At 39.2% G+C, this 72,089-nt stretch overlaps 2 protein-coding genes, 2 long non-coding RNA genes and 1 other non-coding gene across 6 annotated transcripts; 3 read left to right on the forward strand and 2 right to left on the reverse strand.

Moving 5' to 3' along the window:
- Nucleotides 1-12,078: 12,078 nt before the first annotated feature.
- LOC131219676 (small nucleolar RNA R71) lies at nt 12,079-12,185 on the forward strand. The gene has a single exon (XR_009158322.1). It is a non-coding gene; the product is annotated as a small nucleolar RNA R71 (small nucleolar RNA).
- A 10,230-nt stretch (nt 12,186-22,415) lies between these two features.
- Nucleotides 22,416-23,095, forward strand: LOC131219307 (uncharacterized). The gene is made up of 4 exons (XR_009158102.1): nt 22,416-22,508; nt 22,597-22,800; nt 22,901-22,993; nt 23,068-23,095. It is a non-coding gene; the product is annotated as an uncharacterized LOC131219307 (long non-coding RNA).
- A 3,026-nt stretch (nt 23,096-26,121) lies between these two features.
- LOC131219306 (uncharacterized) lies at nt 26,122-26,952 on the forward strand. Of its 2 annotated transcripts, none has more exons than XR_009158101.1 (3): nt 26,122-26,323; nt 26,431-26,558; nt 26,814-26,952. It is a non-coding gene; the product is annotated as an uncharacterized LOC131219306 (long non-coding RNA). The 2 variants fall into 2 exon arrangements; XR_009158099.1 differs by having other exon boundaries at nt 26,707-26,933.
- A 2,295-nt stretch (nt 26,953-29,247) lies between these two features.
- On the reverse strand, nt 29,248-47,152 carry LOC131218151 (UDP-glycosyltransferase 83A1-like). Its single transcript, XM_058212831.1, has 2 exons — nt 46,732-47,152; nt 29,248-30,262 (listed from the first exon to the last, which is right to left on the reverse strand). The coding sequence occupies exons 1-2, from the start codon at nt 47,150-47,152 to the stop codon at nt 29,448-29,450; spliced, it is 1,236 nt and encodes a 411-aa protein (XP_058068814.1). The 3' UTR covers nt 29,248-29,447.
- A 14,243-nt stretch (nt 47,153-61,395) lies between these two features.
- On the reverse strand, nt 61,396-61,893 carry LOC131218152 (UDP-glycosyltransferase 83A1-like). Its single transcript, XM_058212832.1, has 2 exons — nt 61,473-61,893; nt 61,396-61,409 (listed from the first exon to the last, which is right to left on the reverse strand). The coding sequence occupies exons 1-2, from the start codon at nt 61,891-61,893 to the stop codon at nt 61,396-61,398; spliced, it is 435 nt and encodes a 144-aa protein (XP_058068815.1).
- Between the last annotated feature and the right edge of the window lie 10,196 nt (nt 61,894-72,089).

The following is a 72,089-nucleotide window of genomic DNA, read 5'->3' on the forward strand; positions in this document are numbered from 1 at the left end:
CAGAACTAGTGGCCTACTAATGAGCTATCTAGTGCTTGTTCAAATAATCAGGGCATTTTTTGAATGAATTGGGTAGGGAGATTTCTTGGGCGTAATTATTAGGGTCTGTATTAACTAAGTTCATAGTGTAGCTTATTCAAAATTAGAAAAAATAGTGATTCAATCATGATCACTCTAGATCATTGGTTCTTAGGCTAAATGAGTGGTTGATTTGGTTTATTAATCAAGATCCGACCCATAGTTGTCTCGGTTTTAAGTATGTTTTTATTTGGTTATGGTTATCTCGATTGGTCAGTGATAAGTTGGCTAGATTTTTGGGCCCTATGTGAACAAATCATGGGACTAAACTCGATGTTCAAGTGATCGGTCAGATTCGTTGGCTATGGTTGATTAATCTTATTTGTGCGGTCCTTTATCAGTACCACTCACGTATAGGCTCACTTCGAGCATCATAGGTCAGTGAGTGATGATGTTGGCTTGTTATATATATATATATATATAGATATATATAAATTAAGTATTTTTGGTAACCCAAAATGGCAAAAATTCAGGATGGTAGTCTTGAGTTTCAATCTCAGCCACGACGAGTTCCCCTTCCGCACTTGTCAAGTTAAGAAAAATATTTCCTACAGTCTCTTTGTTCTAGATCCTTAGGACCTGTTTGAGATTTTTTACTTTGCTTTGGAGGACCATCAACAACTTACATAGAATGTTTGAAGTCCAAGCCCTTCTAACCAGGTCCTAAAACGAGTCTTAGAGTAGCCACATGCATTGGAATCTGAAAGGCTTTGGGAAAGTCCATGGCTGTGTTGGGAAAGAGACGAGAAGAGTAGCGTGGTCCGAGTTCAGTCTAAGCAAGTGGGCCACCTGGAATGAGGGAAAAGCGTCCATCCATAGGTTGTTGCAGCATGCTCTATCAAGTCTGGCACAGATCCTACCTTGGCCACTACGACTGTTACACCAAGTGAATTTACTACCTGAGAAGCCAACATTGATAAGTCCAACTCTGTTCAACCCATCTAAGAATTCAACAGAGTTACAAGAATCAAGAGGTGTGGTTCCTCTCCTCTCAGAGGAGCTGAGCACTTCATTGAAGTCTCCTGCCACCAACTAAGAGACTGAGTAGCCCGTCGCCAAGAGAGCGAGTTGGTCCCATAATGGCTTATAAAGGGTGTTGGAGCATTTGACATACACGAAAGAAGCAAAAGCTACTAACGGTCTGCCCTAAATCCGCATAGCTACTATTAGCATTTGGTTAAATGCAGCAACCAAGTCAATGGATAAGGAAGAGGTGTGGAAGATCCACACTTTCCCTCCTTGGTCAGTATTGGTAGAGGAATGGTAGCCAAGTTTGAGCCCAATACGTACCCTCTTATTGTCCTTAAGCATCAGTTCCAGAATAGATAACATGGCCAGCCTGAACTGTTTGGATTGACGTTTCAGAGTTCTAATGGTGGAAGCGTTCCCAATGCCATGAGCATTTCAGATGAGAATGTTATCCATTAAACGATTTCTCAATTACTGTACCCCTGCGTTTCAATTTTTTGAGCCTCCCATTCCAACCTGTATGGGATCTATCGTCACCTGAAAATATGAGATGGCTGTCTAAGACCTGATCGGGCAACATCTTACTATTCTTAATTCTTATGCGGTACTTGTGATGTTTGGGGCTTTGCACTATCACTCCAGCCCCACCTTCTCGGGAGAAAACTTCATGGAAAGGCACTTCAACCTGTTCCTACAAGGGGATACGGGGAATGATGAATTCCTTAGATAGTCCAGTAGAAGGGATTGAACTATCTGCATGGAGAGCGATAGGAGGACACTACAAGAAATCTACGCATCAGCGGCGCATGACCACAGGTGGCCACAACGAATCGCTAGTGTAAATATAAAATGAGCGGCGTTTTTACGTGGCCGCCACTGTACGGATAAGCCATCGCCACTGGAAAAAGAAAAGATGGCTTTTCACCTCCCACGCGCACGAGTAACATCCCCAAATCGAGCGCCAAATTTCTCTCCCAAACCCTTCTTCCCTCTTCTCTCCTCAAATCGCTCACACCCCAATATTTCTCTCCCAAAACCCTTCTTCCCTCTTCTCTCCTCAAATCGCTCACACCCCAATATTTCTCTCCTAAAACCCTTCTTCCCTCTTCTCTCCCAAATCACCCCATCCCCAAATCGTGCGTCCCATCCCCAAATCCCGAAAGTCTCTCTCTCTCCAACGTCCCTCCACTCCGGTCTCTCTTGATATGGCTTCCATTTCCATTGCTTGTTGAAGACACTGATCTCTCGGCCGTTGTCCTCCTTGCTGGAACATGCCAAAGTCTGAGAAGGCCCACAAGAGGAAGAAGCACCAGCAACAGTCGCAGCAGTAGATCCTCTTCTCCAACAGGCGCAGCAATATGCTACTCTCTCTCTCTCTCTCTCTGGGTTTCATCATGTTTGAAATATCTTACAGAGTGGGATGGATGATACGCAGGCACTTAGAAATTGTGTACATGTCATACATGGTGGAAAAATCTAATCTGCATCTTGCGGGTGGTGTGGTTTTTGGTTATGTTGTGTTTTTTTTCAATTTTATTTATTTATTTATTTTGCTATTTATTGTTGCTTAAAATGATAATAATGCCTCATTTACTTTGCATTATTGTTGTAATTAGAAAACCAAACATGCCTTTAATAAAAATGCATTTAGAGACTTTTAGGATTGGTGATTTACTCCAATGTGTTCGTCTGTTTGGTAAATTATAACCTCTCAAATATAAGTATTTTCCCAAAAAAAGAAAATGATTGTTAATGTTTTACTTACTAAATTTATAAAAAGAAATGTATTCATGGTCCAAGTCATATACAGGTGCATGTGGGGCTCACAAAAGTCTGGACTCTTACATGCTTTTCTGTTGTGAATCTTCATCTCTGGACATTACAATCTTTCTTTGTGGTTGTATTTCTTTTGTTGCTTGTTTGACTACTGATGTTTTAAAAGGATGAAGCTTTCTAGCCTTGTAGAGGACTATTGGAGTGAGCGTCTGCACTGTCTTGCAGAATTTCAATGCCCTCGAAATGTAGCTTTTAAGAACTGAAAATCAGCTCCATGGAATGATCCATTTCTGCACAAATATTTCAAAATGTTTCACATTAAATATATAAGTGATCTGTGATCCGTGATCCTGTGGCCGTCCTACACATCACACAATCTGAATATATAACCTATATTTACATTGGTGAGAAACCATTTGTGGACCTGCAGATCTTGGACATGTCGACTGTTTATTGATTACAATATTTAACAGTTTGAATGGGAAATGCCAAAAGGAACTCGAGACAATTGGGAGGCAATATCCGTTTAAACCTTTGAAGCTCAATTTTCTTTGCCATTATGAGTTTCGAAATGTTGAATTTGGTCTATATGTTTATTGTCTCCATTGATCATTTTCTATTTGCCTTTGTTATAACTTGTATATGTCTATTAATTGAATCATATTGGCATCTGATTTTTACACACCTTACTCTTGAATCTGAACCTTTAGACATCTTTTATTTTCCCCATATGCATGGATGGCGTGGATAAAACACATGCATCAATGTGGGCCCATAGATGTGGGATCTTCACTCTGACAAAATGTCCTTTGGTTTCTTCAGTCTCGCTTTCCAATGCTTGTGTAATTTCAGATTGGATGTCTTTACTCCTACCTTTAGCTGTGGAAAGAGGAGTTTGTGTAATTACCAATACGAGTGCAAGTAAGAATTTCTTATCATCCTCATTAGAACTTTTGGTAGTAGTCGTGACCAACAACCATTAGCAGTCGGCTCGTTGGTAAGACAAGAGCTTCAAGCCCGATTTCTGGTGGCACACCCCCCACATAAGCACCACCCAATGAAGGGGGGAATGGGGAAAGCTACAGGCCGAAAACTTGTTCACTCCCCAAGTATAGGGTTGTGATGTAGTAATAAACTCGGTAAGACCGAGGTCGAATCCACAGGGACTGATACCTGTACGTTATCTGAAACCAAGTAGAACTAGAACTAGACTAAGATGTGATCTAAACCAAATAGAATTTAGGAAATAATTGTGGAATAATTATCTAAAACTTTAAGGAATTCAGAGGAAGGAAACTAGGGATTCAGAGGATCCACTTGTAGAGATCAGGGAGATCTTATGCCTGCGGCAAGGATTATGGAATTCAAACTGGACTTACTTGATCTGATTTTTAAGAGATGAAAAGTATATGAATTAGAATGGATTCCATCATCTAACCATGCCCAGGAGACAAAGCAAACAACAGGATTAAACTAATTACCAACTAATCAACAATGTATGAAGATCAGGAAGGGTACCGTCATCCTACCATGCCCATGGAACAATGATGAACAACAGGGCTTCCTGGCTTCATAAACATAAAAAGGGGAAGAAAAAGGGATATTCAAAGCCGTTGCAGACCCATTGTAATTTCAGTCACAACAGACCATTAAAGACTAAAAAAAATTCCATTAATACAAATCAACTTCAGTTCATGAATTTAAATGAAAAGCAGAAATATAGTATCTCTCATCTCGCCACAAGCTTCGCCTCTTAGCCCTAGCTAAGAGGACTAGCCACACACAGGCATGATGCGGCTAGAAAACAAAGTAAAATAAAACAAAAAGAAAAAGAAATAAACAGAAAAAGAATGCCAAACTCCACTCCTCGTCCAAGCTCCTGTTGCTCACGTCCAGCCTTTCAAATTGAATCCCCATCTCTCTCCCGCACCTTCCTTTTTAAAGATGGAAAGCTCTCTCCAGAGCTGCTGCGGAGTCCTGAAAGGATTAGGCTGCGGAAACAGTCCTTCCGCAGCCAAAAAATGCCCTGCCCTCTGCTGCGAGGAACCTCACGCAATCCGGAATACCACGTCTCCGCGCTTCTTCTTCTTTGTTTTTTTTCAAAAGGACAACGTCCTCTGGAAGTTTTCGTGCAGTCCTACATGATGAACGGTTCAGATCAGCTGTCCGACCGCGCCCAAGGGCGTACAATCCGCCGCAAAAACCGGACGGCTTCCGATTGCGAAAATAGGGTAGCGTCATTGACGCTGTGAGGATGGTGGGCCCCACTTCACAGTCTTTTTGGAAAATCCGAGCCGTCCACTGCGTTCTACTCGAAAAATCAGGTGGGAAGCACTACTTTTGGACCAAATTCCATGTGGCCCACAATACCTTCTACTCCGCCGTTCATCATGTCTTTAACGGTTAGGATTCTGTAACATTTTACATGGTCTCAAAAGGCCGCCTTGGTGAGGTAAATACCCCACCTACGCACACAATGGACGGTCCCGATTGATGTTATACATGATGTGTGGGGCCCACAAGCAGAACCGACGGTCGGCAGCGTTACGCTGTTGCGTAATTAAAAAAATTTGAGTTTGAGTCGGTCAGCGCCTGCTGACCGACTTCCTTATTTTTTATGTTCGTCCGGTGCACTTGTGCACCTTACACGTGCACTGCATGTGTGGGTCCCATGGTGATGTTTGTAAGAAATCTGCTCCATCCATCTGTTTTGACACGTAGTTTAAGGCGTTGAGACCAAAATTGGAGTATATCCAGATATCAGGCGGGGCCCACATAATGATTAAAGGGGCTGATCTGTCCGTTGGGCCACTTCCACAATGATCCAGGAGCTAAAATTTTATGTGTACGGTTTATTTATGGTCCTCAGGCCACGTATGAAGTTTCGAACTGATCAGATGGTGGGAACCCTATGATCTTGCATTCTGGACACTTTTCAGGCCACTTGAGCTTCAATTCCTTGATTTTCTTGAGTCCCTGATGTGTAATTCTGTTGATCTTGGGTCTCTGGAGTCCGTCCCACGCTTTGGTGTCATTAGAGCGTTAAGTCCATGCTTTAAGCACCCATTTTGGTCCAGGCTCGTACATACACTCTACATTATAAACACGATTAATCAGGCCATTAAGCAGTATCATGCGTGTAAATCCATGCAATAAATGGGTCTGATATGCAATATTTGACCCTCAACACAACCCCCAACCAGCATTTTGCTAGTCCCGAGCAAAGTATGCGAAAAATAAGTTGAGAATTACAGAACAATTTATAAACTCGAGTGATTTTTGCAGAGTAATCCAGATATGAGAACTTTTAGATTCATGACTGTTGGATATTACTTTCTCCTAGACTCCAGTACATGGTAAACTTCATAATCAAGTTCAAAGTATTATTCCATTAATTAGAAAAATTCTAACCATTGAGATCTATGAATGTATAATCTAATCTCGACTTGTCAACATTAAGATTCACCTTGATATTTAAGGATATCATTGGTAACAACTGAGAGAATTCACGATAACTCTTCTTGGCTTACACATTATCTTTTTATTCTTTTAATTTTTTTTTTTATTTTTTTATTAGAAGTAACGTCAAGAAGAGGGATCAGATCCTCACCTATAGGGAGCAAACCTAAGGTAAAGACTGTACACCCAACTTTTTCACATATCATTCATGGGGAATTAAATCTACACCTATAGGGAGCAAACCTAAGGTAAAGACCATTTGCCCAATCCTTTCAATTTTCCAAGTTGGTTCCTTTCATGTTTAGTGATTACCAAGTTAATCCTTTAATATCGAACTGAAACCTTAATATGCAAGCGAGATGTGTCCTGCGAATTCATGACTCAACCAATGTTTACAAATTCTAATAATGGATTAATAATTCAAACTTAGCTGTGAAATTTAATAGATAACTGAATCCAAGAGTCATAAAGTACCAACATCACGCATCTTGAAATTCTAAGTGCCCTAGATGGCCGTCAAAATCACTTCGACTTCAACAAAATGTCAGAAAATTTTTAAAATTTTCACAACTTTTGTTCAAGACCAAGAAAATGCTGCTTAGGTGACATAATCTCCCACCCCCAACTTAAAACCTACATTGTCCTCAATGTAAAAGAAATAAGCATGCGATGCACATGAGACAAAAAGTAAATGAGAAGTGATGGAAAGATAATACCTGGATGAAAGAATCAAGAGGCTTTCCAAAGATTTCTACGTAGGAGCGGTCAGCACAAGAGAGAAACCAACAAAAGTAAAATAAAATAACAAAAATACAATCCTACCGATACCACTTTCGTAGGTGCTCTGGATTGCATTTAGCGTATGCATAAGCCTTTAAACCCCTAGGTTGCCCCTAGTGGACGAGTTGTAGTCTCGTGAGGGTTTGCAATAATGTTACCCACAAACATTGAACTAACTAATGAAATGAAGAGCTGGGTTGCCTCCCAGGAGTGCTAAGTTTACCGTTTTTAGCCAGACAAATAAAGCAACTACTCCAGTCCTAAGAAAACAGGAAACCTACCTCTACCTCCATCAGACTAGGAGATCAATCCTGGTAAACAGGATCAGTCAAAGGCATGGACATGTCCTCTGAATCAAATTTCTCGACAAATGGTTTCAATCGATGTCCATTGACTTTAAACTCCTTGCCATTGTCAGGATCTCTTATCTCAACGGCCCCATGCGGAAAAACAGTGACAACAATATAAGGACCGGTCCAATGAGATCGAAGCTTACCCGGAAAGAGATGTAATCGAGAATTGTACAAAAGGACCTTCTGATCAGGCATGAATGATTTTCGCGAAATGTGTTGGTCATGAAATGCTTTCATCTTGTCTTTGTAAATTCTCGAATTATCATATGCATCATTCCGGATTTCTTCAAGTTCATTCAATTGAAGTTTGCGTAGCGAGCCAGCGTTGTCCAGATTGAAATTAAGATTTTTGATCACCCAGTACGCTTTATGTTCCAGCTCCACAGGCAAGTGACAAGCCTTCCCATAGACAAGTCTAAAGGGAGACATTCCAATAGGGGTTTTAAATGCAGTACGGTATGCCCATAAGGCATCGGTCAATCGAATTGACCAATCCTTACGATCAGGGTTGACCGTCTTCTCCAAGATTGTTTAATTTCCCTATTAGAAATCTTGGCTTGCCCACTTGTCTGTGGATGGTATGGGGTGCTCACCTTATGAGAGATACCGTATTTCTTCATTAAGCTCTCAAATGGTTTATTACAAAAGTGTGAGCCCCCATCACTAATGATGGCTCGAGGCGTTCCGAATCGAGAAAGGATGTTCTCTTTTAGGAATTTAATGACCGTGCGATGGTCATTCTTTCGACACGGAATCGCTTCGACCCATTTAGTGACATAATCCACGGCGAGCAAAATATACAGATTCCCAAACGATTGGGGGAATGGTCCCATGAAATCGATACCCCAGCAATCAAATGCTTCAATGATAAGGATGGGATTCAAAGGCATCATATTTCGACGGGACAATGCTCCCAATTTCTGACAACGCTCACAAGCATTGCAAAACTCATGAGTGTCCCTAAACATAGTGGGCCAGTAAAAGCCACACTGCAAAATCTTGGCCGTGGTCTTTTTAGCAGAAAAGTGACCACCATAGGCCTCTGAGTGACAGAAGGAAATGACGCTCTGATGCTCATCGTCTGGTACACATTTCCTTAGAATTTGGTCTGGGCAATATTTAAATAAATAAGGATCATCCCAGAAAAAGTTGCGCACCTCGGTGAAAAATTTCTTCTTATCTTGCGCAGTCCACTGTGTCGGTATAGAACCTGTGGCAAGATAATTAGCAATATCAGCGAACCAAGGAGAATGGGAGACTCTAAACAGTTGTTCATCAGGGAACATATCATTGATATGGGTCGCCTCAAGGGAATCAGAGGTATTAAAGCGAGAGAGGTGATCGGCCACTACGTTCTCTACTCCCTTTTTATCTTTAATTACCAAATCAAATTCTTGAAGTAGAAGGATCCATCGTATCAAATGGGGCTTAGAATCATTCTTCGAAAGAAGATACTTAAGTGCCGCATGATCTGTGTAGATAATGATCTTGGATCCGATCAAGTAGGACCTAAATTTGTCCAAGGCGAACACTACAGCTAAGAGTTCCTTTTCTGTAATCGAGTAGTTCACTTGAGTAGGATTTAGAGTCCTACTCACATAATGAATTACTTAAGGCCTCTTATCTTTTCTCTGACCTAGAATCGCTCCAAGAGCATAATCAGAAGCATCGCACATAAGCTCAAAAGGAAGGCTCCAGTCAGGTGGCTGCATGATAGGTGCAGTGGTTAACGTGCCCTTAAGCTTGGTGAAAGCTTCCTGGCACTGCTCAGTCCACTCATACGGAGCATCCTTTTGAAGAAGATTACATAAAGGACGAGAGAGAAGACTAAAGTCCTTTATGAATCGCCTGTAAAATCCTGCGTGTCCTAAGAAGGATCGCACGTCTCTGATGTTCTTGGGTGGAGGTAGGTTAGAGATAAGATCGATTTTTGCCTTATCTACCTCGATTCCTTTGGACGAGATGATATGCCTAAGGACAATTCCCTTCTGAACCATGAAATGACACTTCTCCCAATTAAGTACCAAGTTCTTTTCTTCACATCTTTTCAGCACACATTTAAGACTTTCCAAGCACTTGCTGAAAGATGGACCATAAACAGAGAAATCATCCATGAAGACCTCTAGATATTGCCCCACCATGTCAGAAAAAATACTAAGCATACATCGCTGAAAAGTGGCAGGGGCATTACATAGTCCGAATGGCATCCTTCGATAGGCAAAGGTGCCGTAGGGACATGTAAATGTGGTCTTTTCCTGGTCTTCAGGGGCTATCTCTATCTGGTTGTAGCCCGAATACCCGTCAAGGAAACTATAATAGGAATGACCAGCTAACCTTTCCAGGATCTGATCAATGAATGGTAAGGGAAAGTGGTCTTTCCTCGTGACGGTATTCAACTTCCTGTAGTCAATGCACATTCTCCAACCAGTAGTGACTCTAGTTGGCACGAGTTCATTATTAGCATTGGCTACGATGGTGATTCCGGACTTCTTAGGGACCACTTGAGTTGGACTCACCCATTGACTATCAGATATAGGGTATATAATACCCACATCCAATAGTTTAAGAACCTCGGCCTTAACCACTTCCTTCATATTTGGATTTAGTCTACGTTGTGATTGCCGAGCAGTTTTTGCATTATCCTCAAGATATATGCGGTGAGTACAAATCGAGGGATCGATTCCCTTGAGGTCCGCTATCGTCCATCCCAGGGCTCCTTTATGCTCAATGAGAGTAGATATAAGCATACTCTCCTGTTCTTTCTCCAGGTGGGCAGAGATCACCACCGGGTATGTCTCATCTTGACCTAAATAGGCATATTTCAAATCAGAGGGCAAAGGTTTTAGGTCAAGCTTCGGCGGCTTGAGGTTAGACGGTAGAGGCATTACATCGGTTTGTGGTAATTCTTCAAATTGTGGCCTCCACCGGTTAACTTCAAGTACCGGTGCAGTATCAAGCAAGGCACACGTCTCCCTAATCATGTCATCATCAAAATCATGGGAGTGGGCCAGGCACGTCTCCAGATGGTCGGAGGATAAGGTCAGCGGTGTCGTATCTTCCACGAAAGAGTCAATCATATTAATGTCGTGGAAATCATCATCATCCTCTGAGTTGCTGCCGTTATTGAAAAAAATGTTTGACTTCAATGTCAAATTTCCAAAAGACATAGTCATGACACCATTCCTGTAATTGATAATTGCATTTGACGTGGGGAGGAATGGGCGACCAAGAATGACGGGAATCTGAGTGCTCATATTATTGATGGGTTCGGTGTCCAGGATGATAAAGTCTACAGGGTAGTAAAATCTATCGACCTGGACTAACACATCCTCAATTATCCCTCTTGGTACACGAACAGAGCGATCAGCAAGTTGTAGTGTGGTTAGGGTGGGTTTTAATTCACCCAAGCCTAACTGTTTGTATACCAAGTAGGGAATCAAATTGATGCTCGCTCCTAAGTCAAGAAGTGCGTGATCAATTCGATGGTTCCCGATTACACATGATATAGTTGGGCTACCGGGATCCTTGAATTTCTGCGGCACGTCTTGCTTCAGGATGGCACTCACTTTCTCAGTCAAGAAGATTTTCTTTTGAATAATTTTCCGTCTTTTGGTCGTGCACAAGTCTTTCAGGAATTTGGCATATGAAGGTATCTGTTTAACGACATCAAGTAGAGGAATGTTGACTTTCACTTGTTTCAACACCTCTAGGATATCCTGAGAGTTAGAGAGAGGTTTTGGTGAAACCAACCGCTGGGGGAATGGAGCAACTGACTTCTCTAGAAGTTCCGGTTCTACTTTTTGTGGGGCATCACTGGATCCATCATTGTTGTCCTCTTCTGGTTCTTGAGGCTTTTCGGGCCTAACCGGAAGAGTTTTATCAATGATCTTCCCACTCCTAAGAGTGGTGATGGATTTAGCATGCGCCATCTGATTTGAAGAGCTGGGATCATTATTCTCGTACTGCGGTTTAAGATTGGGGAGAGGTTGTGCAGGAAGCATCCCCTTTTCTATAACCGTCATACGAGAATCTATCTTTTGCATAAAATTTGTAATTCCCCACATTGCCTGAGCCAGCTCTTGTATAGGATTTTGAACCGGTTCCTCTTGAGGTTTCACTTGATTTGGATTTTGATTGAAGAAACCTGGAGGGGTAGCCATTTGTCCATTCCTCCAACTAAAGTTTGGATGATTTTTCCAGCCAGGATTGTATGTATTGGAGTTAGGTCCAGTAAAAGGTCTTTGATAATTATTTACGGCATTGGCTTGTTCATTCAACACTCCTCGAAAAGCGGGTATTGTAGGACAGTTTTCAGTTGTGTGAATGTTGCAATCACAGATGCCGCAAACAATTTCATTGACCTTATCCTTCTTTCCTTCCATGGCCTCAACTTTCCTTATGAGCGTAATCACTTTACATTGAGATCATCCTCTTCTTTCAAGAGATATAATCCACCTTCTCCTTTAATTGAGTCGGCCTAGACGTGGTGTTCGCCATTGGGTAATAGTCCCATGATTGTGTTTTTTCAGCGAGACTATCGAGGTAATCCCATACCTCGTCAACATCTTTGTTGATGAACTCTCCATTACACATTGTCTCGACCATTTGGCGCATGGAAGATGTCAATCCATCATAGAAAAAATTTGTAATGCGCCACGTTTCAAATCCATGTTGTGGGCATGAACTGACCAAATCTTTGAACCTTTCCCAACATTGGAAGAATGTTTCATCTTCCTTTTGGGTAAAGTTCATGATCGCTTTTCTGAGGGTAGTCGTTTTATGATGTGGGAAGAATTTTTTTATGAATTCCCTCTGCATATTGTTCCATGTACCAATGGATCTAGGACGCAGTGAATGTAACCACGTCTTAGCTTTCTCTTTTAAGGAAAAAGGAAAGAGTTTCAGCCTAATTGTATCCTCAGATACATTAAGAAAACATAATGTAGCTATAATCTCATCGAACTCTTTCAAATGTAAATATGGACTTTCTGATTCAAGTCCATGGAATTTGGGAAGGAGTTGGATAACTCCTGGCTTGATGTCCATTTGTCCCGTGTTTTCAGGAAAAATCATGCATGAGGGCATACTCACTCCCGCCGATTGTAGAAAATCTCGTAAAGTATGAGGCAGGGGTGCCTGTTGCACCTCATTTTCATCTTGGGTATCTTCCACCCTGGGTGGAAGTAGAGGAGGTTGGTCTTCAGCCATAACTTCACTTAACTCAGGGGATTTCGAGCGGTGTCTAGTCCTGCAATGGATAGTCAACCCCTCAACCAATCCTCCTTCAGTCAAGAGACGTCGAGTGTCGTCACGGGCCCACTTGGGCATGAAAACACTCGCAGCCCTCAATTAAAAACCTAATCCTAAGAAAGGGAAAGAAAATCTAGAAAGAAGGAGAGAGTTGAAAAGAAATTACCAAATTGGAGTCCTAAGTTAAAAACCTGCAAAATAAAACAAAAATAAGTTAGATTCTAAAAAGAGAAGAATGATCCTTTAAAAGAAAAATAACAGTAAATTAATTTCTAAAAGAAGGTATTCTTAAAAGAAAGTGGAAATTTCTAAAGTAAATTACGGAAGATCTAAACTAGAAAGTAAATTATTAAAAGAGAACTGAAAAATAGAAAGTAGGGAAGGAGCTTACCGAGTTAGAAATTTCTATCTTAAAGGCCTACAAAATAGGAAGGTTAGTTTCTAAAAAAAAATTCTAAAAATAAATTAAGAAACAAATTAGATTCTAAGAGAGTTAAAATTACTAAAAATAAAAGTAGAAAGTTAATTAAGAAATAACCTAGTTTCTATTTCCTACAGATGAGAGGATACTAGAATTAGAAAATTTCTAAGATTTAAACCTTAATTCTAAAAACAGAAAAAGTAGAGAATTTTAGGAAAGAATTACCAATTTAGAAATTTATGTCAGGATCCTACAAAACAGGAAATAAGTTAGTTTTAAAAATCAAATAGAAATAAAAATCTAAACTAAAGTTAATAAAATCCTAATCTCAAACTAATTCTAAAACTAATTAATTTCAAAGAATCGTAACCGTTAGTCCCCGGCAACGGCTCTAAAAACTTGTTCACTCCCCAAGTATAGGGTTGTGATGTAGTAATAAACTCGGTAAGACCGAGGTCGAATCCACAGGGACTGATACCTGTGCGTTATCTAAAACCAAGTAGAACTAGAACTAGACTAAGATGTGATCTAAACCAAATAGAATTTAGGAAATAATTGTGGAATAATTATCTAAAACTTTAAGGAATTCAGAGGAAGGAAACTAGGGATTCAGAGGATCCACTTGTAGAGATCAGGGAGATCTTATGCCTACGGCAAGGATTATGGAATTCAAACTGAACTTACTTGATCTGATTTTTAAGAGATGAAAAGTATATGAATTAGAATGGATTCCATCATCTAACCATGCCCAGGAGACAAAGCAAACAACAGGATTAAACTAATTACCAACTAATCAACAATGTATGAAGATCAGGAAGGGTACCGTCATCCTACCATGCCCATGGAACAATGATGAACAACAGGGCTTCCTGGCTTCATAAACATAAAAAGGGGAAGAAAAAGGGATATTCAAAGCCGTTGCAGACCCATTGTAATTTCAGTCACAACAGACCGTTAAAGACTATAAAAAAAATTCCATTAATACAAATCAACTTCAGTTCATGAATTTAAATGAAAAACAGAAATATAGTATCTCCCATCTCGCCACAAGCTTCGCCTCTTAGCCCTAGCTAAGAGGACTAGCCACACACAGGCATGATGCGGCTAGAAAACAAAGTAAAATAAAACAAAAAGAAAAAGAAATAAACAGAAAAAGAATGCCAAACTCCACTCCTCGTCCAAGCTCCTGTTGCTCACGTCCAGCCTTTCAAATTGAATCCCCATCTCTCTCCCGCACCTTCCTTTTTAAAGATGGAAAGCTCTCTCCAGAGCTGCTGCGGAGTCCTGAAAGGATTAGGCTGCGGAAACAGTCCTTCCGCAGCCAAAAAATGCCCTGCCCTCTGCTGCGAGGAACCTCACGCAATCCGGAATACCACGTCTCCGCGCTTCTTCTTCTTTGTTTTTTTTCAAAAGGACAACGTCCTCTGGAAGTTTTCGTGCAGTCCTACATGATGAACGGTTCAGATCAGCTGTCCGACCGCGCCCAAGGGCGTACAATCCGCCGCAAAAACCGGACGGCTTCCGATTGCGAAAATAGGGTAGCGTCATTGACGCTGTGAGGATGGTGGGCCCCACTTCACAGTCTTTTTGGAAAATCCGAGCCGTCCACTGCGTTCTACTCGAAAAATCAGGTGGGAAGCACTACTTTTGGACCAAATTCCATGTGGCCCACAATACCTTCTACTCCGCCGTTCATCATGTCTTTAACGGTTAGGATTCTGTAACATTTTACATGGTCTCAAAAGGCCGCCTTGGTGAGGTAAATACCCCACCTACGCACACAATGGACGGTCCCGATTGATGTTATACATGATGTGTGGGGCCCACAAGCAGAACCGACGGTCGGCAGCGTTACGCTGTTGCGTAATTAAAAAAATTTGAGTTTGAGTCGGTCAGCGCCTGCTGACCGTCTTCCTTATTTTTTATGTTCGTCCGGTGCACTTGTGCACCTTGCACATACACTGCATGTGTGGGTCCCATGGTGATGTTTGTAAGAAATCTGCTCCATCCATCTGTTTTGACACGTAGTTTAAGGCGTTGAGACCAAAATTGGAGTATATCCAGATATCAGGCGGGGCCCACATAATGATTAAAGGGGCTGATCTGTCCGTTGGGCCACTTCCACAGTGATCCAGGAGCTGAAATTTTACGTGTATGGTTTATTTATGGTCCTCAGGCCACGTATGAAGTTTCGAACTGATCAGATGGTGGGAACCCTATGATCTTGCATTCTGGACACTTTTCAGGCCACTTGAGCTTCAATTCCTTGATTTTCTTGGGTCCCTGATGTGTAATTCTGTTGATCTTGGGTCTCTGGAGTCCGTCCCACGCTTTGGTGTCATTAGAGCGTTAAGTCCATGCTTTAAGCACCCATTTTGGTCCAGGCTCGTACATACACTCTGCATTATAAACACGATTAATCAGGCCATTAAGCAGTATCATGCGTGTAAATCTATGCAATAAATGGGTCTGATATGCAATATTTGACCCTCAACAAAAACCTTTGACCCTTCTTTCTATAAAATGGGGGTGCCCGGGGCACCTCATCTTGTCATTGAGTCCTTGCTCATTCCCGTTAGGCCGAAATGTTTGGCGTTTCCTTATTACTTGCAACAATCCAGACATGTTTGTTACTAACATGTCTGGATCTTTTTCTTGGAAGTGGTTCTCCATGTTGCATAGGTAGCAGTCCTAAATATTTTTTGTTTAGTATGAATTTGGTTTTTTGTCTAATTAGCTAGCAATCAAAGGCCTCAAATGTGTTATATGTATATATTTAAAATAACTTGTTAGTAAAGAAGCAATTTGATTTGGATTTTTGCTTCTTCTTCTTCTTCTTTTTGGTTTTTGGATTGTTGCAAAAGAAGGCTGCAAAGTAGAGGTTTATTTTATTTTTTAATTTTTATTTTCAAGTAGTTTGATTTGGGTTTTCTCTAAAACAAAGGCCCTTTGTCTATTTTATCAGTTAAATGATTGTTAGGCCATGCTATATCCATGATAGGTCTGCAATTTAACCGCTATGCATAAGACTATGCAATTCATGATTCTCCACCATAGAAACAGTCATGTTTTCCATGCTAACCTGGAATTTGTAAAACGGACCTGCTATCTGGTGGAACACATGTATACATCAAATGTGCTATGAATCAAGTTTTCTTAACTATCTATTCTTGTCTACATGTGAGGAGCACATGATTAGGCCATAGACCTGAGTTTTGGGCCAACACATCTAAGTTGTCGCTCCACCCAATGAACAGTCAGGATCTCAATCATGTGTGGATTAAGAGTCCCATTGGAAAATTCTGAAACAGATTGGTTATTAGTCCATGAATACCTTTCTTTTTCTTCACTATTTGGAGTGCTTCATGTAGTTTTTCCTTGTTTGACTGCAGGTTTGTATTCTTGAGTTAGGAGCTTTGTGTATCATGTCTTGACATCTTCACAAGTTCACATTTTCTTTTTCCTTTTTGTTCTGTTTTCCTTGTGCGGATTCATATTTTTATAGATGAATGTAAAGTTTCCTATTAATTGTTGTGGATGTTTTTGGTGTATGGGTTGTTGTCCATCACAAAGCATACTGAAGCATGGATATTTTTCACATGTAGTATTGAGTGTAGGAAAATTCTATATCATGCTCAAGACAAAAAAAAAAAAAAAAAAAAAAAAAACTATGAATCTAGCTTGTATAATAGGAAGTAGCTTGATTTTTCTATAAAATATTGATGTCATGTTTGGATGAACCCGTTTGAAACTAATTAAACCATTGGGAGTGAAGGGCATATTATCCCTTGATCCCATCATCTAGATGTTAACATCTAGTCCCCACATAAAAATTGGAAAGACCAGTTTTTTTTTTTTCCAACTAGCTATGGAAATGGGTATTCCTTGTTGTGTTAGAAATTGCTACTTACATCCACATAATGATGAATGTACTGCTTGTTGATTTATTTTTATTTATTTATTTTTTAAGTCGTCATCATCATATAAGCCTAAGCCTTTATCATAGCTGGTTGTGTTAGGCTGTCACAAGCTGTAATATGTTAGACTAATGCTCATCATGAGCTAAAAATGTAAAGCATGTAGCAATTTTTCTATACAACATTGATTTCTTTGTGACATTCATGAGGAAGTAGGACTTATTTCATTTGAAAAAAAAAAATCTTCTTGAAAAAAAGTATACTACTAGTCATTTGCTATGGATCTCATTTCTTCCATTTGTAGATCAGGGACGGGTGTGGTTCTCTACATAGAGAAGGCATCTTCTCAATCTGGTGTAGTTGTTGTGGAAGTCATTATGATCATACAAGTAATTAAAAAAACCCCTAATTTACATATTTATTGACTGAGTTTTGATTTGCCTGATTTTTGGACTCTTGTCCTAATGTGCGGATGAGAAACAAATGGATAGAGTGGTTTGAACATGATATGAAAAGAAGGAAAGAGATAAGTGTCTCTAATTACAGTTTATAATTGTATCTAAGTTCATCAGAGATGCATTTACATGAATAGATCAACTGAGTTGTTGAACATCTAATTACAGTTTATAGTTGTTAATTGATCTTGCTTAATAATATTTTTAGTGTTTATTTATAGTTGGTTGGATGATGAATATACTTGTGAATGAGAATAGAAATAAACAACTTACAATATATATATACCCTAGAGGATTTATTTTTTAGGGGGACATGTTGTTATTGTAGCCTATGGTATGGTGCTCTAATATTGCTTGTATGTTAATAATATATAGTAGATAGTACTAGGTTAATTGTTTCAATTCTACTTGTGCAAATTTTGAAATTTATTTCTTCAGTTTAAACGCATTATGTTATTAGTTAGGTAAATGATGAATATTTGTTATGATTGATTATGGAATTGGAATTGTTTAAGAATAGGATAATCAGGTGTCCATTTGAGAGTTTCTATGTGGCCAAGTATAGATATAGTATGCTTTTGGATGCATAGAAATTCTCAAATTATCCCACGTATGGACAATTCAAGGTTGGATAGATTAAAATGCTTTGGTTTCATTATTTAAATGCACATAGTTGTTCTGGGTTGTATCTGTCCATTTCTCTCTGGTTATGTTTCTTACATTTATTTCTAATATCAAATATCCTCACAATATGTGGATAATTGGCGTGAGAATCAAATGTAAGATCAACATATCTGAAGAGACATGGGGAGATGTTGCTGGAATTTCGGCGTGCACATTTAAATGGGAACTTAAAAGCATTAAAATCTATTCGGTCTCGGATGGGTGACTAATTTAGTCAGTTAGTTAGATATACCATTAGTGATTCTTTAAGATGCCTAAATCATTATCATTTGGGGGTAGGTTGTCGTTGATTAGTATGTAGGTAGGTATCTCATTTGAAAAAAATAAAATTTGTTATGTAACTTGGCTTCCTTTGCTAAATGAAAGGATGATAATGGGGCTTGTTTAAATTATATTAGGAAGCTTTGTTAGGCCCAGAGTGTATTTTCACTACCCCGTCTGAGTGGCTAAGGAAGATACTTATGGATAAGAGTTGGATTCATCTGTCAAGGTACCCATTTAGAAACTTCTCATTTTAGTTGTTGTGGCTTAGTGGTCAAGATGCATTCTTTTGACATATCCTCCAATTTCATTTGATGATTTAGGGTGAGCCACGCATACTTAAATGGAGTTGCGAAATTTATAGATTTTTCATTTGCAAATGCAAGTAATAGAGGGAGGATCCGATGTCCATGTAAGAACTGTAACAATAACTTTTGGATGTCTCGAGAAGTAGCATATAATCATATCGTGTGTGACGGATTTAATACAAGTTACACCTACTGGCGTTTCTATGGGAAAGTTACGTCTTCTTCCATGCATGTTACCACAAATGTCATAGGTGATAATCTAGATCCACACGATGATATTCACGGATTGTTACATGATGTGTTCGGTATTTCAAATCTAAATGATGAAGAGAGTGATGCGGGCCACACGCCATACGGACCTACATAGGGGCAGAATATTGAAGCATAACAATTTTTCAAATTGGTAAAAGATGCTGATCAGGAATTGTACCCAGGTTGCAAGAAATTCACTAAGCTTTCTTTTATTGTGAAACTATATAACATAAAGTGCCTTGGTGAATGGAGTGATAAATCATTCACCATGTTACTTGAATTGTTGAAGGAGGCTCTTCCCAAGGGTGAAATGTTGCCAAATTCTTTCTATGAAACCAAAAAGATTATTGGGGAGTTAGGCCTTAAATATAACAAAATTGATGCATGTCCCAATGATCGTATGTTGTACTAGAAGGAGGCCATCAATGAGCAATCATGTGCTATATGTGGTACTTCCAGATGGAAAATGTTTGAACATCAGTAAGATGATGAGGGATTTCTTCATCTCCAAAAGATAAAAAAAATTTAACTAAGATATTGCGTCATTTTCCCTTGAAACCAAGGCTTCAAAGGTTGTTTACATCATCAAAAGCAGCTTCCTCTATGAAATAGCATGAAGTAGGACGCACCGACGATGGAATATTAAGGCATCCTACTGATTCCCCAGCATGGAAAAATTTTGACTACAACCACCCAAGCTTTTCTTCAGACGGTCGTAATGTTAGACTTGGGTTAACAGTTGACAGTTTCAATCCATTAAGGACAATGAGCATTGCTCACAGCACATGGCCTGTTATTTTGATACCATATAACTTGCCACCATGGATGTGTATGAAGCAACCTAATCTCATGTTGTCCTTACTTATTCATAGCCCTTATGGACCCGGTAATGACATTGATGTATATATGCAACCTTTGATAGATGAGTTGAAAGAATTGTAAGAGGTTGGCGCAGACACTTATGATGCCTCAAGTAATGAGATGTTTCGATTGCATGTGGCATTGTTGTGGACTATCAATGACTTCCCTACATATGCAAACTTGTCTAGATGGAGCACTAAAGGACGTCTCGCTTGCCCTTGTTGTAATAAGGACACTTCGTCTAAATGGTTAAAACATGGTCGAAAGTTTTGTTATATGGGCCATCGTCGATTTTTAGAACATGATCATAGGTTTAGAACTGATACTAGATCCTTTGATGGCACGGAAGAATTCGGTGAGGCGCTAACTCCACTATTTGGTTCTTATGTGTTAGCTCAGTTCCAGGGAATTAATGTCACCTTTAGGAAGAAGACTGTAGGCAGTCATGGGCATAAGAGAAGACAAGAAGACAATGAGGAAGAAAGATATAACTGGAAAAAGAAGAGCATTTTCTTTGATTTGCCGTATTGGGAGTATAATCTATTGCGTCATAATCTAGACGTGATGCATATTGAAAAGAATGTATGTGACAATGTACTTGTGACGTTGTTGATTATTGCGGGAAAAATAAAGGATAGTGTAAAGGCACGTCTTGACCTACAAGATATGGGTATAAGACAAACATTACACCTAAAAAAACTTTTATCTAACAAGACATATTTGCCACCCTCATGCTTTACTATGTCACCAAGTGAGAATGATATTTTTTGCAAAATCTTAAAGCGGGTGAAAGTTCCAGATGGTTATGCAGCCAATATTTCACGTTGTGTGCATCTCAAAGAGCGTAAAATTTGAGGACTCAAGAGCCATGATTGTCATATTATGATTCAGCAACTACTTCCAATTGCGATATGAACAACATTACCTAAGAACATAACCTCAGTCTTACTTGAATTGAGCTGTTTCTTTAGAGAATTATGTTCCAAAGTTGGTCGAGTAAGAGACATTGACCGATTGGAATCTTAAATTGTGCTAACACTTTACCATTTAGAAAAGATCTTTCCACTAGCTTTTTTGATATTATGGTGCATTTGACCATTCATTTAGCGGGCGAGGCAAAAATAGCTAGACCGGTACAATATCGATGGATGTACCCCATTGAGAGGTGCGTGTTAATGTTTAGAAATTAAAATTATCTTCCATACCATGCTAGTCATACTAATCGACCATATATTTTTAAACTTTTTAATATTGGTGATCACAGATATTTGCTCACATTAAAGTCGTATGTGTGTAATAGAAGTTGGCCCGAGGGATCATTTGCGGAAGGGTACTTGGCGGAAGAATGTTTAACATTCTGCTCGAGGTACTTGCATGGTACAGAGACAAGGTTCAATCAACCAATACGGAATGATGACTATGGTAACACTGTTATAGAAGAATAATCCTCTATTTTCCCATGAGTAGGTCGTGCATTAGGGAAGTTTGAGGATTGTGTACTGGATAAAGTTATAATTGCACAGGCACATTGATATGTCTTGTTTAATTGCCATGAACACAGGCCCATTTCTTGAGTAAGCCAACTATAGGACTTAATTTATACATAGATAAATTTACTTTTTTTTTTGCTAAAACTAATGACTTTTACAGAGAACATATGAAGTTGTTAAGCTGATGAATCATCACATATGACCAAGGGACAGAAAACGCATTCACAATGATACATTTTATAAATGGTTTAGTGATCGTGTAAGTAGTTGATTTGATAAGTTTAAGGGCATGTTCATGTTTTTTTATTTTTTATTATTCAAACATGAGCTTTTGAATGAATATTTTCAGTATCTGAATAGGTTGAACAGTTGCGCTATAAAAGAAATGAGCAGGTTTCAGAAGACCTTAGATGGCTAGCTTGGGGTCCTATTATGGTAAGAAGATATAAGGGTTTTATTGTAAACGGCTTTAGATTTCACACCAAAGATCGTAAGGAAAAAAAGAAAAACTTAATATAGTGGAGTTGTTGTGACTACAAAGACATCAAGCTTCGCAAGTGCCAATGACAGAAATCCTATTGCAGGAGATGTAACATACTATCGTGTATTGACGGACATCATAGAACTGGAATATTGTGGTACTCGGAAGGTTGTATTATTTAGGTGTGATTAGGTTGATGTTCTATATCAAGGCAGGGGTGTTAACAAGGATGGGTTGGGGTTCACGCTTGTGAATTTGAAACGATTATGCCATATAGGTCAACAATTGTCTGATGAACCGTTTGTGTTCGCCTCTTAAGCTGAGAAGGTGTTTTACGTACAAGACCTCATCGATAAGGATTGACATGTTGTAGTGAGGACGAAACCTAGAGACTTATTTGAGATGGATGGGCAAGAGTTTGCAGATGATAGTGATACATTCTTAGGCATGTCGCCCTGCGATGATCAATGATTAGAGGACCCAAGTGATGAAACTGTTAGCTGGGAAAGGACAGATGTTGATGGGAAATGCATGAAGGGCAATGCATTTTTATTACCACCAACAATCTAGGGCAGCCCGTTAATGAAAATGGTAACAAGCTGACAAGCTTTTTGGGGACAATAGCACGTAATGGGGATTACGCACCCCTTACATATTCTAATTGGAAGGTAGTGCCAAACAAGAAGAAGGATGATATGTACGAACTTGTCATGGTAATGGTGATTTGTTTTATATATTTTATTATTTTATTATTTATTTTTTGTTCATTATGTGATTGTCTACTTTGTTCATGTGACGCAGTCCAAGTTTTAGTTTGACAAAGAGATTAAATCTTGGGTGTTGATGTCGATTGGTAAAAAATGGAGGGACTGGAAGTGTGAACTAAAGAAATTCCACTACTCGCCTCATGAAAATGATGATGCGCGGCTAGAAGACCTCAATAAGCATGTCCATATGGATTAGTGGAAGGCCTTCATTGAGTTTTGGAACTCTGAAGAGGGAAATGTATGTGATGAGTAACTACTGAAACCTTCACGTTATGAAATTACACAACTGTCTTTTACTAAAATTTCATAAATTACTCTGTTGATGTGTCACATTTTAGGCCTGTAATAAGATAAATACGAAAAATCGAAGAAAACAACACATCGACCACACTGCAGGCACGAATAGCTTTATGCGAATACGTGATGAAGAGGTAATTTTTTATTAATCACCTGATAATTTGATGTCAATCTATTTCTGATATATAACTTATTTAAATAATGAAAGAGAAAGAAGAGGGCCAATGGGGAGGATTTGACCCGAGTAGATTTGTTCTTGTTGACATATATACACAAGAATGAGATGATTGTGGATGAGGCCTCAGCAAGAGCAATGGTATGTATATGTATCTTCTTATTTTGTTTAATATTTCAGCAATATAGAATCTAAATTGGTGATTTTTAATTGTAGGAATAATTAAATGAACGAACTTCGCAGCAGCCAGAGGCTTCACAGAACACCACTGAAAGATATATTATCGGAAGTCATGGGTGACGAACGACATGACCGTGTCCGCACTAATGGGTTAGGTCCCTCTCCTTCTGATATATGGGGCACAACATCCCACATTGTCCAGTCCTAAGGGATGGCCTCCAATACTGAGAAGAGAGATGAACAATATGAGGGATTACATGCTGAAATATCTTCCCTAAGAGAAACTATGACTGATAGAGATGCTCAAATATCTTCACTAAGAGAAACTATGATAACATTTATGGCTATCATAATGAATCTAAGCATTAATGTAGCTACATTATTAGGTGTTTCAGCTAATCCCAACTTGAACCAGCTCTCCTCATCATCAAGCCACTTGGTTCCAACCACTCAGGTAATTATAATATATACATGTATATTTTTATGTGTAATATGTTTTTAATTATACATAGTTCAAATTGTATATGATGATTGACATTGATTTATCATTTGTAGAGAGACTTGGTGAATAAAGGGAATTCTATGAGTTGCACTAATGTGACTCAAGTTTTTCTTAAGAGTATTGTAAGGCCTGGGGATACTGTAGCTAAAGGAACTGTTTTGAGGATGAATACATTGACAAAAGTAGGGGGGCAAAAACTTGGAGTTGGTTTCTGGGAAGTATCTGTTCAAGTGGCAATGGTACGTGATGAGGATTTGATAAGGACCCACAGACGATATAAAACAATTAGGGATGCAATTGGAATGAGTATTGCTTGGCCCACTACTTTATGTATGGTAAGTTTTTTTTTTTTTTTTAATTATTTTAAGCAATAGAACTTATTGTATGAGATTGTGAATGGTAAATGATTTATTTTTGTTATTTTTTATGTGTTGTAGACAGAAATGGATGATGACTACATGGGAGAAGTTTTTATTAAGTATTTGGAACTATACACATCTTTTGTAAGTGGGGGTAGTAGGGATCCGTGGTTTCAGACTTTTTGGATTGAGTTAGACACATCTAAATAGTTTATTTTTATCTTAGTTTAATTATAGAGGGCACATCTAAACTCATCTAATCTCTTTAATTTAATCTTAGTTTTATAAGATTATGATTTGTGATTTGAATTGTGCATTTGGATGTCTTTAATTTAATCTCTTTTGTTTCTTTTCTTTTTACACGTGGTCACTTGGTCATCATATTTGTGGTGTAAGAGTTCCTATCATATACCTTTTAGTAAATTTGCATATAAGTCTTAGGGTCCATTTGGTCATCACATCAATCTTTATGAATATAATTTTTTTCTCAAACCAAATGGAGCTTAAACCCTTTTTTAACTCTGCCAATGCAACTTCTTGCATTGCCGGTCCCAAGCCCGGGTAAAGGAGGAGGGAAAAGGGCGTCAAGGTGAGTTGTGTCATTTTTATTTCTATTTTATTTTACATACAATGTTAATCTTCAGGTCACTCGACTAATTTTCAAGTCACTTGACTAATTTTCAGGTCACTTGACATAGTCGGCATGGCCCACCCTCTGTTTGGTTGTAAGTGAAGTTGATCTATGTACTTTCATATGACATGATATTTTAGAGGTCAGGCCAATTATCTGTCCTCTCCCATTAACTTTTTTTTCTCTTTGATTTGTCTGGATGTTGTTTCTGCACGTATCATCTTCCAGGCCGATTTAGTAGTGAAAAATCTTTATCTTATTCTATTGATAGAAATAATGAGGCAGAGGCAGGTAAGTGTTGTGAAGAAGGTAATTGCTACAATGACTGATGGGAAGGATGTTTTGTCATTGTTTACAAATGTTGTGAACTGCATGCAAACAGATAATCTGGAGCTGAAGAAGCTTGTATATTTATACCTTATAAACTATGCTAAAAGCCAACCTGATCTAGCTATAATTGTTGTGAATACGTTTGTAAAGGTAAGTGCTTTCATGTAGCAGCCGTTTCTTGGAATTTGGTCTGCATCACCTTATAGATTGGCATGTTGTAAAATCCATTTCCATTAATCAATGCACTTCCTGGCAATTACTCTTAGTATATGGTCCGGATGGTATTTGTTCATGAGTTTGAATTGCTTGTCCTAACAAGTGCACAAGTTGGGATGGATTGGACTTCTATCTTGAGAAAACACCATGATTTCAGGTAGTTATTATTGTGTCTGATTTTGAGGCATACATGTCCTAGTCTAGTTTATTAAAGCTTATATCTGTAGAGCATAGCAATGATACTTAAATACCATCTTCTATGCATTCATGGTAATGAGTGGGTCTTCTTTACTGGAAAAGATAGCCCATATCACATGCATTGACTACAACATATACCATCAGATGGCTATTAGCCGTTTAACCCATGCAAGCAAGCCTGCATGTTGAATTGGATGGTAAGCCTCATGGCATGGGTTGGCTTCTATAATGTGTTTTCATCTGCTAGATGGTGTATCATGATATACAAACAACACTTGCTTCTATATGGTAGTCAGTGCACAATGTATATTGTTTTCATGGTAGCATGACACCTTTCTCAAATTTTGATATGCTGTGCACATTCAAGCACCTTCATCTTTAATTTTTTTCAATAGACTAGCATGGTTTATTGTAACTTTAGGGCAAGTTGTGTATTGATGTATAGTTTTTGTGTTCTTTAATAATATTTAGAGGCAGTTTTCCTGCTCTTCCAAGAAAAAGGGAGCTGCCTCAAGCCCAGATGCATCTGTGAAAATCTCTGCTTTCCCAAACAAATTGCAAACAAATTGCAATTGTATTTGCAGGTGGTCCATGTGTGAAAATCTCTGATTTTGTGGGGCCCATTACAGATGACCCATGTACAAAAATCTTCTATATTGAAATACTATATTTGAGCATTTAAACAATTTGAACTTGGATGTCGATGGATCTATGTCAACCTCTATAGGTAGAAACTTTATTTTTGAAAATGCATATGAAGATGTCATTAGTCAGATGAAGGATTTATCTGTTGAAGCTGGTGGGAAGGGCACTTCCAAGAAAAAACTCATTAGTCAACGCAACCTTTTCTATGATATCATGGAATGCATTGAGGTTAGTACTCTTGTGAAGTGATTTTGAATGTTTGACAGATATATTGTAAGTGTATTTTTTATTTCTTTCGCATTGATAAATGCTAACTGATGCTCTCTTCATGAAAGTGGATGATACTGTTGGTCTTGAAGGTACTAAAAAGGTAGCTGTTCTTGTTGAATATGTCTCACCTTCTTCCAATGCTCAGCCTGCAACTACATAAGATAGTGCCTTTGTTCCTACTTCACTTCACATGGTAAGTGTAGCACTTCACTTTTTCCTTACCACATGGTTCTGCTGATCCGGTTCATGCAAATTACTACATGGTTCTCTTTTCTATACCATTCTCTTGCTCATGGTCTCTAATAACCTATAGTTGTTCCTGACTCTTTCAAGTTTTGTAGTATTCTACAAGAAAAGAGATTCATACTTCTATACCGCATGGGCATTTTTACTCCATTTGTACTCATAATTGTTCTAAGAGCACTCCACAAGAACATTTTTTGTGCAGGTGACTGCAACATACCCATTAATGCAACTCTCGTCTACGACAATCTTTTCATTGGAATTTACAAGTGAAGATCCAAAAAGATGGAGAGATTTTATGGCATTGGGGAAGATGAGAAGGCCACTTAGGTGTGATGGTAAGCTTCTTTTATAGTTCTTTTATCTTGAAATTAAACTTTACCCACTATTTCGTTAACGGTGTAGGGTACTAAAAAGGTAGAAATGTACTTAATTTCTTTTTTTTTTAATCTTGTCTTTCAGGTTGCAGGTAGAGACAAATGATGCCTAGATGGAGGAATTTTATATATATATATATATATATATATATATATATATATATATATATATATATATATATATATATATATATATATATATTCAGGACATTTTTCAATTTATTAATGTAAATATTATACATTTTTCATTGTAAAGTAATACAATTTTATTTAATATTCATTTATAATTGTGTTGTACAACATTTTTTATATTCTAAATATTTAAAAAGAATATAGGTTCCAATTAAATATAAAAATGAATGGATTAAGGAAAAAAGCTAGAGATGTTTTTTGAGGATCATTACCAGCGTTTCGGAACCTTTTTACGATGCTTACGTAGACTTTTACTAGCGCTTTTCTATTTTTAGCGAGTCTTTCCCAGCAGTCAGTAAAAGCGCTGGTAAAGGACAATAATCGGCGGTTAAAGTTTCTTTCTAGCGGCGGCCATACAAAACGCCGGTAAAAGTGTCCAACCGCTGGTAACTCTACCGACACGTATCTGAACGCCGGTAAAACATTTAGCTGTGGTTTTACATATTTATTGGCAGTTTTGGCCGCCGGTAAAGACCACTTTTCTTGTAGTGGTAGAACCTTGCCCATGGGCTGTCTCACGGGCTGTAGAGGAATTGGGAAAAGAAGGAATGTTCTTTGGGTTTTGGGAGAGCAGAGGAAGAGCATCTCAGCTTAAAGAGGTTAGAGCGAGGGTCGGTCTGCTCGGGGGATGGGGATGACTGGGTGCAGGAGTCAGGTTATGGAAGAAAGGGGAAGAATCTACTAGAATTTGAGCATCTTCAAAAGCCACTTTCCTTCTAGGAGATGCAATGGGGTAGGAATTCTTTGCCACAGTATCATCGTCTTCCGAAGATTCTTCAAAGGATTTCCTAATTTTTTTAGGGTTGTGGCCCTCCGAGAGAGAGCTCTACACACTTCTACAATGGTTCAGCAACTTGGAGGTCGGAAAGGGAATGTGTTTTGTGTATTGTGTTTCAGGGATACCAGATTCCGAAGTGAGATCCTTTGAATTATCTGGCTTGGATGCATACGATTGAGTTGCCGAAGGGGCATTTTCCCTAGCACCTTGGATGGAGGATCCCTTAGGAGAGTGTTGGGCATTTCCATAACCGCCTAGGATAGGGGGACTATTGATGGGGTATGGGATGTAATCCGGAGTGCCATGGGGGCAGGGAACGATGGGGGATTCTTTGGCATTTTCGCAAACAGTTGGAAGGTTCATATTCCTAGTAGTGACTGGGGTATTTTCACAAACATCTAGCATGGTTGAATTCCGGGTTGGAGCTGCAACAAGACTCATTGGAGTATGCTGGAAAGCAGATGGAGGTAGTGCTACAATGGGGGCCTGCAGGGTGGCGGGCAACTTCCAGGGGCGGTGGAGCTGGGTGGTGAAAAACCCTCTCAACCCACTATCTAGTGGAGACGTCTGGAGCTCTGGTAAGGTCTTGGTGATCACCAATTGGAGGCGAATGAGGTGGATTCAACATGCCCCAAATCCAATATTCTCTATTGGCCACAACCAATTTCCAAACCTTTTGGGTATCTACGCCCAACTGAAGGATAACCTTGATTCTAGCTCCAATTTGAACGAGGCCAAGGGCAGAGCATCTCTCGATTTCCATGACTTTACCAAAAGTTTTCCTCAAACTAATGAAGACTGATTCAAGCCATGCATGAGCGGGGATCCCGAACAGTGAGATCCGGACACCTTCCTCAGCGAGGTCCCTTGGTGGGCTCCGTTTTGAAGAAGATGAGGAAACTGTCTGGAGCTATTCGGGTGATATCGATTGCAGATGCAGCATACCTGGAATCAGTCAATGCCTGAAAGAGACGAATGAGAGAGATGCTTCCTTTCTCAGCTTGGGCCACCAGCGCCAGCTTAAATTTCTGCAGATTTCTCTCTGCCTCTCTACGATCAGCTAGGAAAGAGAGACTTCCGGATGGTATCACCACCCGGGCTGGGGTAAATGCTGTCTTTGGGGTAAAATTACCATGGTCCATTTATTAGGTGGCCCACGTGCGCATCAGGAAGATGGATGGTTCAGGCAATATTACAAACGGTACAACAGATGGAAAGTCTTTAAATATGCCATGGATAGAGGAAAAAAAAAGGCTCTCAGACATCAGGTGGGCCACATTGAATATGGACCGTTTCTCATCTTTTTTTCAGTCTTCCCATACTTGTGTAGCCCCAGTGACGAGTTAACCAGCTTGATTTTATAACCATAGCCTGTTCACAGCGGCGCCCACCTAATGAATGGCTCATCTCTTTCACCCTAACACTTCAGCTTGACTGCTTCAATGAAATCGTTGAAATTCTTAAACGAAGATCCTCCTTCGGCAACATTCTTTCAGGCAGTCTGCATGAGCTCTAAAGATCTCACTCTTATACCCTCATCACCAAGTAATTCATCCAGCTTTCCCTTAATCTCTTCTTTGGGTATGATCCCACTGGAATCGTGTTTCAGCTGCAACCCAACCTTCCAAATATCAGAAATAAATATTTGATTTTGTAACTGGTCAGCAAAGTAAGGCCAGCACAAGAAAGGAACTCCATTGCTCATCCCTTCCATGGTCGAGTTCCACCCGCAATGGGTCAAGAAGCACGAAATCGAAGGGTGGGCCAGCACCGTTTGTTGAGGTGACCATCCAACAATCCGCCCACGACCCGCCACTCTGGCTTCAAAGCCATCTGGATAAGCGTCCGATGATGCACCAGTGAGGTCTGGTCGAACGACCCATAGGAACGAACGGTTGGAAAGTTCGAGCCCAAGTGCCAGTTCGTGGAATTGACGTCGGTCGAAGATAGTAAAGCTACCAAAAGCAATGTAAACTACTGAGCAGGCAGGCTGTTCATCGAGCCAGCTTAGGCAAGTGGAATCTTCAGGCCAGAAGTTCCCTTCGAGTCGCCCAAGTCGTCTTCCTGCGAGAAGAGGGCCGATTGGTAGGATGTTTGGGTACAAGTCAAAGGCGGATTGTTCAATCTCGTAGAATGAGTTGCAAAGAAACCAGTCGGCGAATTTAACAGCTCGGCTGCATTCGAATAAGTATCGGAAGATGGACTTTTGTGTGTCACGGTCACCGACGCAGATCCACACTAGGTGATTGGTGCTGAATTCTGGCATGGTCGGGGAGAGCTTGATCATTTGATGTTTCGTTGGAAATCCTGCAAAAATATTGAATCACTGTCAGGATCAATTACATAGCGTATGTATCTTCCAAGGTATCGGTGCAAATGGGGCCCTCCATCATGGCTACCATGTCAGGCATAGTTCCCATAGTTGGATGGCAAGCATGTAAAGAATCTGCATTCATCACGTCATATATTCTTTAAGCGTGACATGTACGAGAAATCGGGGTAGTAAACTCGTGAAAGTGTGCCACAGGTGCACACGTAGATTTAATCGAGCAACGTATATAAGCTGAATTTGGATAATTGGACTTTTAGATAGCCACAGGTATCCAATAAACCTTGGGTGATTTTATTTTATCTTATTCTAATTTCTCAGCCAAATTGAGTTTGGTTCAGGTCTCCTATTTTGTACCCAGTGATAGAACTAACTGGTTTGGAGTTTCTTTATTTCATATGCATGTAAATGCATTTGAGATAGCTTATTTACAACACGAATGTGTCAAGTGGCATGTGGATGTGTAAACCCAACAATGCAAATGTTGTTGTTTGATGTGGACCTAACCTGAACCTGATTTGAGGCCTAGGTTCAAAGATCTGATGGGTACCCGACTTTTGATGTGGATGTCCATCATGTGGCGCCCACCTTCAATATCCACTGCCCATCTTTTGGAGCCTACCTTTGATGTGAACCATGCATCATGTGGGCCCTACCTTCAATGTGGGTTTCCATCATGCGGGGTTCGCCTTCCATGTGGGCCATTCATCATTAAGGGCTGAACTTTGATGTGGACCACCTATTCTTTGGGACCCTTTGGTGTGGGTAATCTATAATGTGGGCCCACCATCAATGTTCATCATGTGGAGCCCACTAATGTGGATCGTACATCAAGTGGGCCCTACCTTTGGTGTGGTCCATCCATCATGCAGGGCACTTTTTATATGGACAGGCTATCATGTGGAGAAGGGAGAGAGAGAGAGAGAGAGAGGGAAAGTAAAACTTCAAAAAGTTAGAAATATATTTATTTTATTATTATTATTATTATTTTTTTATTTTTTTTTACATCCCCATGAATAACTTTAAGGTATTAAGTTACTTTTGAAGATTGTTTACCCGACTTAGACAAGTAACTTCTTTGCTGTTAAGAAAAAATAAAAATAAACAGTTACTAAACCGAAGTCACTTCCTAAGCTAACGTTAAGTTATTCTAATAATTAATAAAATGTAAATGTGGATAGAGTCGATGCAACTTAACATGCTCGTTGATTGAATAGAACCACAACCTCACCAAAATAAAGATATAGGCTTTGCCAACACAACTTGATGTTTCATGAAAATCTATCTATTTAGTCACATGTGATACGTGTGCGTTGGATGTATCGAGTGTGCCAGAGCCAACAATGGCTCAACAATTGCATAGAATAAAGTGATTTGTGAAGGAGAGGGCTTGTCTTTTTAATGTGTTCATTTTCCCTTTGGAGAAAAGGACATTCAACAAAGCGTGTGATAGCTTATGCCATTCAATAATAAAAATAGTTAAAAAGAATAAAACTAGGTCAAAGCCGCTCAATTTAATAGATAACTTTTAATTATACTCGATTGGAAAAGTAAATAATAAAAAACCAAAAGGATTACTAATGATAATCTATTCATAGCAAGATAGTCATTGGGAACGACTATTTGTTTGTGGCAAAAAGAATATTGGGCACGAAAATTAGATCGCCATCTAAATTATCTTTTGTGGCTAAACGGTCATCAGGAACAGCTAACCATTTGCTAGGGGCTGAGCTTCATTATGTGAGACAATCGTGGTTTGCAGGAAAAGGGTAGAGGTTTGTTCATAATGTGGCTTACTTCATGGCCGGACAATTATTGTGACAACTATCTGTTCATTTAACATGACCAAGTTCTATGATTAGATGACTAACAATGGAGGGATATATGATGGTTCGTTCATCGCATGGCTTGGTTCATAGCGAGATGATCAATGGAAAATGATAATCCATTCATTACTCCACGTGATTGAGCTTCATGGCAAGAGGGCCATTTGGAAAACAATTGACTATTCATCACTCAGCCACACATTTCTTGACGAGAAGGCCGGTGAATTGAAATCTTGTTCGTCACTTCGGGTCGTCACGTTTTGGTGAGATTGTCGTTGTAATGAGTAATCGTTTATTGCTTAGATCCTAACTCTATAGGTAATGTTGTCATGGAACGGCCACCTATTCGTTGCTTGAGTGGGCTCCATGGCAAGGCAACTATATTTAAACGCCAACTTGTTTATAACTTAATCAAACTTCATAGTGAGATGCTTGAGCATATTCCCTAGGCACATGGCAAGATGGCCACATTGACAATTCGTTTGAGACCTAGAGATCTACATAAGTCCGGCGACATGATTGTAAAAACATGGTAAATGACTATCATATCCTAATCTTCTTAATTCAATTAATTGATTTTGCAGCATTGCGCTAGCTTTACAAGGAATGAGTTAGATTGAAGAAAAAAATAATATTGGTAAGTGTTCACGGAGGATGGAGTATGGGTAGTGTTGCACTTGGAAATGTAGTGTTGTATTGTATTGGAGTAGAGTGGACACCAAGCTCTTCATTCTCTATTGCATTTATAGATATGTAAGACAGTTTGTCAGAGACACGTATTGAAATAGTTGCCTAGATCTTCTTTTGATTGATTGGCCAATTTGCAAATGTAGCCTATTATACTTTTTAACTCAAGATAAGTTTGCGGAATTTTCATTCAATTTGTCAATAAACTTGCTTTTGGATGTGCGTAGCCAATCATATTGGCACCATGTATCTCTATTGATCACTACCATATTTAATCATGCGAATTAGAGATTTCTACTTATGGCTTCATGTATATGTAGCCACTCGACTTGTATCATGCGTCATGAGAAGCATCACCGCTAGCTAAAACAACGGTCGTAACTTTGTTTCTAGGCTGTTACGGAGCATATGACCTCTCTCGTATTGCTCATATCATGGACTAACTTTTACTCATGCATGATGACACGTGTCTTATGGTAGCAACATTTCTTATACTTCATGATTTCCTCCTACCGATCACATTGGTTATGAGGATTTCATCTTGATCTTCCTTAAAGTAGTGCCACCACATCTCAGCTTACTATCCGTCCGATCTGGCACAATCAAAGGGAGCGTGTATAGAAGGAACCCTTCCTTTCATCATCAAATGGATGCATTTTGGCATTGACAGTTGGTTGCCTACAAACGGCTCTAACTTCCTCATTAATAGGTGGTCGGATCCCCTCTAGATGGTTTGTAAAATAAGAATATTTTAAGGCCTATTATGATGAAAGTCCCACCTTCAACAGTCTATAAAATGCACTCGTTAAAGTTCACCCTCTAATTCCGAAATTAGACAAATCCAATCCATGTTGGGATGGGCACGGCAAACATCAAAACCTTCTAGACTGTTTTTGGAGCCCAACATGTTGTTCATATGCTATCCAATTCATCTAGAAGATGAGAACTACCATGATGAATGGAAAACCCAAAAATCAGTTAATCTCAAAACTCAAGTGGTCCATGTCACATGAATTTAAAAGTTTTAGGCATGATTTTACATGTTGAAAAAGTCTTAAATCTGATTTTGGGTGTTGCTCGACCAGTCGTGGGAGCCGCTCGACTCAAAGTCCAGCAACTTGAGATTTTTAGTATCCGGGCTGCTCGACTGGTCGTGGGGATGTCTCGACCGGTTGTAGGGGTCCTACGACCAGTAGTATCCTCGGCTCAACTAGTCGTAATTACGCAGATTCATTTCCGAATCTGATGCGGACTGCGAAAATTTGAGTCAGTCTTTCGCAAGGTGCGAAATGAAATTTCCTAAACTATAAATAGGGGTCCCTAGGGCTTTTCTAGATATAATGAGAAATAATTCTAAAGCTTTCTAAAGGGGTTTTAGGGAAATCAAATGGTGTAGCAAGGGTGAGATTCGAGGTTGTTCGAATCGGGTAAGTCCTCTCTCTTGTAAGTTTTTTTCATAGTGGATTTCTGTCACTTTGTGCCGTGGTTTTTTCCAGCAAGGGTTTTCCACATTAAAACTTTGTATTCTTCTATGATTGCTTGTTACTATTGAATTGTTATCCTAGATCTAGATCTGTGTGGATACAAATCCCCAACAAGTGGTATCAGAGCAATCGTTGGGGCGCAGATTTGAACCTGCAAGATTAGTAATAATGGGAAACGGCAAGTTTAATATTGAGAAGTACTCAGGAAAAAATAATTTTAAGTTATGGAAGGTTAAGATGATTAGCCTGTTAACCAAGCAAGGCGAGATTAAGGCTCTTGAGGAGTGAAAATCTACCATGAAAGATGATGAATGGAAAAACCTTGATAGTAATGCTTTAGCTTCTATCCATTTATGTCTCACGGATGAGGTTCTTTATAATGTTTTGAGGGAGAAAACTACGGCTGGTTTGTGGGCAAAGTTAGAGAACATCTATGCAAAGAAGTCCTCTAAAAATCACCTGCACTTAAAGCTAAAATGTTATACCTTCAAGATGGCAGAGGGTGGAGATCTAAAAGCCCATATCAGCAACTTTAATAAATTGATGTGCGAATTGCTGGATATGGAGGAAGTGGTCAAAGATAAGGAACATGCATGTATATTGTTGAATTCTCTTTCTGCATCATATGAGTCTTTCAGGGACACGATGTGCACTGCAAATAAAACCCTAAGTGTTGACACCATTATCTCAACCCTTCAAGGAAAGGCTATGAGAAAGTTAAACGGTGACATGGGTGCATCTTCCGATACACTGATTACGAGGGACAGAGATTCTGAGAGAGGTACATGATCCTCAAGACCTAGATCCAAATCCAAGGGCAAGGGCAAAGGAAAATTATAGTGTTAGAATTGTGGGTTATCTGGACACATGGAGAAGGATTATAGAAATCCTAAAACAAAGAAAGAAAATTCAGTGGCTTCTTCCAAGGAAGCCAATGTGGTCACATCTGATGAAGAATCAAGTGGTGGTGATGTTCTGTCCGTTTTCATGATTGGTCACTTACATGACAATTATAAAGACGAGTTGATACTTGACACAGGAGCATCTTATCATATGACTCCTCATCGGAATTGGTTCGCCAGTTACAAGGAATGCGATGGTGGACAGGTTTTTATGGGCAATGAAAATGCCTGTAATGTTGTGGTTATTGGCACGGTGAGTATCAAGATGTTTGATGGGATGGAGTATACCTTGACTGACGTCAAGCATGTTCCTGATATGAAGAAAAGTCTGATTTCTCTCGGTGCACTCGAGGCTATAGGGTGCAAGTTCACTGGTATTGATGGTGTCCTTAAAGTTTTAAAAGAAGCACTCATGGTTATGAGAGCTCAGAGGCATGGAAACCTTTACAGGTTATTGGGAGCACTTCGGCAGGTAGAGCGGCAACAGCTATTGCAGACTTCACGTCTCTACGTATGTAGCATGCTCGTCTGGGCCACGTGAGCGAGCGGGGCATGAAGGTACTTTCTGATCGGTGTTTGATTTCAGTTTTTAAAAATTCTGATTTAGATATATGCAAGCATTGTATATATGGTAAACAATCTAGACTATCTTTTAAATCTCGAAAACATGTTTGTAAGGGAGTGCTTGATTATGTGCACTCTGATGTATGGGGGTCATTGCCAGAAGTTTCTATTGGGGGGTCGTCATGGTTTATTTCATTCATTGATGACTACTCCAGGAAAGTTTGGGTTTACTTCATGAAACGTAAATCTGAAGTTTTCACCATATTCAAGTAATGGAAGGCAATGGTGGAAAAATAGTCAAGGCAAAAAATAAAGGTTTTAAAGACTGACAATGATGGAGAATTTATTTCCACTAAATTTAATGATTATTGTAAGGATAAAGGGATCATCAGACACAACATAGTGCGCCACACGCCTGAGCAAAATAGTGTAGCTGAGCGAATGAATCAAACTCTCTTAAAGAGGGCCAGATGCATGTTAAGTAATGCTGCGTTGGGCAAGGACCTATGGACTGAGGCTGTTAACACGGCTTGTTATTTGGTGAACCGTTCTCCTTCAACGGCAATTGAATGTAAAATTCCAGAGGAAGTACAGAGTGGTTAGAAACTCGACTACTCAGATTTATGCATATTTGGTTGTGAGGCTTACTCTCATGTATCGTCAGTTGAGAGAGATAAGCTAGACCATAGGGCCAAAAAGTATATCTTTGTTGGCTATGACATTGGTGTGAAAGGTTACAGGTTATTCGACAAGGTCACACGCAAGGTCATCACTAGCCGTGACGTCAGATTCGATGAAAGCTCAGCAAGAGGAACTGAAAAAGGTGATCGTAGACGTCCAGATTGATACAAATGATACACAGGCAGAGACATATGTGAAGACAAAGGTACAGTATCAGGTGGAGCAGCCACCTATGAGAAGGAACCCATCGCGTGATCGCAGGTTACCAGTAAGATAAAGGGACTACTCTAATATTGTATATGCCCCCATTACAGATGAGGGGGACCTGTTTACTATTTAGGAGGCTCTTGATGAGCCTGATGCAGAAAAGTGGAAGGCGACGGTGGATAATGAGATGGACTCGTTGCATAAAAATCACACATGGGAGCTGATGGAGCTTCTTGTGAGCCAAAAAGTGATAGGATGCAAGTGGTTATTCAATAAGAAACAGGATAGATACAAAGCAAGGTTGGTAGTGAAGGGTTATGCTCAGAGAGAAGGAATCGACTTCATAGAGATATTTGCGCCGGTGATTAAGCAAGTATCTATCAGATTCGTGTTGGTGCTAGTTGCCCAATACGATCTAGAGCTAGAATAGATGGATGTGAAGACTGCATTTCTACATGGGGAATTGAAAGAGCAGATCTACATGAAGCAACCAAAGGGCTACGAAGTTAAAGGGGCAGAGAAAAAGGTTTACAGGTTAATGAGGTCGTTGTACGGCCTGAAACAGTCGCCTAGGCAGTGGTATAAAAAATTTGATTCTTTCATGGTGAGTCAGAAATTTACTCGGAGTGAATACGATCATTTTGTCTATTACAAGACACTCAATGATGGAAAATTCATCATCCTAGTACTGTATGTTGATGATATGTTGATCGTTTGTCATGATATGTCTGAAATCAATGTACTGAAGACTCAGTTATCAGGGAGATTCGAGATGAAAGATCTGGGGGCTTCAAAGAGGGTTCTCGGCATAGATATTCATAGAGATAGGAAGAGGAGCAGGCTTTGGTTATCACAGGAAGAATACCTTGAAAAGGTATTGATCAAGTATGGGATGGATCAGGCAAAACCGATGAGCGTTCCCCACGCGGCTCACTTTAAGCTTTCCTCAGAACAATGTCCTAAATCAATTGAGAAAAAACAAGTTATGTCTCATGTGCCCTATTCGAATACGGTTGGCAGTTTAATGTATGTCATGGTCTGTACGAGACCGGATATTTCACAGGTAGTCGGTGTTATGAGCAGATACATGTCAAACCCCTGCAAGCAACATTGGGAGGCAGTGAAATGGCTACTTCAATATATTCGAGGTACGAAAGACTACGTCTTAACTTTTGAGAAAACAGGGACAAAGTTGGTTAGGTATGTGGATTTCGACTACGCAGGCAGTATAGATTCTAGGAAGTCTACTTCAGGATACCCGTTTGTACTAGCGGGTGGAGCAATCAGTTAGATGTCGAAGCTTCAGTCCGTAGTAGCTCTTTCCACGACCGAAACAGAATATATGGCAGTGACGGAAGCGTTTAAAGAAGGTGTTTGTCTCAGAGGCATGATAAATCAGTTGGGACTTCAGCAGGAGGCCGTGCCGGTTAACTGTGATAGCGAGAGCGCTATAAATTTGGCTAAAAATTTTGTTTATCACTCACATACTAAACACATTGATGTTCGTCACCACTTTATCCGACAGGTGCTTGAGGAAGGAGGCGTTACACTAGAAAAGATTCACACCAGCATGAATCCAGCAGACATACTCACCTAGGTCGTTTCTACAAAGAAGTTCAAGTTCTGTGCAACTTCTCTGGGCTTGGCGATGGCGTAAAAGAAGGACGGAGTATGCACAAGAAGCGTTGATTGAAGCTATGATGCGATGAAGAGATAAGAGAAGAGGTCAAGGAGCTATACAGTTAAAGATTGAAGACTTGGTGGAGATTGTTGAAAAAGTCTTAAATCTGATTTTAGGTGTTGTTCGATCGGTCATGGGTCAGCCACGACCGGTCATGGGAGCCGCTCGACTAGTCGAGTACCACTCAACTCAAAGTCCAATGACTTGGGGATTTTTAGTATCCGGGCTGCTCAACCGGTCGTGGGGATGTCTCAACCGGTCGTAAGGGTCCTATAACCAGTCGTAGCCTCGGCTCGACTAGTCATAATTACGCAGATTCGTTTCCGAATCTGATGCGGACTACGGAAATTTGAGTCAGTCTTTTACATGGTGTGAAAGGAAGTTGCCTAAACTATAAATAAGGGTCCCTAGGGCTTTTCTAGATATAATGGGAAATAATTCTAAAGCTTTCTAAAGGGGTTCTAGGGAAATCAAAGGGTGTAGTAAGGGTAAGATTCGAGGTTGATCGAATTGGGTAAGTCCTCTATCTTGTAAGTTTCTTTTCATAGTGGATTCTGTTGCTTTGTGCCGTGGTTTTTTCCCGCAAGGGTTTTCCACGTTAAAACTCTGTGTTCTTTTGTGATTGCTTATTACTATTGAATTGCTATCCTAGATCTAGATCTGTGTGGTTTTGCAGGGCACAAATCCCCAACATTAGATAGTGTGGCTCACCTAACTGTTGGATCAACCAAATTTTAGTCTTTAAGGACCTGTTTGGATACCAACAAATAAGTTACTTCTTAACTTAAGCCACTAAGTTACTTTTATCATTTGAGTTAATTTGGTAAACATGAATGTAAAAGTAATTCCCTTGCTTAAAGTTACTTATCCATGTTAGTTTTTTTAAAACTTTTTAACTCTTTACTTTTCTACTTCTCTCTCACTTACTCTGACGCAGGAATGGACATGATGAGGTCGATCACCATCTTCCTCAGGGATAACTACTCCGAATCCATAGGGTTTCTCTGGACTCCTCACAGAGATTCCTCGAATCCACGAGGGAAAATAGGAAAATAGAAATAATTCTAATAAATTCGAAAATAGATTGATTGATGATAAAAATGAAATTTTAACCCTTTAAATCGTAATCTCAAACCTAGGAAGAAGTTTCATGGTTTTCGCCCTAAAAAAAAAATTAATTAAGTCTACTATTTAGGCTAACCACGTTATTCTCCTTAATTTTCCATGCCATTTTCATGTTGGGCACAACTCCTAAAGCTCAAAGGATCAAGAGTAATGATCGAATTAAAACTTACTATAAATAGTAAAAAGAAATTCAAAAGGATTTTTGACATTTGACAAATCCGGCATGGTCAACCTAGCATAGTAAGGTTGGTCTTATAAAGTAGCTTCTCGTACCCCAAAATCATATATGGTATGTCGAATAACTCATTCTGGTTTGCGAGATATGCCTATTTTAGGGTTTTGATGGTCCCGATCACTTCTGCCTGCGATCAGGCCTCCTCAAGTCCATCTTGGACATGAAAGTGTCCATGACCCACTCTATATTAGCCCCCTCCACTTCAGAAAAAACTCATCATCGAGTTCTCATCCCGTTTCGGTTCATGATACTCTGTTAGGTCTGCGGTGTAGAAAGTACGTGAGATCTCCATGTCATCTTGAAAATCAACAACGTAAGCATTGACATTAATCTTTCAGAGGATCAGTAACAGTCCAACCTTCTTATTCTTCAACATATTGTAGATCCTTATCGGAAATCTCTCATTGTGTAGATGAACCATAACATAGTCGCCCACCTCGAACAACTTTTGTCACCGATGCTTGTCAGCTTGCTCATTATACTTGTTGTTCTGCTACAATACTCATGCCTAGGAGCTTAGGCAAAAGGACTAAGTCAAGTGTGTGGTGGGGCACTCGACCATAAACAATTTGGAATTGAGACTTCCTTATCGAGTAGTTCACCATGTTATTGAATATAAATTTTGCTTGAGATAAGAGAAAATCCCATTGATTCAGTTTTTCACCCGAAATACATCGAAGGAGGGGTCCCAACGTGTGATTCACAACTTCCCCATGTAGCTGCATGACCTCTCTGAAGAATAGATTTGCTATGTGTGTTGCATCAAGGGTCTTCTTACATGGGATAAAGTACGTCTTTTTTGAGAAACGATCTACCACTACGAACACTAAATCCATGTCACGCTGTGTTTGTGAGAGACCAATCACAAAGTCCATAGATAAGTCCTCCCAAGGACTGTCGGGCACATGTAATTTGTTATAAAGACCCATATTCTGAGACTGCCCCTTAGAAGTCTGATAAACATGATAACGCTTTACTGTTTTACCCATGCCATGTATCAATTACAACCAGCAATACCGCTCCTTCACAAGAGCTCGAGTCTTATCTCACCCAAGGTGTCCACCAAGGCCACCTTCATGTAGCTCTTAAATAATCCGCTCACTCGGAGAACTTTAGGGGGATGAAAAGTCGATTCCCTTTGAAGAGAAAATCATCTTGCATATGTAGGTCACTGGGATGACCATCTTAGTACCTCATCCATGTATTTTTTAAGTCTTCATCCCCAGCATACAGGTTTTTGAGATAATCGAAGCCGACTATCTCATTGCTCATTGTAACAAGTAGTGAAGCATGACGGCTAAGTGCATCAGCTACCTTAGTTTGTTGCCCTAACTTGTGCTCCAAAAGGAATGCTAATTACTGTAAAAATACAACCCATCTAGCATGCACACGATTCACGTTAGCCTGATATTAATGAATTTGAGAGCTTGATGGTCTGTGTAAAGAATGAACTTCGTCTGAATTAAGTAATGTCGCTAAAGTCACAGTGCCTGGACTACTGCGTGTGATTCGAGTTCGTAGGTTGACTAGTTTTTGCTTGTATCACTAAAATTTTCACTATAAAAGGATACCGGCCTACTTTCTTGAGATAAAACTCCCCCAATTTAGACATATGAAGCATCACATTCAACCTTAAAAAGTTTGTCAAAGCTGCGAAGTACAAGAACCTAGGTTATAGACAATCTGTGCTTAATTTCAGCAAAGTTCCTGTTAGCTTAGCCGATCCACTGAAATGACCCCTTCTTCATGCAATCTGTAATTGGTGACACAATGGTACTAAAATTCTTCACAAACCGATGATGAATGTTGCCAATCTATGAAAACTCCATACTTCGTGGATGTTTGTTGGAACCGTCCATTCCCTAATAACTTTTACCTTTTTATCGTCACTTGGATGCCCATGGATGTAATAACAAAGCCCAAAAACAACAATTTATTGGTCAAATAGCTACATTTTTTTAGATTGAGATACAACATATTTTCAATGATCATATAAAGGGCCTGTTTGAGGTGTAAAATAAGGTCATTAGGCCAAATTTCTTTGAATTCATTTAGTAACGGCCTTAAACTTGGAGGAATATTTAGGGGATTTGATTCCTTGCCTTTACCACTACGACGTACACATCGTCAGTTTCCTTGGATTCCTCCATAAAATCTCGAATAGTTATGTGAGAACTCCTCTCCACTTTAGATGCTTTACAATGGTAGTTATGTGAGAACTCCTCTCCACTTTAGATGCTTTACGATGGTTTTCTAATGCCATAGGGGCAAGGACTATTTTTCTATCATACTTGACGAAGACATAAACATTGTCTCATCCTTAATGGATCGCATCATGGTCCGATTGCCATGGTCGATCGAGTAACATATTGCATACTTTCATGTATACTATGTTACAAAGTATTTGATCCTTATAATTTTTACCAATTGAAAACTAGACAATACATTATTTGGTTACCATGGTCTTGTTTACCTTTTTTATCCAGCTAATCGAGTAAGGGGAATGATGCTTTGTCGTAGGTAGCCACAACTTGTCCACCATCACCTTCGAGACGATATTCACACTACTACCGCTGTCTATTATTACTGCACAAACCTTGTCATTGATACATCTCGTGCAGAATATATTGTACCACTATGGATACAACTCCTTCCTGGGGGTGTCAATAATTGCCTAATGGCCAACAATTCACCATGATCCTCAACCAACCATTCTTCATCACCAGCTCCTTCCTCAACGGTTTGTTCATCTTCATCAATTTCAGGGTCTTCTTCCACTTCATCACCTTTAGTGCCTTGTTCATTAATGGACAAGTGGGTTGCTGGGCATTGAGGGCAGGTGTTTGATAAGTTACCTAATTAGCCAAAGCGATAACAAGTATTTCACCTTGGCCGACCTAAGGATTTGGAATCTTACTTAAACCCATTATTGTAAGTGCTACACATAGAGGCCTAGATGAGCCACTCCTTGTGTCACAGTTTACGGTTACAGGAGGTTGAGAACATCCTCCTACTGGTTATTTTCCTTGTACAATAATTGAATCCTGTGTGGGACCCATTTGTGGCAGCTTGAGTTAATGGATAAGGCCGAGTAAAGACTCTTACAAGTTGTGTTTTTGCCCTACCTGCCAACTGAACCACTTCATCCACGGTCTCGACCAAGTATATCCGAACTCGGTCCTTAATCGTCGATCGTCACCCACATATAAATCATGCTACCTTCTGTGATTCGGTTTCTTACAGGTCATTCCGCGTTGCCAATCGTTGGAATTCTCCAGTGTAATTTGTGAAGACTCAATTCCCCTGTCGAGAAATTTGGTATTGTTGGAAAAATACATGCTCGTAATCGCTAGGGAGGAATCATGATCAACGTAGGTGTCTCATGGAGCTAGGGAGGAATCGTGATCAAAGTAGGTGGCTCATTCGTAGCCATGATCTGACGAGCGCCTTGTTCTGTTGGGCATATGAGACTTGTAATATCTCCCACCATGCAGAAGCATCAAATTTAAATTTTGAATGCTACTAATTTCACCTTTTTATCTTCCAACATGTCCATGTAATCAAAATATCATTATACATAGGTTAACCAGTTGAGGAAATCTTCTATATATAATAAGCTATTAAAACTAAGAAGTTCGACCTTATCGCGATAGTCTCTTTCAACACAATCCAATCGATCACCTCAATGAACTAGTTGTCGATCAAAGCCACCATTGATGTCTTCATCGCTGGAGCTTGACTCACCATCGGCATTGCCCTATGAAAATTTGGATTATGCCTCACAACAACCGCAAGTGGCTGAGCATCACCTTGAGCCTGGGGTGGAATTAGTGTATCTACAAGACGGTTAAGGGTTGCCTGCTCCCCTTACATGGTCAACAAACTTTCTTGGTGGAAAGCTTCATTCTTTCCAAAAGATAACGAATCTCTGGATCATCATCCATGGGTTTTTGGTCCATTCCTTTGTTATTTTTCATCGGTTCGAAGGAAGTCCTCTCTTTGATACAAATTGATGCAAGGATGGATGTGATGAGGTCGATCACCGCCTTCCTTAAGGATAACTATGAATCCACGGAGCTAATCTGGACTCCTCACATAGATTCCTCGAATCCACGAGGGAAAATAGGTAAATAGAAATAATTCTTAATAAAATAAAATATAGCTCGATTGCTAATAAAAGCAAAATTACAACCCTTTAAATAGTAATCTCAAACCTAGGAAGAAGTTTTAGAATCAAACTCCAACTTAAACTCCCTTAAAACGTGACTTACTATAAATAGTAAACTTACTATTTATAGATGGTCGTGATTCCTACTAGACTTCATGGTTTTTGGCCAAAAATAGTAAGTGTCCTATTTGGCCTAACCATGTTATTCTCCTAAATTTTCTAAGCCCTTTTTTCATGTTGGGCACAACTCTTAAAGCTCAAAGGATCAAGAGTAATGATTGAATTAAAACTTACTATAAATAGTAAAATCGAAATTGAAAAGGATTTTTGACCATCGATCTGATGGAATCTCACATATCCGGCATGAGTAACCTAGCAAAGTGGGGTTGGTTAGCTAAAGTAGCTTCTCCTACCCCAAAATCATATATGGTATGTCCAATAACTCATTCCGGTTTGCAAGATATGCATGTTTTAGGGTTCTGACGGTCCTAATCACTTTCGCCTTCGATCAAGCTTTCTTTGGTCCATCTTAGACATGAAAGTGTCCATGACCCGCTTTACATCTCTCTCTCTCTCTCTCTCTCTCTCTCTCTCTCTCTCTCTCTCTCTCTCTCTCCAACTATCCATATCAAAGGAGGCCTCACATGATGGCTGTCCACGTTAAATGTGGGGCCCACATGATGGATGGTCCACATCAGAGGTAGGCCTCGCATGATGGATCACCCTTATTAAGATGGGCCCCACATGATGGATCACCCTTATCAACATGGGCCCACATAATAGAGATTCCACATCAAAAGTTGACCCCTAATGATAAATAGTCCACATCCAAAATGGGCCAGTATGATGGACGATCCACTTCAAATAAGGGGCCAACACAATGGACGGCCCTTCAAAGATAAGCTCCAAATGATTGACAATGGACATTGAAGTTGGGCCCCACATGATCGATGGTGGGCATATCAAGGTGGCCTCACATCATGCATGGTCCATATTAAAGGTCAGCCCCTAATGATGAATGGTTGACATCGAAGGTGAGCCCCGTATGATGGGCAACCCACATTGAAGGTGGGGCACACATGATGGACAGTTCATGTCAAAGGTGGGCTCCACATGATGGGTAATTACAAATGGTGGCCCCACATGATGGATGGTCTAGATCAAGGTGGGCCCCACATGATGGATGTTCCACATCGAAGGTCAGCCCTATGGCGAGTGGCCCATATCCAAGGCAAGCCACGCATGATGGGCAACCCAACTGAAGGTGGGGCCCACATGATGGACAGTCCACATTGAAAATGTGCTCGACATGATGGCCGATTGATATAATTAAAAGTGGGCCTCACATGATGGACAATAACATTAATGGTGGCCCCACATGATGGATGACCAATATCAAAGGTAGGCCCTACATAGTGGGTGATGTACATTAAAGGTCAAAGCCTAATTAGGAATGGCTCACATCTAAGGTGGGGCCTACATAATGGGTAGCTCACATCACAGGTGAGGCCCATACAATGAACAGTCAATATGAAAGATTGGCCCCACATGATGACACTAATTGTGAGGGAGACCAAACATACTTATGGGATAAATACTTATAATGTTGGAAACCAAATATGCTTTTCTATTTTTTAGCCAATAATCATATTGTTCACTAAATATACTTATCTACTAAATAAGTAAAAATCAAGATAAGCTACTCGTGGCATAAATAACTTATCTAAAGTAACCAACTATCCAAAGACCCCCTCATGAGAACATGAGAATGTCCACATGATGGATGAATTAGATATCATGTGCACATCAAAGTAGGCCCATATATAGTGCATTGTAGAATATGCCTATTCTAATAATCTTGTAAAGTATCCATGGTTAAAATACTCGGCAACTTGGATGGGCACATCCGTTCCCAGGTCAAGTCAGGACTCACCCAAGTCGGGAGCTGAATCGGCCTGACTCACCGAAGTCAAGAGGTAACTTCGGAGGGTGACTTATGGCACCGAATTGGATGGGTCGTCCGTTCGAGTTTAAGTCAACTTGAACCTCGTCCGTGACAATTCAGCATGTGAGGAACTGGCCTCATTGCATGGGCGCAATTGCAATCCCTACGAACAGTTTCAATCCTACCCACGGTCTCAAGAAAAGCATTCTCAGAGGTGCAGACTCAGTAGAAAACTGGGCCTGTGCCATATATCAAAACTAGGTAAGTATCATCATCACCGTAGCAGTGTCCCTGCTATTAGTTCAAAAACCCAAAACTGACTTCTACACTTGAGTTGGGTAACCTCAGAGACCACTGTCAATAATCAAACTCGATGTGTTTTGATTCAACATCATTTAGTTTCCCCATGAATCAGCTTCAAATCTCATCAAACTGAGTTGACTCAGTTGAGATGAGCTGAGTCATGGAGCTTTAGAAGGGCTCTATTGCTTGTTGTCCTTCATTAGACCATTGTTGGTCACCGTGGCCTAGGCCTGATGCTAGTCCACACCATCCGGCCCATAATTTAAACCTTGTTTTTAATCGAATAAATTTAAAATAATAATAATAATAATAATAATAATAAATAAAAAATGTGTGACTTCAATAAACTCGAACTCCATGGGGAAAGTTTTCTCACTCGACTGTTAAAAATCCTACCTCATTTCCACCGCAATTACCTCTAAGTGATTAGTACTCTACCACCATGGATTCAAGTTTCAAAATTCAATTCAACCTGTGATCTATTCAAACAAGCTTTTTTATTCTCTATTCTATATATATAAAGGATCCGGGTGATCCATTTCAAGATGAGTTTTCTTTTAACATTGTATTTCTTTAAGAGTATATTTCTTCATCCACAAAGCTTGGAAATCTTGAAGAAAGCCAATTTGGAAGTCTTACCGTCTGCGTCGAGGATTCCATCCTCGATCAGCTTAGGAACGTGAAACATTAGGGCACAAAGGCTCACTGGAACAGTCCAAACCACAGCTCCTCGGATCCGCATCTTAGCAGCAACATCCATAGCCCATCCCATCGTCCCATCCGCAATGATGCATGTGATCTTATCATGACCTGACTCATTCATCTTACGAATCAGCTCTTCTAAACCACCAGGCATGACATGTAAAATACATTCACATAGCTTGCCCACCTCATTCCGGTCATCATCAGGTGCCATCCCATCTGGGATTGCGACCAGACGGATCTGTCCGTCCACAACACCCATCTTTGGCAGTGCTGCCACGACGCGGGCATGATTGAACTCAGTGTTCACGAACGTGATTCTGAACCCACGGTCCATCAAGCAATGAGAGATCTCCATGAAGGGTATGACATGACCTTGAGCCGGGTATGGTATGACTAGAGCGTGTGGGTTTGCCATGACCAACACCCTCTGCAAGTGCGTGAGTAGAACGCGTGTTGTTTGCCCATTGCCTCTGATGTTCTTCGTGCTACTTATTAGGGGTTTGGGTTGGGTGGCTGAGTTTCCAACGCGAAGAATTTGCCTCGAGGGGTGCTGTTGTATGCATGACGATAAAAACTATGGTGACGTATTATTCGGAAGCGGATTGGCTGGTGTACCACACACCACCGATGTGGCTGGTGTGTTCAAGTCACCAAGTTTTGTGGGTCCCATTATGGGGTATTAGTTATATCCAAACCGTCTGTCCACTTGGTGAGCTCATTGTAAGACTTGAAACGAAAAATAAGATGGATCCAAAAATCAAGTGAACCACACTGTAAAAAAAAGTGGAGGATTAACGCCTGCCATTGAAGTGACAGAAATTTTAGATCAATATGACATTTGTTTTTTTTTTTTTTCCTCTTCATCCAGGTCTGTGTGACCTTATGAACAGATTGGATGGCATGTAAATGTTACGGTGGAGCCTACAAAAGTTTTAACGGTGAGAATTATTGTCCTCACTGATACTTGTGGTGTGGTCCATTTGAGATTTGAAAATTATTCATTTTTGGGGTTCAAATCTAAAATGATCTCGAAAAATGGATTAACGGTGTAGATATGATAAATACATCATTGCGGGGGCCATGTAACTTTGATCTCCTTTGAACCGTTCTGCAACTCAGAGCTCGTGGAGCGTCAGCGCTCGTTTCGCACGACACGTACCCACACCAGCTAGGTTGCTGGTGTGTGGTACACTAGCCAGTCCGCTTCCGTATTATTGGCCGGTCGGTACGTAGAAATTAATTAAAAATTGCATACGTGGCATGTGAGTTATTTAAACTAAAATGTCTAAATTTATGGTTTGTAGATTATATGTACAATGAACCAAAATTACACTTAATCCATTATTTAATGACAGTACGCGTTATGGGCATTTATTGACGGTTAAAACTGAATAATACCTTGTGTGGTCATATTTTAAATAACATGTCCCCGAAAATAAGAAGTCAGATTGATCAACCATCTGATTTTAATGACCGTGACCTGGAGACAATGGTTTCAACAATGCAGATGATTTAATCATATGATACTTAGGGGTTGACACACAAGCACTTTGACAAATTATACATGTGGTATGTATTAACTCAAAATAAACCTATTAAATTGTGAAGCCTAATGTAGCCAAGTCAAAGTCTGATTATTTGAACCATCTTATCATTAGATTTTTAATGGTCTTATGATGGAGGATGGATTGTCCATAAGAGGATACAAAATTGTCAATTACAATTGAATTGTTGAGCATGGAGACTAGACATTAGTGGTTCCACAAGAGTTTCGATGAGTTATTACAAATAATAATAATAAATGATGTTAAGTGAAATCACTTTATCAGAGAGCACCTGTCACGCCCCGAACTCAGAAACCGGGCTCACAAAATTCCCGATCGCCGAATCCGGCGCCGACAGCCTCCGTAGAACCCCATTTTCGGATCCCGGCACCCATTCACCAGGTTCCGATCCTGGGATACTTCAAGGAGGATTTCAAGTCATCAGTCTGATTCATAATGAGCATAACAAAAGCATAACCCACAAACAATAACCACAAGAACATCACCACAAAATTCCCTATGATCAAAAACTTTTAAGTACAATGCGATAGAAAGGGAAAATACAATATAACAAAAGAAACAAAACTCCAGAAGCCCAGCTGCAGGCTCCAACTACAGCGGGACTATGGCTGCGACTGCGTCCTGGCGTCACCTGCACGCATCAATCGTGCATAAGCTTATAGAAAGCTTAGAGGGTGGTGTGAGTATGTGCGCAATATAAGCGTGCTCAAATGCAAGGTCAAAGTAATGCGGAATCATGGTGATGAGCACATGAATGCAATCAGCCGTACCAAGGCTATGCGGTGTAAGATATGAATACTATCGGCCATAACACAGCCATGCGATGTGAGATGCAACTCAAGCATACCAATCCTCATCATGTATCAGTACAGTTCCCATTCTGGATAATCACCGGGGTTCAATACACTCCAAATGGCACTGTCGCTCTCCTAACCGCACAGTCCAAGTGAGCGTAAGAAACCTCACTATCCGCCTGACCAATAGTCTGCCAATACCTATCCGGCACGTCGATAGCGGACCCATTCGCGAGCTGGTCAAACTCAGCCTAGTATTGCCCCCTACCCTCGGGCGAGTAAGGCCACACTCCTTTCCAACCGACCACGACACAGTGGGAGACACGACCTCCTGGTATTCGGCCCTCATGCGCTCATATATCCACTCGGTCTCGACGTTGGAGTCATCCTCTGGTACCAACGGGTTTAGGGATTTTCACCCAGGGACTTTCACCTAGGGACATCTATAACGCCCATATATTAGAACCAAACATTTTCGGTATCCAACCCAGCCACCCATCTGTGGAGGCTATGACCCTGATGTCGCTAGGGCATACAGTAACAACAATCACACAAATGCAAGTGCATGAGTCACACTATCAGTCATGCAACAATCTTGCATGTACCATGCACTTATATGAGGCAACTCCGACTATCAGGGAGCCCATAAGCAATCCGCCCGAAGGCATATGATATGATCGATCACTCCTCACATCAGGCATACATATGATGCGGATGATCATGAATCATGGATCTATACTAAACATGTATAAAGAGATGAGCTCTGTGTATAACGGAGATGGGCCTAGACGGCCTACTTGCCACAAGTATGGGCCTATCAGTGGGCCTTGGGGAGAGTTATAATGCGGACATTTAACCAACATTATCAATGTGGACGTCAAACCAGCATTGCTCCCAAGGCGTGGCCCGTTATAAGTGCCAATACAAAAGCTATGGTGGAGTCACACTACAAGGGACATTATGTTCATCCTATTGGGCCTCGACCCATGGGCCTCTAATACATCAAATGGCCTCATACATGGGTCTCACAGATACATATCAAGGTGGGCCTCAATGACGGGCTACACATGCATCAACATGGGCCTAGACACATGGGCCTTGCGTACATTACAATGGGCTTATACAATTTAAGGTGGCCCTCAATAATGGGCCTAAAAATAATTTTCAAGATGATTGGATGATTTGGATGAAACACACGTATCATGGTGGGGCCCACACTAAAGGAGGGTGTGGATTACAATACATATATAAGTGGGTCCCGTTTGGGGCCTACCATAATGTTTATTTTCCATCCAACCCATCTTGGGGCCACAGTAATGTTTATTTTCCACCCTAACCTGGCCCATTGTAATGTTTATTCGCCAACCAACTGTTCATAGGTCACTTGGGCCAGGTAAGCCCCACTGTAATATTTATTTTCTACCCAACCTTTTAATAAGGTCACACGTGACCTGGGCCCACATTGATGTACATTTGCCACACAACCCTCTCAAAGGGTCACGTGCACCTGGGGTAGGGCCCACTGGACTGGGGCCCACTGTAATATTTATTTTCCACACAACCTGTTCATAACGTCACGCGGCCAGGGGGGTGCCCACGGTCATGCTTATTTGCAGCCAACCTATTAAAGGTTCATGTGGACTTAGGAAAAGTGGGGCCCACCGAATGTGGTTCCCAAATCCAGCCCACCCATTATGTGTGTCCCACTTGAATGAGGGTTCAGACCAAGTTTCAGTCGTATCTAAATTTCAGGTAGGCCCCCACCAAGGGTTTTTATATGTTTAGACATGTCTTCACATGATTTTAGATGGTATGGCCCGCCTGAGTTCTGTTTACGGCTGATTTTTGAGATGGATGGGTGGTACGTGGGGACCCACCGAATGCATGGCCTTGATGTTCGAAACACATCACGTGGGGCCCACAGCTGGGGCCGTGAGCCCCAGCCCGGTCGTCCGTCAACAGGCAGCGTGCTGCTGCTCGTTGACGTTTGCTATTTTTTTTTTTTTTTGATTTTGTACGGTTTTTAGTAGATGGGGCCCGCATCAGAAAGATCCACTCCATCCATTGGTCCCTGTGGCTCGATACAAACCCATAGAGTCCAATATTGAGCTTTTTCAGATATACAGGAGCATCAGGGAGTAAATCAAAGGTAGGAACACTGTTTCCTATACCATGGCCCGCCAGGAAACCAAATCAATCTCATTTTTTGGTTCAACGCCTAGAATGATCTGAGGAAGAGGATGGACGGCTTGGATCTAACTTATACATCAAGGTGGGGCCTACTTGAATGGCCTACCCCAAAAACTTCTCTTTTGCTAGCTCGTTAGTACACTCCATGTCAATTTTCACTGCACTGTTCCCCAACGTCCAGGGACGTTGGACGGCATACATAAACACATCAGTTGGTGGGTCCCACGTAAATGTGGCCCACCAACATATATGTATATACAAATACATATAATATATATCTTATAATACATATATATATATATAATACATATTATATTATATATATATTATATAAGATAAAACATGTATATAAACAAAAAGAAATGCCTTGGGCCCATCCAAACAGTGGATGGTGTGGATCATCACCTGTAATAGAGTGGGCCACACCGTCTGATGTAGATGGACGGGGTAGATGTAACACATATTGGTGGGATCCACACCATTACAAAGAGAGAGAGAGAGAGAGAGAGAGAGAGAGATATACGGTGAGATAGAGGAACCCCGCCACTATGGGCCCTCTTGGTTAAATCCCATACATCCAAATGAGTCCCACCAACAAGTGGGCCCTAAAATTTAAAATAATGGCAAATCACCCACTTTTTCTTCCTTCTTCTAGGTCCCTTAGACTCCAATGCTCCTTAGCTTCAACTTTGATGGAGGTTGATGGGGTTTAGATAGTTGAGATGAAAGATGAGAAGGTGGACCACACTTGGGAGGGAGAGAAAGCTTGGACGTGTGGGGGTTGAGTTGCTTGGGAGAGATTTTCTTTTTGGAGAAATGAGGGAGAGAAAGAAGATATGGATGGGTGAGGTGAGGTGATGGAGTGATGGGTTGGGTTGAAAAATTGTAAAAGGTGTATGGTTGTTGTTGAAAATGGGAAAAAGAGGAGTGGTGAGGTGGAAAGAGGGTGGACTTTTGAAAAAGGAGGGAATGGGTTGATGTACTTGAGGTAAGGCTTGCATTTATGATTGATTGATGAGACTTATAGTAGAGATTCCCTCGAAATCCGCAACACGCGGTGTTTCTTCGGAATAAACACAGATCGGCATCTTCTTGCCTGGGTATCGATTCGGTGCGTAAGTCATGGCGTTGGAACCGCAGCGATGACGCGGTCGCTATGATACAACTTTCGGATCAAGCCGATGTCGGTGCGCAGGACCTGGCTTAGGATCGTGCGCAAACTCTGGATACGGTGCGAAGGTTGCCGGAATTTGACCGAAAGGACCGCGAAAGCCAACGGAACAGTACGGATTAGGACACGGGTCTTACAGCACCCACACTACGAAGAAGATGATTAAGTCTTCACAAATGGAGTGTTAATTTATTCATGTATGTTGTAATGATTGTACACTCTATTAGAGAGATTGTGAACATAACATTAGTTGTCCTAAATATGGTGAGAGTACATGAAAATCGAAAATGAAAGGGAGATGAAGAGAAAACATATACCACAGAAGGTGCCACGATACTTTTCACTAGCAGCATGGTTGAAATGAATATATAATGTACCATGCATTATGCATAAAATGAAATGGCATGCGAGTGTGAGTCAATATGGAATCACAACAGTCATGCATCATTCGGTGGATTCTACTTGTTGGAGAGGAGTTGATGGTAAATGGGTAGACTTTGCTGCAGAGGCACGTAATGTTCACTTAGGACTCATAATGAATAAATTCAATCTTTTTGACAGCAAGAACAATTCACACAGCCATTGGACTGTTATGATACTTCCATACAATTATACCCTTATTTTTATGTATGCAGAAGGAGTTTAAGATATTATGCAGGCAACACTCTCGTTGGTTATGGAGAATCCAGTAAAAATATAAAAACATTACTACTTGAATGATTGGATTAATACATGTACTATTGTTGTTAATACATGTATTATATATGGTTCTTATTACCTCTATAAAAAATAAAAAATAAAAAATGATGCTAACAATTTTTTTTTTTTTTCAAGCAACCATTTGGAATGGGTTTATGTAGTAAAAAAAATCGAAGAAGACGATTTTCTTATCTTCAGTTCACTTATAGAAAGTAAGTTCAATTGTAGTTTATTAGATTTTTTTTGCATGAATTTTTTGTATATTTGTAGTTCATGTTACGATGATCTAAGAAACTAACCATATAATATGGTTGTTCATAGTTAGTGCTAGGAAGATTGGAAAACAAGTATAGAATTCAGTACTGGTTTAGCTCAAGCAATCGTTGAAGGATTGTTACATGGCATATTCGAATCTCCAAGCACCGGGCATATGAATATTGATCCACATAGATGGACAAAAGATGTTCACACAAAACACCATGCACATGTATTGCCTATTAGACTTTATATATTACATATTGTATCTACTTTGTATGTCAATGGAAGAAAAAAAAACCTTTTAAATTTTGGATATACTTTAATTGTATTGTATTTTATTTGATTAAAAAAGGGTGGATTATTCTGATTTTAGATTATATAAAATGTATTTATCATATGTACGGTGGATTATGGATTTATTGAATTGTGATTATATATTTGGATTTCTACACTATCTTTTTCCAGAATTGTCATCGAGTTTCAGGCTGTCATTTTGAAGTCGAATACAATTTATTTTTATGGTGGTTATACATTTGATTCCACTTTAATAGGTGGAGATACATCGATTGTAGTAGATTCCACATTTGCACTACATGAGTGAGCGGGGTATGAAGGTACTTTTCGATCGTTGTTTAGTTTCAATTTTTAAGAATTCTAATTTAAATATATGCGACCATTTTATATATGGTGAACAATCTAGGTTATCTTTTAAATTTGAAAAACATGTTTATAAGGTTGTGTTAAACTATGTGCACTTTGACACATGGGGGCCATCACCAGTGGTTTCCGCTGGAGGGTCGTCATGGTTTGTCACATTCATTAAAGACTACTTGTGAAAAGTTTGAGTTTATTTCATAAAACATAAATCCGAAGTATTCACGACATTCAAACAATGAAAGGTCATGGTAGAAAAACAAACAAGATGAAAAATAAATATTTTAAGGACTGATAATAGTAGTGAATTTACTTTCACTGAGTTTAATGAATATTACAAAGATGAATGGATTATTAGGCATAACATAGTGCACTAGATGCCCAACCAAAATAGTGTGGCTGAGCGGATGAATTGGATTCTTTTGGAGAGGGCCTAATGCGTGTTAAGTAATTCTGGGTTGGGCAAGGACCTATGGACTAAGACCATTAATACAGTCTGCTATTTGGTGAACCGGTCCCCTTCTACGGTAATTAACTGCAAGAATCTAGAGGAAGTATGAAGTGATCATAAAGTTGAATACTCAGATTTGTGCATATTTGACTGTGAGGCTTATTCTCATGTACTGTCAGTTGAGAGAGATAAGTTACACCAAATAGCCAAAAAGTATATCTTTATTAGCTATGGTATTGGTGTGAAAGGTTACAGATTATATGATAAGGTCACATGTAAGATCATCACTAACATTGACCGTAAGTTCGACGAAAGCTCCCTATTCCACAAGAATGATTATGATGAGCAAAATGAACCAGAGAGGCTGGTCATAAACATTCAGATTGATATAGGTGATACTTAGGCAGAGACAGATGCACAAACAGAGGTACAAGAGAAGGTGAATCAGACACCTGTATCTGCTGCAAGATCGTAGGCTATCGGCAAAATACATGGACGATTCTAATATCGCATATGCCCTTGTTATAAATGAGGGGGACTCGTCCACTATTCAAGAGGCTCTTTATGAGCCTGATGCATAAAAGTGGAAGGCCATATACGATGAGATGAACTTTTTGTACAAGAACAATACATGGGAGCTGATGGAGCTTCCATTGGGCATAAAAGCAATCAGATGTAAGCGGTTATTTAAGAAGAAACGAGATAGATATAAAATGAGGCTGGTAGCAAAAGGTTACGCTCAGAGAGAAGGAATCAGCTTCACAAAGATATTCACACCGATGGTTAAATGGGTGTCTATTAGATCCATGTTGGCACTAGTTGCCTAATACAATCTTAAGATGGAACAGATGGATTTAAAGATTGCATTCCTACATGGGGAGTTGGAAGAGCAAATCTATATAAATCAAGTAGATGGTTATGAAGTTAAAGAGATAAAGAACAATGTTTATAGGTTAATGAGGTCATTATATGGCCTAAAACAGCCGCCTCGGTAGTGGTATAAAAAATTTGATTAATTCATATTGAGTCAAAATTTTACTAGGAGTGAATATGATCATTGTGTCTATTATAAGACACTGAATGATGGCAAGTTCATCATTCTAGTATTGTATGTTGATGATATGTTAATTACCAATCATGACATGTCTGAAATTGATGTACTGAATACTCAGTTATCAGGGACATTCGAGATGAAAGATCTACGAGTTGCAAAGAGGATTCTCGGCATAGATATACATAGAGACAGGAAAAGGAGCAGACTTTGGTTATCACAAGTAGAATACCTTGAAAATGTGTTGATCAAGTATGAGATGGACAAGGTGAAGTCGGTCAGCGTTCCCCACGTGGCTCACTTCAAACTTTCTTCAAAATAATGTCCTAAATTTAATGAGAAAAAACAGGATATATCTCGTGTGCCTTATTCGAACGATGTAGGCTGTTGAATGTATGTCATGGTCTGTACGAGACCGGATATTTCACAAGCAATTGATGTTGTGAGCAGATACATGTTAAATCTTGACAAGCAACATTGGAAAGAGTTGAAATGACTACTTTGATATATTCGAGGTATGAAAGACTATGTTTTAAATTTTGAGAAAACGGATATAGTTGTTAGGGTATGTGGATTCAGACTACGTAGGTAGTGTGGATTCTAAAAAGTAGACTGCAGGTTACTTGTTTGTACAAATGGGTAGAGCAATCAATTGGATGTACAAGCTTCTGTCCGTGGTGGCTCATTCCATGACCGAAGCGGAATATATGGTAGTGACGAAAGCATTCAAAGAAGGTGTTTGGTTGTGAGACATGATAAATCAGTTGGGGCTTCAGCAGGAGGTCGTGCCGGTTAATTGTGATAGCAAGAGTGCCTTCAATTTAGCTAAAAACCTTGTTTATCATTCATGTACTAAACACATTGATGTTCGTCACCATTTTATCTGACAAGTGCTTGAGGAAGGAAGCGTGACTCTTGAGAAGATTCACACCAGTGTGAATCTGATGGACATGCACACCAAGGTGGTTCCTAAAGAGAAGTTCTAATTCTGTGCAACTTTTCTGTCCTTGATGATGGCATAAAAGGAAGACGGAGTGTGCATGAGAAATGTTGATGGAGCTATGATGCAAGGCATAGATAAGAGAAGAGGACCAGAAACTACACGTTTGATGATTGAAGACATGGTAGAGATTGTTGTTTTTGATGTCTTAAATCTTATCAGAAATAGGGCATGTTAATGTCATCGATAGTTTATTCGATGCCAGCTTCGATGGTATCAAATAGTGCTTAATCCCATCAAGATTTTCTGAATTTTCTCCAATTGGTCACTGGACTATCAGGGTGTCTTTTCAATGCCATTGGAGGGTATTTGATGACATCGAAGGAAATGTTTGATAACATCAAACATAGCATGATGCAATTGAGAATTTTTGAAAAATCATGTTTTGTCTTTAGACAATTGAGGTGTTTATTCGATGCCATCGAAGGATTAGTTTCGATGACATCGAAGTGTGTTCGATACCATTGATCGATTCTGCACAGATTTTTACAAAGTTACGATTTTGCGCGATTTATTTTCGATTTCATTTGGGATTCTTCCATAGCTTATATATATGGGTGTAAATGGGATTTGGAGAGAGTTCTAAGGTTTCAAAATTGTCCATGGGGTTTCAAGGGTGTAGCAAGGATTTGATTCAAGGTTGTTCGAATCGGGTAAGCTCTCTTCCTTTGTAATTTCTTCTTTTATAGTGATCATCTGTCGCTTTGTGTTGTGGTTTTTTCTCGCAAGAGTTTTTCCACGTTAAAATCAATGTGTACTCTTTGTGTTTACTTGGTGTAATTGGATTATTTCACTTGATTCATCTTTGTGTGCTTCCGCAATCCCCCAACAAGGATTTCGTCTTAATCTTTCGTACAGTAGTTCCACCCTATCGGTTTACTAGCCGTCAAATTAGGCACGATTAGTCAAGGTGTGTATAGAGGGAACCATGTCTTTTGTCACCAAACGGTGGGAGATAATATAGTAAAGCACAAGAATACATCTAGGCGTTAAGATTTCGTTTCATATTTAAAGGTCTACTATGATGTAAGTCCCACCTTCAATTAGTATACAAAATGCACTTGTTAAAGTTCACCCTCTAATTCTAAAATCAAGCTGACCCAATCCATGTTGGGATGGGCATGACTACCATCGAAATCTTATAAACTGTTTATGGAGACTAACTTGTTTTTCATGTATCATCCAATCCATCTAAAAAGATGAGAACCACCGTGATGAATGGATAACTCAAAAATAACTTAATTCCAAAACTCAAGTGGGCCATGTCATGTGAATTTAAAAGGTTAAGGCATGTAAAAGTATGGCCCACCTAACTTTTGGATCAGCCAAATTCGATACTACTAAATAATTTTTTTTAAAACTTATGTTAAGTGATTAAGTTACTTTTATCACTTGAGTTTAGGGCTGTACATGAACCAAGTTAGCTCGATCAGCTCGCTTGACTTGGCTCGAAAAAGCTCGATTGGACTCAGTTTAAAACTTAGTTCAAGCCGAGTCGAGCTGATTTTTTGAGCTTGAAAAAAATTCAAACTAAGTTCGAGCTCGACTTGGATCGAACCCCAACTCGAATTGAATTCGGATCGAACCAGTTCAATGACTCAGTTACTTTGATATTGATGTTGCTCACTAAGTGTTTGAGGAAATGACTCAATGAAGTGTCAGCTGGTGGCAATGAAGATATGTATATGAAATAAATACCATTTTTTTCTTAAATTTGATATTGCCTATAAGGTGTTTGATGAAATACCTGTAAAACCGTTGCTATTATTTTGCATATGGTGAGAATTTGAAGGTGTAGTCCATGTGTTTGTGAAAATGCTGCAAAGGTGAACTCGACTCGATCTTGCTTCGAACTCACTGAATTAAGCCGAACTGGCCAGTCAAGCTCAAGGACTGAGCTGAGCCAAGTTCAAGCTGGGGTCAGCTAGTGGCCGAGCTAAGTCAAGTTGTGCCAAGCTCGACTCGGTTCAACTCATGTACACCTCTACTTGAGTTAGTTTAGTAAATATGATTGCAAAAGTAATTTACTATCTTAAAGCTAATTATCCTGAATTTTTTTAAAGCTTTTCATCTTTTTTACTTTTCCTTTTCTCTCTCACCTCTCTTTGTCTCTCCCATGGTCCATATAAAAGGAGGCCCTCCATGTCCATGTCCACATTGAAGGTGGGCCCTACATGATGGATCACACTTATTAACATGGGCCCACATAATGGATGGTCCACATCAAAGGTCAACCCTGTGGGATAAATATCCCACATCCAAAATTGGTAGGTATGATGGGTGAACCACTGCAAAGGTGGGGCCCACACGTTAGATGGTCCACATCAAAGGTGGGCTCCACATGATCAACAATGGACATTGAAGTTGGGCCCACATGATGGATTGCCCACATCTAAGGTTGGCCCTACATAATGGACAACTCACATCAAAGGTGGGGGTCCACACAATGAATGGTTAACATGAAAGATTAGTCCCACACGATGGATGGTGGATGTGAGGGGGACGAAACAGGCTTGAGGGATAAATAATTATAATGTTGGAAACCAAACATGCTTTTGTACTTTTAGGTTGATAAGTATATTGTTTGTCAAACCTCTTAATATAGTAAATAAGTAGGAATCAAGATAATCTACTCTATATATATATATATATTTACACATACACCATAGTGGGATTTCACCACCTATGGGTATCGAACCCAAGATCTTGTGTTAAAACTCGTCAGAGTCTACCACTGAGGAAAGGACTCAAACTCTCGAGATAATCTACTTGCGGCATAATCAACTTAAATCAACTTATTTAAAGTAACTTACAATCCAAACACCTCCTAACGAGAATAAGGGGGTTCACATGATGGATGTATTGGATATCATGTACACATCAAAGTAGGCCCGTACACCACATTGTAGAATAAGCCTATTCCACACAATGACTTAGGAGGGTGACTCATGTCACCGAACTGGATGGGTCCGATCGAGGTTGAGTCAACTTGGACCTCGTCTGTAACCATTCAACCTGTGAGGAACTGGCCTCATTATAAGGGCATAATTTCCATCCTTGCGAACAGTTGCAATCCTACCCACAGTGGAGAAACTCAGTCTCGTAGGTGCAATGGTCAAGACGCGATAGAAAACTGGACTCGTGCCAAACGTCAAAACTAGATAAGTTTCATCATCTAAGTAGCATTGTCCCAACCATTAGTTCAAAAACCAAAACTGATTTCTACACCTGTCAATTTGAGTTGGGTAATGATGTAGAGCAGGTCGGGTACACTTTTATGGCAAAGATGGACCACAGAAGGCCTGATTGGAGGCAGAAGTGATCAGGACCATTAGAACCTTAAAACAGTCCCCTTGTGTGGCTCATTTAACCTTCCAACTTCACTCCATGGCCTGTGCTAAAGAAACCGGAATGAGTTTTTGAACGTATCATATATGATTTTGCAGTTGGAGATGCTACTTTAGCCAACCAACGCACTATGCCGGGTTTCCCACACTGGATTTGCGAGATTTCATAAGATATTGACCGTCAAAAGTTCCTTTAATTTTGTTTTTACTATAAATAATAAGATTTAGTTCCATTATATCCTTTTGAGTTTTAGGAGTTGAGCCCAAAATAAAAAGGGCTTTAAAAAATTAGGAGAATAATGTGGTTAGGCCAAATAGGACACTTACTGTTTTTGGCTGAAAATCATGAAATCTAGTAGAAATGATGACCATCTATAAGTAGTAAGTTTAATCACATTTTTAGGGTGTTTGAGTTGGAGTTTGAGTCTAAAACTCTATCCTTGGATTGAGCTCATGATTTAATGGATTGTAATATCATTTTGTATGATCAATTAATTTATTTGGAATTTATTAAAAATTGTTTCTATATTTTATCCCCCATGGATTCGAGGAATTTCTGTGTAGAGTTGAGAGAACTTCATGGATTGAAAGTACTAATTCCCTGAGGAAGATTGTGATTGCCTCATCACATCTTTCCCTACGTCTGGTAACCTCAGATACAAATTCGTTTATGATCCAATATTTAAAACACTAAATAAAAGCACAAAATTAGCTGTCCACATTATATGTATTATTATTATTATTAGAAAAAACCGTGTACCTGCCAAAAGTGAATTCGTTTCATTTTCCATCAGCCACATCAAGTCAACCGAGTCAGTAATCAAATTCAATGTATTTTGATTCAAGCATCATTTAGTTTCTCCATGACTCAGCTTCAGATCTCATCAAATTGAGTTGACTCAATTGAGCTGAGCCGGGTCATCGAGCTTTAGAAGGGCTCTATTACATATTGCCTTGCGTCTGGTTACCTCAAATACTCATTCAAGCATGATCCAATATTTAAAACGCTAAATGCAAGCACAAAATTAGTTGTCCACATTATATGTCATTATTAGAAAAAACCATGTACCTGCAAAAAGTGACTTGGTTTCATTTTCCATCAGCCACGTCCAGTCAACCGAGTCAATAATCAAATTCAATGTATTTTGATTCAAACATCATTCAATTTCTCCATGACTCAGATTCAGATCTCATCTAATTGAGTTGACTCAGTTAAGCTGAGCTGATGAGTCATCGAGCTTTAGTAGGGCTCTATTACATATTGCCCTTCATTGGACCGTTTTCAGCCACCATGCGCTGTGGCACCTGTATCATTTATAGACAACAAACATGGTCCACACCATGTGGCCCATTATTAAAACATTATTATTAATTGCATAAATTAATAAAAATGTATAAATTCAATGAACTATGTTTTCTCACTCGACCAGACCTGAAAATTACGAGGAAAGTGAATTTTGAATTGACTCACCAACTTTATAAACAATGGTCTTACCATTCTTGTCGATGATTCGATCCTCGATCAGCTTAGGAATGTCAAATAATGAGGCACAAAGGCTCACCGGTACAGTCCAAAACACAGCTCCTTGGATCCCCATCTTCGCAGCAACTTCCATAGCCCATCCCATGACTCCATCCACAATGATGCATCTGATCTTATCATGATCTGACTCATTCATCTTATGAATCAGCTCTTCTAAACCACCAGGCATGACGCGTAAAAAGCATTCACATTGCTTGCCCACCTCATTCCGGTCTTTACCCAGTGCCATCCCATCTGGGAGCGCAACCAGACGGATCTGCTCGTGCACACCACCCATCTTCGGCAGTGCTGCCACGACATGGGCGTGATTGAACTCAGTGTTCAAGAACGTGATTCTGAACCCACGTTCGATTAAGCAATGAGAGAGCTCCATGAAGGGTATGCGTGACCTTACGCCAGGAATGGTATGACTAGAGCGTGAGGGTTTGCCGTTATCAATACCCTTTGCAAGTGTGTGAGTAGAATGTCTGCTTGCACATTACCTCCCATGTTATTTATGCTACTTACATTGGGGGTTAGGTTAATTTGGGTTGGGTTATTGAGTTTCCAATTGAAGAGGTTGTCTTAAGGGACCTGTCGTCTGTATGACGAGAAAAACTTTGGTGTGATGTATTATTAGTGGGTTCGTGGAAATTGATTAGAAATTATTGCAGACGTGGCATGCAAGTTATTTAAACTAAAATGTCTAAATTATGGGTTATAGATTAGATGTATCACGAACCAAAATTACACTTAATTGATTTAATGACTATAGGAGTAATGTCCATTTACTGGACCGTTAATACTTTATAATATCTTATTGTCATATTTTAATAAACATGTGTCTCCACAAATGAGAGGTCAGATTATTCAACCAATGTGATTTTACTGAGTGTGACTAGGGGACAATGGGTTCAACAATATTGCAGTTTGTTTAATCGTATGATTCTTAGGGGCTTGGCACACAGGCACTAAAGAAATTATACATGTGGTATGTATTAACTCAAAATAAACATATTTAATTGTTGAGCCTAATTTAGCAAAGTTAGAGTCCCAAAAAATCAGATTGTTTGTACTAACCTAATAATTTTTTTAGGCACTTGTTTGTTGAAATTAGATCATTGATTGATTATACTTTTACCAAATGGTCAAGCCTAATTTTTGGTGGGTGATACATCCAAATGCGGAAGTAAAAAATTAGGATAGTTTGATTTAACTTTATTTATTTATTTATTATTATTTTTTCAACACAACCCCACACGCTCATGCCTAGTGGGATTTCACTACCTATGGATACTTGAACCATTGACTGGGTGTTGAAACTCCTGAGAGTCTACCACCCACTAAGCCAAAACTGCGAAAAAAGGATGGTTCAAAACTGTCTCAAATGACCAAAAAGGACGGTCATGGACCGTCGCAAGGGCCGTCAAATTTTGACGTGTCGTATTACTTAAAGGACAGTCAAAAACTGTCATTTTTATTGACGAAAAAAGGATGGTCATGAACCGTCTTAAAAAAGGACGGTCTCTTATGAGCCTTTAAAGGACGGCTATCGACTGTCCTTTAAAGGGACGGTCATGGACCGTCCTTAAAAAAGACTGTCGTAGACCGTCTCTGATGAGCCTTTAAAGGACGGCCATAGACCGTCTTTTTTAAGGACGGTCCATGACCATCCTTAAAAAGGACTGTCCTGCTCCGTCTCTTATGGGCCTTCAAAGGACGGCCACAGATCGTCCTTTAAAAGGACGGTCATGGACCGTCCTTAAAAAGGACTGTCATGGACCATCCCTTATGAGAGGGTCAATATACACCTGTTACATTATCATATTCTACCTGATATATACCTGTTATATAATATATTTCATCATATTCACATTCACATCCATCTAAACCTAAACTACGTAAATCCAACATAAACTACATCCATCTCAACCCAAACTACGTAAATCTAACATAAACTACATTCATCCAAACATAAACTACATCCATCCAAACACAAGCAATCTTATCCACATTACATTCATCCACACATAAATACATATAAGTTTAGCATCATAAATAAAAAAAGAAAAAAAATCAGCAACAATTTTCTTTTTGTGTCTTTCACCTGAAAAAAAAATATTAAACCAACAAAACATTATAATTCAGAATCATGAAGAATTGCATAAACTTCTTCCAAAAAAGTGAGCACTTTTTAAAAATAAAACTGATCATTAAAATAGGTTTAGGTTTAGGTTTTAGGTTTTAGGTGTTAGGTTTTAGGTTTAGGTTTAGGATTAGGTTTTAGGTTATAGGTTATAAGTTTAGGTTATAGGTTATAGGTTATAGGTTAAGGTTTAGGTTATAAGTTTTGGTTTAGGTTTAGGTTAAGGTTTAGGCTTAGGTTATAGGTTTAGGTTAAGGTTTAGGTTTTAGTTATAGGTTATAGTATATAGGTTATAGCTTTAGGGAATTGAGAATAGGTTAAGGTTTAGGTTTAGGAAATCGGGTCCGAGTTTGGGATTGGGTTTAGGTTTGGGTTATCAAGTTTAGGTTTAAGTTTAGGTTAGGGAGTTGAGATTAGGATTAGGTGTAGGTGTAGGTTTAGGTTCAAGGATTTGAAAATACATTTCGATTTTAGGTTTAGGTTTAGGTTTTAAGTTTACGTTTAGGTTATAGGTTTAGGTTATAAGTGCAGGTAATAGGTTTAGGTTTATGTTAGGTTATACGTTAACGTTTAGGTTTAGGAAATCGGATTCGGGTTCGGGATCAGGTTTAGGCTTGGATTAGGGAGTTGAGATTAGGATTAGGTGTAGGTTTAGGTTTAGGGATTTGAGAATACATTTAGGTTTAGGTTAAGGTTAAGGTTTAGGTTTAGGTTTAGGTTTAGGTTTAGCTTATAAGCAATAGGTTTTAGGTTTAGGTTTAAGTTATAGGTTACAGGTTTAGGTATAGCTTTAGGCTTAGGTTTAGGTTACAAGATAAAGGTTTAGGGAATTGAGAATAGGTTAAGGTTTAGGTTTAGGAAATCGGGTTCGAGTTCGAGATCGGGTTTAGGTTTGGGTTTTCAAGTTTAGGTTTAGGTTTAGGATAGGGAGTTGAGATTAGGATTAGGTGTAGGTTTAGGTTTAGGGATTCGAAAATACATTTAGGTTTTAGGTTTAGGTTTAGGTTTAGGTTTAGGTTATAAGCTATAGGTTTAGGAAATTGAGAATAGGTTAAGGTTTAGGTTTAGGAAATCGAGTTCGGGTTCGGGATCAGGTTTAGGTTTTGGTTTTCAAGTTTAGGTTTAGGTTTAGGTTAGGGAGTTGAGATTAGGATTAGGTGTAGGTTTATGTTTAGGGATTTGAGAATACATTAAGGTTTAGGTTTAGGAAATCGGGTTCGGGTTCGGGATCGGGTTTAGGTTTCAGTTTTCAAGTTTAGGGTTAGGTTTAGGTTAGGGAGTTGAGATTAGGATTAGGTGTAGGTTTAGGTTTAGGGATTTGAGAATACATTTAGGTTATAGGTTTATGTTTAGGTTATAGATTATAGGTTTAGGTTAAGGTATAGGTTTAGGTTTCGGTTTAGGTTATAAGCAATGGGTTTAGGGAATTGAGAATAGGTTAAGGTTTAGGTTGAGGAAATCGGGTTCGGATTTGGGATCGGGTTTAGGTTTGAGTTTTCAAGTTTAGGTTTAGGTTTAGGTTAGGGAGTTGAGATTAGGATTAGGTGTAGTTTTAGGTTTAGGGATTTGAGAATATATTTAGGTTTTAGGTTTATGTTTAGGTTATAGGTTATAGGTTTAGGTTAAGGTATAGGTTTATGTTATAAGCAATAGGTTTAGGGAATTGAGAATAGGTTAAGGTTTAGGTTTAGGAAATCGGGTTCGGGTTCGGGTTTGGGATCGGGTTTAGGTTTTGGTTTTCAAGTTTAGGTTTAGATTTAGGTTAGGGAGTTGAGATTAGGATCAGGTGTAGGTTTAGGTTTAAGTTTAGGGATTTGAGAATACATTTAGGTTTTAGGTTTAGGTTTAGGTTATAGGTTATAGGTTATAGGTTTAGGTTTAGGTTAAGGTATAGGTTTAGGTTTCGGTTTAGGTTATAAGCTATAGGTTTAGGGAATTGAGAATAGGTTAAGGTTTAGGTTTAGGAAATCGGGTTTGGGTTCGGGATCGGGTTTAGGTTTGAGTTTTCAAGTTTAGGTTTAGGTTTAGGTTAGGGAGTTGAGATTAGGATTAGGTGTAGGTTTAAGTTTAGGAATTTGAGAATACATTTAGGTTTTAGGTTTAGGTTAAGGTTATAGGTTATAGGTTATAAGTTTAGGTTTAGGTTTAGGTTTAGGTTTAGGTTTCGGTTTAGGTTATAAGCAATAAGTTTAGGGAATTGAGAATAGGTTAAGGTTTAGGTTCAGGAAATCGGGTTCGCGTTCAGGATTAGGTTTAGGTTTGGATTTTGAAGTTCAGGTTTAGGTTTAGGTTAGGGAGTTGAGATTAGGATTAGGTGTAGGTTTAGGTTTAGGGATTTGAGAATACATTAATGTTTAAGTTTAGGAAATCAGGTTTGGGTTCGGGATCGGGTTTAGGTTTGAGTTTTCAAGTTTAGGTTTAGGTTTAGGTTAGGGAGTTGAGATTAGGATTAGGTGTAGGTTTGGGTTTAAAGATTTGAGAATACATTTAGGTTTTAGGTTTATGTTTAAATTATAGGTTATAGGTTTTGGTTTAGGTTTAGGTTTAGGTTTTGGTTTAGGTTATAAGCAATAGGTTTAAGGAATTGAAAATAGGTTAAGGTTTAGGTTTAGGAAATCGGGTTTGGGTTCGGGATCGGGTTTAGGTTTGGGTTATCAAGTTTAGGTTTAGGTTTAGGTTAGAGAGTTTAGATTAGGATTATGTGTAGGTTTAGGTTTAGGGATTTGAGAATACATTTAGGTTTTAGGTTTATGTTTAGGTTATAGGTTATAGGTTTAGGTTTAGGTTTAGGTTTAGGTTATAAGCAATCGGTTTAGGGAATTGAGAATAGGTTAAGGTTTAGGTTTAGGAAATCGGGTTCGGGTTCGGGATCGGGTTTAGGTTTGGATTTTCAAGTTTAGGTTTAGATTTAGGTTAGGGAGTTGAGATTAGGATTAAGTATAGGTTTAGGTTTAGGGATTTGAGAATACGTTTAGGTTTTAGGTTTAGGTTTAGGTTATAGGTTACATGTTTAGGTTAAGGCTATAGGTTATAGGTTTAGGTTAAGGTTTAGGTTAAGGTTTAGGTTTAGGTATAAGAATTTGAGAATACATTTAGGTTTTAGGTTTAGGTTTAGGTTATAGGTTACAGGTTTAGGTTTAGGTTTAGGTTTATGCTATAGGCTATAGGTTTAGGTTAAGGTTTAGGTTTAGGTTTAAGTTTAGGTTATAAGCTATAGGTTTAGGAAATTGAGAATAGGTTAAGGTTTAGGTTTAGGAAATCGGGTTCGGGTTCGGGATCGGGTTTAGGTTTTGGTTTTCAAGTTTAGGTTTAGGATTAGGTTAGGGAGTTGAGATTAGGATTAGGTGTAGGTTTAGGTTTAGGGATTTGAGAATACATTTAGGTTTTAGGTTTATATTTAGGTTATAGGTTACAGGTTTAGGTTAAGGCTATAGGTTATAGGTTTAGGTTAAGGTTTAGGTTAAGGTTTAGATTTAAGTTTAAGGATTTGAGAATACATTTAGATTTTGGGTTTAGGTTTAGGTTATAGGTTACAGGTTTAGGTTTATGTTATAGGTTATAGGTTTAGGTTAAGGTTTAGGTTTAATTTTAGGTTATAAGCTATAGGTTTAGGAAATTGAGAATAGGTTAAGGTTTAGGTTTAGGAAATCGGGTTCGGGTTCGGGTTTAGGTTCGAGTTTTCAAGTTTAGGTTTAGGTTTTGGTTAGGGAGTTGAGATTAAGATTAGGTGTAGGTTTAGGTTTAGGGATTTGAGAATACATTTAGGTTTTAGGTTTATGTTTAGGTTATAGGTTATAGGTTTAGGTTAAGGTATAAGTTTAGGTTTCGGTTTATGTTATAAGCAATTGGTTTAAGGAATTGAGAATAGGTTAAGGTTTAGGTTTAGGAAATCGGGTTCGGGTTCGGGATCGGGTTTAGGTTTTGGTTTTCAAGTTTAGGTTTAGGTTTAGGTTAGGCAGTTGAGATTAGGATTAGGGGTAGGTTTAGGTTTAGAGATTTGAGAATACATTTAGGTTTAGGATTAGGTGTAGGTTTAGGTTTAGGGATTTGAGAATACATTTAGGTTTCAGGTTTTTGTTTAGGTTATAGGTTTAGGTTAAGGCTATAGGCTATAGGTTTAGGTTAAGGTTTAGGTTTAGGTTTAGATTTAGGTTTAAGGATTTGAGAATACATTTAGGTTTTAGGTTTAGGTCTAGGTTATAGGTTACAGGTTTAGGTTTAGGTTTAGGTTTATGCTATAGGTTATAGGTTTAGGTTAAGGTTTAGGTTTAGGTTTAAGTTTAGGTTATAAGCTATAGGTTTAGGGAATTGAGAATAGGTTAAGGTTTAGGTTTAGGAAATCGAGTTCGGGTTCGGGATTAGGTTTAGGTTTTGGTTTTCAAGTTTAGGTTTAGGTTTAGGTTTAGGTGAGGGAGTTGAGATTAGGATTAGGTGTAGGTTTAGGTTTAGGGATTTGAGAATACATTTAGGTTTTAGGTTTATGTTTAGGTTATAGGTTACAAGTTTAGGTTAAGGCTATAGGTTATAGGTTTAGGTTAAGGTTTAGATTTAGGTTTAAGGATTTGAGAATACATTTAGGTTTTAGGTTTAGGTTTAGGTTATGGGTTACAGGTTTAGGTTTAAGTTTATGTTTAGGTTATAGGTTATAGGTTTAGGTTTAAGTTTAGGTTATAAGCTATAGGTTTAGAGAATTGAGAATAGGTTAAGGTTTAGGTTTAGGAAATCGGGTTCGAGTTCGGGTTCGGGATCGGGTTTAGGTTTGAGTTTTCAAGTTTAGGTTTAGGTTTAGGTTTAGGTTAGGGAGGTGAGATTAGGATTAGGTATAGGTTTAGGTTTAGGGATTTGAGAATACATTTAGGTTTTAGGTTTAGGTTTAGGTTATAGGTGACGTGTTTAGGTTAAGGCTATAGGTCATAGGTTTAGGTTAAGGTTTAGGTTAAGGTTTGGGTTTAGGTTTAAGGATTTGAGAATACATTTAGGTTTTAGGTTTAGGTTTAGGTTATAGGTTACAAGTTTAGGTTTAGGTTTATGTTTAGGTTATAGGTTATAGGTTTAGGTTAAGGTTTAGGTTTAGGTTTAAGTTTAGGTTATAAGCTATAGGTTCAGGGAATTGAGAATAGGTTAAGGTTTAGGTTTTGGAAATCAGGTTCGGGTTCGGGTTCGGGATCGGGTTTAGGTTTGAGTTTTCAAGTTTAGGTTTAGGTTTAGGTTAGGGAGTTGAGGAAAGGATTAGGTATAGGTTTAGGGTTAGGGATTTGAGAATACATTTAGGTTTTAGGTTTAGGTTTAGGTTATAGGTGACATGTTTAGGTTAAGGCTATAGGTTATAGGTTTAGGTTAAGGTTTGGGTTTAGGTTTAAGAATTTGAGAATACATTTAGGTTTTAGGTTTAGGTTTAGGTTATAGGTTACAGGTTAGAGGTTTAGGTTTAGGTTTAGGTTTATGCTATAGGTTATAGGTTTAGGTTAAGGTTTAGGTTTAGGTTTAAGTTTAGGTTATAAGCTATAGGTTTAAAGAATTGAGAATAGGTTAAGGTTTAGGTTTAGGAAATCAGGTTCGGGTTCGGGATCGGGTTTAGGTTTGAGTTTTTAAGTTTAGGTTCAGGTTTTGGTTAGGGAGTCGAGATTAAGATTAGGTGTATGTTTAGGTTTAGGGATTTGAGAATACATTTAGGTTTTAGGTTATGTTTAGGTTATAGGTTTAAGTTAAGGTATAAGTTTAGCTTTCTGTTTATGTTATAAGCAATTAGTTTAGGGAATTGAGAATAGGTTAAGGTTTAGGTTTAGAAAATTGGGTTCGGGTTCGGGATCAGGTTTAGGTTTTGGTTTTCAAGTTTAGGTTTAGGTTTAGGTGAGGGAGTTGAGATTAGGATTAGGTGTAGGTTTAGGTTTAGGAATTTGAGAATACATTTAGGTTTTAGGTTTAGGTTAAGGCTATAGGTTACAGGTTTAGGTTAAGGCTATAGGTTATAGGTTTAGGTTAAGGTTTAGGTTAAGGTTTAGATTTAGGTTTAAGGATTTGAGAATACATTTAGGTTTTAGGTTTATGTTTAGGTTATAGGTTATAGGTTTAGGTTTAGGTTTAGGTTAAGGTATAGGTTTTGGTTTCGGTTTAGGTTATAAGCAATAGGTTTAGGGAATTGAGAATAGGTTAAGGTTTAGGTTTAGAAAATTGGGTTTGGGTTCAGGATCGGGTTTAGGTTTGGGTTATCAAGTTTAGGTTTAGGTTTAGGTTAGGGAGTTTAGATTAGGATTAGGTGTAGGTTTAGGTTTAGGGATTTGAGAATACATTAGGTTTTAGGTTTAGGTTTAGGTTATAGGTTATAGGTTATAGGTTTAGGTTAAGGTTTAGGGAAAGATAATAGGTTTTGATTTAGGTTATAGGTTATAGGTTTAGGTTTAGGTTTTGATTTATGTTATAGGTTATAGGTTTAGGTTAAGGTTTATGTTTAGGTTATAGGTTTTGGGATTTGAGAATGGGTTCGGGTTTAGGTTATAGGTTTTGAGATTTGAGAATGGGTTCGGGTTTAGGTTATAAGTTTTGGTTTTGGTTTAGGTTTAGGTTATAGGTTTTTGGATTTGAGAATGGGTTATGGTTTAGGTTTAGGAAATCGGGTTCAGGTTCGGGATTGGGTTTAAGTTTGAGTTTTCAAGTTTATGTTTAGGTTTAGGTTAGGGAGTTGAGATTAGGATTAGGTGTAGGTTTAGCTTTTGGGAATTGAGTTTAGCTTATAGGTTTAGGGAAAGCTTAGGTTTAGGTTATAGGTTTTGGGATTTGGGAATAGTTTTAGGTTATAAGTATAGGTTTAAGTTAGGTTATAGGTTAAGGTTTAGGGATATGAGTTTAGGCTTTAGGTATAGGTTTAGGTCTAGGTTTAGGTTTAGGGAATTGAGTTTAGGTTATAGGTTTAGGGAAAGGTTAGGTTTAGGTTATAGGTTTTGGGATTTGAGAATAGTTTTAGGTTATAAGTTATGGTTTAGGGATTTGAGTTTAGGTTATAGGATTAGGTTTAGGTTTAGGTTTAGGGATTTGAGTTTAGATTATAGGTTTAGGTTTAGGTTTTAGATTTAGGTTTAGGTTTAGGTTTGGGTTTTGGGATTTGGTTTTGATTATATGTTTTGATTTAGGTTATAGATTATAGGTTTAAGTTTTAGGTTTTGGTTTTAGGTTTAGGTTTGGTTTAGGTTATAGCTTTTGATTTAGGTTATAAGTTAATGGTTTAGGTTATAGGTTTTTAGATTTGAGAATGGGTTCGGGTTTAGGTTATAGGTTTTGGCTTTGGTTTAGGTTATAGGTTATAGGTTTAGGTTTAGGTTTAGGTTTAGATTTTGGGTTATAGGATTTGAGAATGCGTTCGGGTTTAGGATATAGGTTTTGGTTTTGGTTTTGGTTTTGGTTATATGTTTTGATTTAGGTTTAGGTTATAGGTTAAGGTTATAGGTTTAGGTTAACGTTTAGGTTTAGGTTAAGGTTATAGGTATAGGTTAAGGTTTAGGTTTTGGTTTTGGTTTAGGTTATAAGATATAGGTTTAGGGAATTGAGAATAGGTTAAGGTTAAGGTTTATGTTCGGATTTGGGATTGGGTTTATGTTTGGGTTTTCAAGTTTAGGTATATGTTTAAGTTAGGGAGTTAAGATTAGGATTAAGTGTAGGTTTAGGTTTAGGAATTTGAGAATACATTTAGGTTTTAGGTTTAGGTTTAGGTTTTAGGTTTTAGGTTAAGGTTTAGGTTTAGGTTGAGGTTGAGGTTTAGGTTATAGGTTAAGGTTTTACGTCATAGGTTTTGGTTTAGGTTAAGGGTATGGTCCCTGCAAATACAGATTTAAACACGGTCATCCGGCGCAAATGGCCAGGCCCTTCCAATGCTGTCCATAAAAAATGGACAGCTTCATCATGGTCATAATAGTCGTTCCCTCTTTCCAGGGAACCCCGCTCTTCCGAATAGCTCCGACGCACATCCGGGTCTGCTCCATTAATTTCGATCAAATACATAAACACGGTATGTCCAAATGGCTAGGCCCCTCCAATGTTGTCCATAAGAAATGGACAGCTTCATCATGGTCATAACAGCGGTTCCCACCTTCCAGGGACTACCGCTCAACATCCGGATAGCTCCGACGCACATTCGGGTTTGCTTCATCAATTTCGAGTTAATACATAAACATGGCCTGTCCAAATGGTCATGCCACTCTAATGCTGTACATAGGAAATGGACAGCTTCATCATGGTCATAACAGCGGTTCCCACCTTCCAGGGACCCCCACTCAACATTCGGATAGCTCCGACGCACATCCGGGTTTGCTCCATCAATTTCGATTTAATACATTTAAAAATAATATAATTATATCTAAAAGTATTTGGATACCTGGGGAAGTCCTCTCATATTCGTATTGTTAGTTACTCATCCCTTTGTCCATAAGCGACAATCGACCAACACTTTCTAT

Source organism: Magnolia sinica, chromosome 11, assembly GCF_029962835.1.
Source record: "Magnolia sinica isolate HGM2019 chromosome 11, MsV1, whole genome shotgun sequence".
In the NCBI taxonomy this organism is placed as follows: Eukaryota; Viridiplantae; Streptophyta; class Magnoliopsida; order Magnoliales; family Magnoliaceae; genus Magnolia; species Magnolia sinica.

Excerpts from the sequence above, each read along its gene's own strand:
- LOC131218151 (XM_058212831.1), bottom strand. The coding sequence starts at position 47,152 with ATGGAGATCTCTCATTGCTTGATGGACCGTGGGTTCAGAATCACGTTC. Across the intron at positions 30,263-46,731 it reads TGGAATCCTCGACGCAGACG|GATTTCCAACGAAACATCAA; the intron begins GTAAGACTTCCA and ends ATATTTTTGCAG.
- LOC131218152 (XM_058212832.1), bottom strand. The coding sequence starts at position 61,893 with ATGGAGCTCTCTCATTGCTTAATCGAACGTGGGTTCAGAATCACGTTC.